This window comes from Manis javanica, chromosome X, assembly GCF_040802235.1.
Source record: "Manis javanica isolate MJ-LG chromosome X, MJ_LKY, whole genome shotgun sequence".
In the NCBI taxonomy this organism is placed as follows: domain Eukaryota; kingdom Metazoa; phylum Chordata; class Mammalia; order Pholidota; family Manidae; genus Manis; species Manis javanica.
Genome location: NC_133174.1, coordinates 37,929,242 through 38,001,330, shown reverse-complemented (window position 1 = coordinate 38,001,330; position 72,089 = coordinate 37,929,242). Strand labels below are relative to the sequence as shown.

The 72,089-nt window shown below is 43.5% G+C and overlaps 1 protein-coding gene across 2 annotated transcripts; it reads left to right on the top strand.

Moving 5' to 3' along the window:
- Window positions 1–22,788: 22,788 nt before the first annotated feature.
- On the top strand, window positions 22,789–62,483 carry DIPK2B (divergent protein kinase domain 2B). 2 transcript variants are annotated; one of them, XM_017650797.3, is made up of 5 exons: window positions 22,789–23,230; window positions 29,587–29,851; window positions 55,512–55,685; window positions 58,218–58,389; window positions 59,383–62,483. In XM_017650797.3, the coding sequence occupies exons 1-5, from the start codon at window positions 22,998–23,000 to the stop codon at window positions 59,721–59,723; spliced, it is 1,185 nt and encodes a 394-aa protein (XP_017506286.1). In that variant the 5' UTR covers window positions 22,789–22,997; the 3' UTR covers window positions 59,724–62,483. The 2 variants fall into 2 exon arrangements, with proteins under 2 accessions (XP_017506286.1, XP_017506285.1); XM_017650796.3 differs by having other exon boundaries at window positions 22,790–23,230; window positions 58,101–58,389.
- The last annotated feature ends 9,606 nt before the right edge of the window (window positions 62,484–72,089 follow it).

The window sequence follows — 72,089 nt, the reverse complement described above, 5'->3', positions numbered from 1 at the left end:
GTAATGGTAGCTGAGGGCACATTCTTTTGGGGGCAGCCCCCAGCAAATGGCAGGGCAAAGCAGTGGTACAGGGACCAGCCATCTCCACCCAATGCAGGACTCCTGGAGTGGGCAGTCTTTGCCCCAGAGCTCTCCACTGGGCTGGGCAAGGTCTAAGCACAGTAGGATGGCTCCTCTGCCCAATCCTGCTTTCTCCTCTTCCTTGCACATGCGCTACTTGCCAGTGGCACTTCTGCGTTCTTAACTCTGTCTCAGCATCTGCTTCCCAGGGATGGCATACTGTGACAGTTTTAAAGAAGAAAACGTTTCCCTACATTCAAAATAATCTATCAAAGCAAGATGTTGAATGGAAATTTCACCCAAGACCACAAGGCAATAATATAGATATAACGCTTAAAGTGAGTTGTAAGATTTCAGTACAGGTTCTGAAAATCAATTGGATGAATCACCTTCATTAAGGGCATGAGAGAGTTGGGTTGTTGGTGATTAAAAGAAGACAGATTTTAGACAGAATTTCTCTAGAGATAACTATGTTTTGAGTATGCCCCCAGAAGCGAAGCTGTGTGCCTATTCCTATGAAAGGGTCTCTTTTTCAACAAGACCCTTGGTGTATTTGAAATGTGTTCCCAGAACCTGGAAGAAACAATAGCCTGGTGTCCAATTCATGCCACAAACCTCTCAGAGGAGAGACTTGGTAGCCAGGAAGAGTTTGCTATGTTGGGGGTAGCAACACTCCCAGAGTTTGCGGAGACAGAGGATGGCACTGGAAAGACTGTTGATTTGCAATCATTTAAATTCTGCCCAAGAGGACCACCAAGAGTTGTGATAAAACCTCCACAACTGAATTTGAATTGACGGGATTGAGGAGCAGAGGGGAACACAGAGACTGAGGGAAATGTGTTACCCACTTACAAAAAGTACCATTAAATGTCTTCATGGGGACCTCAGAATAGCCCCCACTCCTCGAGAAGGAGTCCGCTTTTAAAACCACCAGCAAAGTTTGGAAGATCTTGGTTAAAAAGTCCAGTGATTTAGAGAGAGGCCAGCCAGGAGGGATTTTCATTTGCTTTTCTCATTTGCTACCATTCCCACATCCATCTCTAGGTGGTTTGCTTTTCATTATGATCTCATCAGCACAGGACATTTGCATTTAATGCACATATTAGAAAAAAAATATTTTCAGAGTGTGACTACAGGTTGCTTAGAACTCCTCCTACCTCATAAACACCTGGAAAGCAGGTAGAGGAGTTAAAGGTACAGATGCCATCCACATGAATGCTTTCCACCCACTCAAACCAAGGCTTTGCTGGTCAAGTCAGTGAGTCTCTGCACAATTGTGACTCTGAAAACTCAGTACTCCTTGATGAAACCTACCTCATTTTCATCCCAGTTGGTGGTTTAGGAAAGTGTGAAGAGCATGTCATTTCTTCCCAAAGATACATATTCTCTTTGACTACAGCTGATTTGGGAAGTACTTTACGAACCCATTCATTCCTGGCTCTGAAAGCACTGTACTTTTCAAACAACCACTTGGTTCTCTTTCTCCAACCCCTACCTTCTGATGTAATGAGCTAAGGATGCCTGAATTTGAGCTTGTTACCAATGGGATCTGGTGGTTTACATCAAAAACTAATAGCTGCCTTATGAAATGCTGCATCTCCTTTCTCTCGTGTTGTAGAATCTTTCTGCCAAGTTTATGGCCCATGACTATTGGAAGTGCCAGGTGGTACAAAGTTCTTCCCAGTTACAGTGATGGCCAAATCTACAGGTGATAATAAGCGACACTGGGAATATGTCCTTGTAACCATTAGCCAGGGGACCCCCATGTAGTTTTTATATCTGATAGTTCAGTTCTATGAAGAGTTGCCTGGTACAGCCCAATTCACTCTAACTCTTCCTCTTCTAACAAAGAGTCAAGGCACCAAACTTAGCTTTGCTCCTCCACAGCAAAAAGCTGCCTCTTTCGACTGTGTCACAGAAAGGAAGGAAACTGCAGTTTGAAAATGCTTTGGGAATGACAAGAAAAGCACTGAGGGCCCATCCTGAGCCTGATGACCGACTACTAAAGATCACACTGCAGCCATCCTTAGCAAATTTGCAGGGAGTTTGTGAGCTCTCATCTTTTTGCTGAACAAAGGGCTTTGGAAATTCAAGACACCGACTGATCTAATGCAGTCCACAGAAGACTTTTCCAAGAGAAGACAGTTAGGAAACAATTAAAAAGAAGGCTGGGTACTAGAGCCAAGATTGCAGTGTGAGTAGGGAAGAGGAAATCTCCTCCCAAAACCATATATATATTTTTGAAAATACAACAAATACAACTATTCCTAAAAGAGAGACCAGAAGATACAGTACAACAACCAGGCTACATTTACACCTGTGAGAACCCAGCGCCTCACGAAGGGGGTAAGATACAAGCTGCAGACCGGTGGGAGCCAAGCACGCTCTCCACCCCAGCTCCCCAGTGGGAGGAGAGGAGTCAGAATGGGGAGGGAGTGGGAGCCCAGGACTGCTAAATACCCAGCCCTAGTCATCCACACCAGGAGCGTAGACAGTGTGTGGTGTGCTGGATTCTAGGGAGACGACACAGTAAAACCTGTGAGCAGGTTCCCACAGCCAGCGCCCCTGGGACAAAAGAAAAGCGAGTACTTTTTGAAAGTCTTAAAGGGACAGGAGGCTCACAGCTGGACCAAAGTGCCCCAGCACACTCAGCCCAGCAGCTGGGAATCTGGGGGAACTCCGGGCACCCTAACCCCCTGAGCAGCAGTGCAGCCCTGAGGCCCCTACAGAGATAAACAGCCTCCTGCCTGTTCCCCCTCCAGGGCAGCCCCACATAGCGGAGCAGCAGCCTGAGTCCAGTCACACCCACAGCAGCCATGCAGAGCATCCTCTGCAGCCGCCCGGGCCAGACACAGAGACCCCTTCGGCATGCAGCTGCCCAGCAGAACCGCTAGGGTTCTCCATTCTCACAAGAGAGGAAGGCAATGAGCAAGCGGGAAGAGACTTTGTTCTCCCAGCTGACACATGCGCCAATTGACCACGACTACCTCTATCGCCATGAAAAGGCAGAAGAATTTGATCCAAAACAGAATCACACAGACATCCCCTGAGAAGGAACCTGGGGAGATACATTTAACCAATCTTTCTGAAAATGAATTCAAAATAAACGTCATAACCATTCTGATGGCGCTGCAGAGAAAAATACAAGAGCTAATGGATAAAGTTGGGAGGGAGAATACAGAAATAAAACAATCTCTGGAAAGACTTAAAAGCAGAATGGACAAGGTGCAAGAGGCCATTAATGGAATACAAATCAGAGAACAGGAATGCAGAGAAGCTGATGCACAAAGAGATAAAAGGATCTCCAGGAATGAAAGAATATTAAGAGAACTGTGTGAACAATGCAAATGGAACAATATCTGCATTACAGGGGTACCAGAAGAAGAAGAGAGAGAAAAAGGGATAGAAAATGTCTTTGAAGAAATAATTGCTGAAAACTTCCCCAAACTGGGGGAGGAAATAGTCGCTCAGACCACGGAAGCACACAGAACTCCCAACAGAAGGGACCCAAGGAGGACAACACCAAGACACATAATAATTAACATGGCAAAGATCAAGGACAAGGACAGAGTATCAAAGGCAACCAGAGAGAGAAAAAAGGTCACCTACATAGGAAAACCCAACAGCCTATCATTAGACTTCTTAATAGAAACCTTACAGGCCAGAAGAGAATGGCATGATACATTTAATGCAATGAAACAGAAGGGCCTTGAAACAAGACTACTGTATCCAGCACGATTATCATTTAAATACAAAGAAGGGATCAAACAGTTCCCAGACAAGTAAAAGTTGAGGGAATTTGCCTGCCACAAACCACCTCTACAGGGTATTTTAAAGGGACTGCTTTAGATGGAAGCACTCTGAAGGCTAAATACATGTCACCAGAGAAAATCAAACCACACCCAAGAAAGCAGGCCCACCATATACTAACTAAAGGCAAAAAATAAAATCAACTACCCACAAAAGCAGTCAAAGGAAACACAAAAGAGCACAAAATAAAACACCTAACATATAAAGAATGGAGGAGGAGGAAAAAAAAGGGAGAAAAATAAAGAATCATTAGACTGTGTTTATAATATCTCAATAAGTGAATTAAGTTATACAGTAAGATGGTAAAGAAGATAACCTTGAACCTTTGGTAACCAAGAATCTAAAGCCTGCAATGGCAATAAGTACATATGTTTCAATAATCACCCTAAATGTAAATGCACCAATCAAAAGACACAGAGTAATAGAATGGATAAAAAAGCAAGACCCATCTATATTCTGCTTATAAGAGACTAACGTCAAACCCAAAGACATGCACAGACTAAAAGTCAAGGGATGGAAAAACATATTTCATGCAAACAACAAGGAGAAAAAAGCAGGTGTTGCAGTACTTGTATCAGATAAAATAGACTTCAAAACAAAGAAAGAACAAGAGATAAAGAAGGACATTACATAATGATAAAGGGGTCAGTCCAACAAGAGGATATAACCATTATAAATATATATGCACCCAATACAGAATCACCAAAATATGTAAAACAAATACTAACAGAATTAAAGGAGGAAATAGAATGCAATGCATTGATTTTAGAACACTTCAATACACCATTCACTCCAAAGGACAGATCAACCAGACAGAAAATAAGTAAGGACACAGAGCCACTGAACAACACACTAGAACAGATGGACCTAATAGATATCTATAGAACTCCACAGCCAAAAGCAGCAGGACACACATTCTTCTCAAGTGCACATGGAACATTCTCCAGAATAGACCACATACTAGGCCACAAGAAGAGCCTCAGTAAATTCCAAAAGATTGAAATCCTACCAACCAACTTTTCAGATCACAAAGGTATGAAACTAGAAATAAATTCTACAAAGAAAGCAAAAAGGCTCACAAACACATGGATGCTTAACAAAAGGCTTTGAAATAATCAATGGATCAATGACCAAATCAAAATAGAGATCCAGCTATATATGGAAACAAATGACAACAACAACACAAGCCCCAACTTCTGTGGGACTCAGCGAAAGCAGTTTTAAGAGGAAAGTATATAGCAATCCAGGCATATTTAAAGAAGGAAGAACAATTCCAAATGAATAGTCTAAAGTCACAATTATTGAAATTGGAAAAAGAAGAACAAATGAGGCCTAAAGTTAGCAGATGGAGGGACATAATAAAAATCAGAGAAGAAATAAATTAAATTGAGAAGAATGAAACAATAGAAAAAATCAATGAAACCAAGAGCTGGTTCTTGGAGAAAATAAACAAAATAGATAAACCCTTAGCCAGACTTATTAAGAGAAAAAGAGAATCAACACACATCAACAGAATCAGAAACAAGAAAGGAAAAATCAGGACGGACCCCACAGAAATACAAAAGTTTATTAGAGAATACTATGAAAACCTATATGCTAACAAGCTGGAAAACCTAGAAGAAATGGACAACTTCCTAGAAAAATACAACCTGCCAAGACTGACCAAGGAAGAAACAGGAAATATAAGCAGACCAATTACCAGCAACAAAATTGAAGAGGTAATCAAAAAACTACCCAAGAGCAAAACTCCCAGGCCAGCTGGATTTACCTTCGAATTTTATCAGACATACAGAGAAGACATAATACCAATTCTCCTTAAAGTTTTCCATAAAATGGAAGAGGAGGGAATACTCCCAAACTCATTCAATGAAGCCAAGATCACCCTAATACCAAAACCAGGCAAAGACCCCACCAAAAAAAGAAAATTATATACCAATATCCCTAATGAATGTAGATGCAAAAATACTCAACAAAATATTAGCAAACTGAGTTCAAAAATACATCAAAAGGATCATACACCATGACCAAGTGGGATTCATCCGAGGGATGCAAGGATGGTACAACATTTGAAAATCCATCAACATTATCCACCACATCAATAAAAAGAAGGACAAAAATCACATGATCATCTCCATAGAACCTGAAAAAGCATTCGACAAAATTCAACATCCATTCATGATAAAAATTCTCAACAAAATAGGTATAGAGGGCAAGTACCTCAACATAATAAAGGCCGTATAAGACAAACCCACAGCCAACATCATACTGAACAACGAGAAGTTGAAAGCTTTTCCTCTAAGATTGGGAACAAGACATGGATGCCCACTCTCCCACTGTTATTCAACATAGTACTAGAGGTCCTAGCCATGGCAATTAGACAAAACAAAGAAATACAAGGAATCCAGATTGGTAAAGAAGAAGTCAAACTGAAACTATTTGCAGATGACATGAAATTGTACATCAAAAACCCTAAACACTCCACTCCAAAACTACTACAACTAATATCAGAATTCAGCAAAGTTGCAGGATACAAAATTAATACACAGAAATCTGTGGCTTTCCTATACACTAACAATGAACAAATAGAAAGAGAAATCAGGAAAACAATTCCATTCATAATAGCATCAAAAACAATAAAATACCTAGGAGTAAACCTAACCAAGGAAGTGAAAGACCTATACCCTGAAAACCACAAGACACCCTTAAGAGAAATTAAAGAGGACACTAACAAATGGAAATTCATCCCATGCTCTTGGCTAGGAAGAATTAATATCATCAAAATGACCATCCTGCCTAAAGCAATCTACAGATTCAATGCAATCCCTATCAAATTACCAACAGCATTCTTCAATGAACTGGAACAAATAGTTCAAAAATTTATATGGAACCACAAAAGACCCTGAATAGCCAAAGCAATCCTGGGAGGGATAATAAAGTGAGAGCGGTCTCGCTCCCCAACTTCACTCTCTACTACAAAGCCACAGTAACCAAGGCAATTTGGTAGTGGCACAAGAACAGAGCCACAGACCAGTGGAACAGAATAGAGACTCCAAACATTAACCCAAACATATATGGTCAATTAATATTTGATAAAGGAGCAATGGACATACAGTGGGGAAATGACAAACTCTTCAACAGTTGGTGTTGGCAAATCTGGACAGCTACATGTAAGAGAATGAAACTGGATCATTGTCTAACCCCATGCACAAAAGTAAATTTGAAATGGATCAAAGACCTTAATGTAAGTCATGAAACCATAAAACTCTTAGAAAAAAACATAGGAGGGGACTTGGTGAAGGGGGGAGCCTAGTAAACAGAATGTTCTTCATGTAACTGTACATTAATGATGCCTAAATAAATAAATAAATAAATAAACAAAGAAACATAGGCAAAAATCTCTTGGACATAAACATGAGAGACTACTTCATGAACATATCTCCCCGGGCAAGGGAAACAAAAACAAAAATAAACAAGTGGGACCATATCAAGCTGAAAAGCTTCTGTACAGCAAAGAACACCATCAATAGAACAAAAAGGCATCCTACAGTATGGGAGAATATATTCATAAATGACAGATCTGATAAATGCTTGACATCAAAATATATAAAGAGTCCATGCACCTAAACAAATGAAAAGCAAATAATCCAGTTGAAAAATGGGCAGAGGAGCTGAACAGACAGTTCTCCAAAGAAGAAATTCAGATGGCCAACAGACACATGAAAAGATGCTCCACATTGGTAGTCATCAGAGAAATTCAAATTAAAACCACAATGAGATATCACCTCACACAAGTAAGGATCGCCACCATCCAAAAGACAAACAACAACACGTGTTGGAAAGGTTGTGGAGAAAGGGGAACCCTCCTACACTGCTTGTGGGAATGTAAATTAGTTAAACCATTGTGGAAAGCAATATGGACTTTCCTCAAAAAACTCAAAATAAAAATACCATTTGACCCAGGAATTCCATTTCTAGGAATTTACCCTAAGAACGCAGCAGCCCAGTTTGAAAAAGACAGATGCACCCCTATGTTTATAGCAGCACTATTTACAATAGCCAAGAAATGGAAGCAACCTAAGTGTCCATCAGTATGTGAATGGATCAAGAAGATGTGGTACATACACACAATGGAATATTATTCAGCCATAAGAAGAAAATAAATCCTACCATTTGCAACAACATGGATGAAGCTAGAGGGTATTATGCTCAGTGAAATAAGTCAGGCAGAGAAAGACAAGTACCAAATTATTTCACTCATCTGTGGAGTATAAGAACAAAGAAAAAACTGAAGGAACAAAACAGCAGCAGAATCACAGAACTCAAGAATGGACTAACAGTTACCACAGGGAAAGGGACTGGGAAGGATGGGTGGGAAGAGAGGGATAAGGGAGGGGAAAAAGAAAGGGAGCATTATGATTAGCATGTATAATGTGGGGCGGGGGGTACGGGGAGGGCTGTGCAACACAGAGAAGACAAGTAGTGATTCTATAGCATCTTACTACACTGATGAACAGTAACTGTAATGGATGTTGTGGGGGGGACTTGGGGAAGGGGGGAACCTAGTCAACATAATGTTCCTCATGTAATTGTAGATTAATGATACCAAAATAAATAAATAAAAATTTAAAAAAATACTCTAAGGATTGTCCCTGGTCCCAGGCTCTGAGTGACTGTAGACATTAGTTTCACTGGTTAAAACATAACCTCTGTTGCTCATCTAAACTCGTATTTTGCCTGGTTTCAATCACAAGACAGAGTAAGCAACATAACTGGATTGACACAAACCTTCAAGCATTCTTGAAAACTAAGGAAAATCATACTGTATGGCAGCATCAATAATTATCATGTCCCACTGAGAAAGAAAACATAGCCCGGGCCCCAATTCTCCATCCAGAGCTTTCTCTATTACAAGATGAATGAACAACCTAAGATCAAGACCATATTAGCATTCCCAAGCTGGGTCTGAGAACACTAGCATGTGAATGCTTCTGCTAGAAAGTTTAGAAAAACTGTAGGAAACTATGAAACAGAATAGAGACTCCAGGAATAAATCCATGCATGTATGATCAATTAACTTATAACAAAGGAGCCAAGAATATACAACAGGGAAAGGACAGTCTCTTCAAAAAGTGATGTTGGAAAAACTGGACAGCCACATGCAAAAGAATGAGACTGGACAACTATCCTATACCACACACAAAAGTAACTCAAAATGGATTAAGTACTTGAAGAGTTGGAACCATAAAATTAGGTGAAAACAGGCAGTAGGATCTCTGGCATCAGTTTTAGTGATTTTTAAAAATCTGACACAAAAAGCAAAAGTAACAAAGCAAAAATAAACAAGTGGGGCTACAGCAAATTAAAAAGTTTCTTCACAGCAAAGCAAACAATCAACAAAGTGGAAAGGCAACCCACTGAATGGGAGAAAGTAATTGCAAATCATATATCTTATAAGGGGCTAATATCCATAATATATAAAGAACTCATACAACTCAATAGCAAAAACCCAAATAATCCAATTAAAAAATAGGAAGAAGATCTGAATAGACATTTTTCCAAAGATATACAGATAGCCACCAGGTCCAAAAAAGATGCTCACCATCATTCATCATCAAGGAAATGCAAATCAAAACCATGATGAGCTATCACCTCACACCTATTAGAATAGCTAATATCAAAAAGATAAGAAATACCAAGTGTTGGCAAGGATGTGGAGAAAAGGGAACCCTTGTGCACTGTTGGTGGGAATGTAACCTGGTGCAACCACTATGGAAAACAGTATGCAGTTTTATATATACATATATGTACAATGGAATATTACTCAGTCATAAAAAGAATGAAATCTTGCCATTTGTAACAATCCAGTTGGACCTTGAAGGCATTATGCTAACTGAAAGAAGTCATACAGTGAAAGGCAGACAAATACTCTACGATGTTCCTTATATTTGGAATCTAAAGAAAAAAAACAAGCTCACAGATACAGAGATTGGTGATTACAAGAGGTGTGAGTAGAGGGTGGGAGAAATAGGTGAAATATTGGGGTTTTTGTAAGTTCAAATAAATTGAATAAAAAAATTTCTAACTGTAGGAAACACTGCTTATTATTTTCTTCTCTTGGAATTTCATAGAATATTTTGACATTTTAAGAGCTCTAAAAAGCCTTGCAGTTAAACATGACAACAACAAAAACCACACTTATGCAACCTTAGAAGCCTGTATTCTTATAAAGTATATAACCATTCTTGCATAATTTTTTCCCATAAAATATACTTCAAGAAACACTAAACTGCATCCACATGTATCTTCCAACTGAGCATGCAGTGCTCAAAGATGAATCTATCTGGAGGACAATACTTTCAGAGAAGCAAGATGGCCTCTGGGCCATTCATGTTAGCCTGGTGTTGACAGTATTCTCAGGGTAAAGCAGTGATAGTGATTCCCTTCGGAGAAGTAGCCTGGTGTCAGGCAGTGCTCACTAGACTGAGCCCAACGCCCTGGGTGCAAGGTAGATTAGGAACTTCAGAAGAAGCTGAAAGCCCTAAAAACATCATATGTCCCACCCCAAATAGGCTATAATTCCAAATAAATCCGGCTCAAACTGTAAAGTAAATATAAGGAGGCTAAACAGAATTCCGAATGATTCTACAATGACACCTTTAACATTAGAAAAATCAGGTTCTTGCCAAAAAATTAATACTCCTGCTTTGCAGGCACTGTAAACACAGGTATAGTCTTTTGTAGGTTACTAGTTCTGCCAGCATTCCATCCCAGGATCTGCATTCGTTGACACCAAGCTCATCAAGTCACCTCTTTAGGCCTCTGTTAAAATGGCATAAGAGTTTAAACTCATCTAGATAATTGCTAAGATTACTTCCAGCTCTACAGTTTTGTGACTCCTGTTGTATTAACTAGTCTTGGCCTTCAACCTGACACTGGAGGATGAAAACCTTTCCTGCAGCAATCCCCTAGGTGCCTACTATAGTCCACAAGGTTGCTTTCTCCCTTTAGTCGACGCTGTGGATGCCCAGTCTGCCCGCCCTTGACACTTCCTTCATTCCCCTACTTGCTACCTCACCGATGGCTTCAACATCAAATACTGCAATGCTTTGTGGAGGCCTTCCTCTGACCTCACACAGTCTGTGGGCCAGGCTGGACCTACCACGGAGCTAATATCCCTCAGAGCAGCCCTCACTCAATCACTGGCTGACAAGAGTTGGTGTGTAAACACCCCAGCCCCTACTCCCTCAGTTGGAATAACTCTGAAAGAGTGTGCTCTCCACTGTCTCCCAGAATTCCCAAGCAGGATTGAATCCCCATTGTCCACCATGGTAGCTGGCTTGATAATGCACTCTACTGGCTTCTTTCATTTCCCTATATTGTCTCCCAGTTCCCCTACCAGTATTTTCTGGGATCACCTCCCAAATAATCTATTTACACTCAAATGCTTTGTTTCTGGGGAGCCCAAACCAAGACACTAGTCAGCATCCATTTCCCCACTTTCTTCCTCCCTAATCACATCTTGTTTGGGTTTAGCTGTCCACCCTGCAAGAAAATGCATTCCTATCTCCAGCTCTAGGGCAAGAGCCAAGCCAACCACGGTAACCTCAGTCTGCTTCCCACTGATGGGGTAGGATTTGATCCACTTCTAGCCAATGAGATCCGAAGGGAGAATTCTGGGAAATAGTTCCTCACTCCATAAAAAGAGATATCCCTTATTCTTCCACTGAAACTGACATGTCAGAATGTGATGCCCAGAATTGCATCCACCAACTTATGCCCAGGGAACCAGCTTGCAGGAAAAGGTGACTCACCTAATATGCCAAGTGCAGGGATAGCAAGAACCTGTCTCCTTGATGATGTATTTGAGCAGCTGAAGCCCACTGACTCTCTGGACTTCTTACATTAAATAACAGATTTTGTAATATGTAGGCCTATTTCAGTAAGAATAGTATTCTATTACTTGCAGTTAAAGATATCCTATCTGATATATCTTCCCAAAGCTTTCAGGAACCAAAACAAAATGTTTTGTTTTGAACTCTGCCACTTGAGAAATTAAATCATGCACAATTTTTAGCAGACATCCTAATAATAGAGATTGGTACAATAATTTATAGCACAAGCTATATACATCCATGGAAAATCCTCCTTTAAGAAAAATGTTTAATGACATGGAAAATTATTTCTATGTATCATTAAGTGAAAAAGCAAGTATGATATAAATGCGCTGAAAAAATATTAAAGTTAGTACTCAGAACTATCAACATGTACTTTAATTCTTTTCACATCTTCCAAGCTTTATTTTAAGAAGATGCATTGGTTTTATGCTTGTTTCTTTTTTTAAGGTATTTGAAAAAATAACTTAGGCTCCTTCAAGTGTTCCTTTTCTTTCCTCCCTCTCAGGGAGAGGAACAAATGTCCAGTATTGAGGGATGCACCTAGGAGCAGAAAGTGGCCAGGACTCTGCAGCAAACTACGTTTCAAAAGGTCAGCTTCATAAGTTGCTCTAGGCAGAGCTATGAAGGAAACCACAGAAGATAACCATTTCTCTTGCTACTCAAGGTCTGTGGGAAATGTGGGTGTACCTAGGTATAATTTCCTGCCTGAGCCACTCACCACTGGGCCTGTTGTAGATAGAACACTGGTCTCCTGGCTTCAGGAGAGACGGCAGGGTTTGAGGAACACCCTCTATGAGCAAACTTCCTAGAGAGAAAGTAGGGGCTTTTTTTGGCAGGATGGAAGAAAAAAATCCAAAAGGGAAGCCAGAATAAGGAAGCAGAGAAATTAAAACCAGCATCATGAGGGTGATGGTAAACAGAGAAAAATAACACAGAAATAAGAAGGAAGATAAAAGGTACCAAGAATCCTGGCTACCGGCAATGTTTCCTAAGGTGAGTCCTGGACAGCTCAGGTTGCCGACACTGCATGACAACATATGGGACTTCACTGGCATCAGCAGCTCACGCAGTGGTCCTGCTGTGTGGAGCAGAGGGGGCACAGGCTCATCCCACATGACTGACTCAGAAATATGTCGTCTATCTTGAATGTGTTGCCAAAACATGTGGAAAGTCTTCTAAGAGAACCCAGTGCCACTTCTCCACATCTGGGGGTGCAACATAGACTCGCTGAAACCACCAGTACAAACTCACACAATGTCTTGAGAGGCAGTGTGGTAGAGTAGATGCTGCACTGCATTGTTTCAGAAGACCTGAGTTCAAGCCTCTAGTCCAGTACCTACTAGCTGTGTGACTTCAGTTACCCATTAAGCACCTCTAAACCTCCATTTCCTCATCTATAAAAGTATTATTACTATTATCATTTAACTTTGCAGCCTACTTCACAAGTTTATTATGAGAATCTGGTAGAATAATACATGCAAAAGTGCTTTATAAAACTACAGGAGTCTCCATGATATAAAATATTATTAGTGGTTTTGAAGTCCTGGTCAAGAAAATTAAAAAGTGGGGACATAAGGGTTGTAAACATGCTCAGGATAATTTTTTAACCATGGTCATCTAAACAAGAGCCACAGAAGAATAGATGTACCCCTTGTTGCTGACAGAGAGAAAGCTGAACCCTATCAGGCTGCCATCTTTTATATCAAGGGGAATAATTCATATCAACTATACTTCAATAAAAAACTATTAAAGGGTAGGGCTAATATTACTGAGAAAGAATCAAAGCCCAAGCAATATGAAGGAATTATGAGATCTCTCCTGTGACTAATATGGATCAAACAAACAGCTTCATGTTAAACAAATTATTTCTGAGTTCCCCAAAAAAACTTAGATATTTGATGCCAGAACCAATAACAGGAGAGCATAGAAGAATTGTGTTTGTGTCGGTTAAGTTTTCCAGGAAGCGGGCTCCAAGATGCACCTGGGAGTACAAAAGGTTTATTGGTAGGAGGTGCATGGGAAAGATAAGGGGAGAGGAAGCAGTTTAGGGGAGTGAGACCCTCAAAACATGATGCAGATCTGACAAAGCCCTAGCCAATCCAGTGGGCAGTTCTGGAGAAAAGATATCCTATTAAGGGAATCCTGTGATGGGCAGAGATTGCCAGTCCTTATTACCCCTGTCATGCCCTGTCATTGACTGGGGGCTGCCGTGGAAGAGCATGGCTTTAGCTCAAAAACCAAGGTGGATCCTGAAGGGCTCACAGATGGAGAGCATCAGCTAACTATGCTCCTCACGGATGATCTGCACTTGCTTCATGAAAAGAAATGGAGCATCACCTCCATAGCTGCCGCAGTGTTGAATAAGAGAGGTGTTCAGACATACTGCAGGTTTTTTAAGGGGGCCTCCAGAAAATCTAGAATGGGCTATTGAGTGGACTGTTTGTGAGCACTTACAACAGGCAATGGGGATCACTAGGAGCTAGCAAAATGCTGTGGTAGCTCATGTCACTTCCTGGATTGAGCATTACTCTACTGGAGCATCAGGAGAATGCTGATGATACAGGATAACCGGATCTCAGTAAGATATTTATCAAAATTGTTTTAATAGCCTTATCATCAAGATGGAAATATGGGAACTGGGTAATAGTTTGGTTGGGCAAATTCTGATATTCTAAAGCAATCATTTCCATGGAGATCAATTAATAAGACCTACATTAGCACCAATGTTTTACATTCAAAGATCACCACTCATAGAAACAGAGAAGAGAGGTGGTTACGAGGGGCTGGGGTAGGGATAATGGGGAGCTAGTGGTCAGAGTACACGCTTCCATTTATAAGATGAATAAGTTCTTGGAATCTAATTACAGCATGGTGATTATAGCTAACAATAATGTATTATATATCTGAAAGTTGCTAAAAGAGTAGGTCTTGGATGGTCTCACCACAAAAAAAGAAATGGTAATTATGTGATGGGTTGGAGGTATTAACTAATGCTATTGTGATAATCATTTTGTGATATATTAGTGCATCAAATCTTCAGTGCTGAACACCTTAAATTTATACAATGTTATATCTCAGGAAAGCTGGGGAGAAAAACAAGATTCACTTAAACAAGGAAAAATATCAAGGTCCCATGTAAAGCTTTTTTTTTATATCAATGTACTAGTAAAGATTTAGGGCACCCAATAAAAAAGTTCATATGAAAAATAACTGAGCATTTTAGTTTGCTGAAAGTTTGTATGAAACAAAAAGATTAAATGCAGCTGCCATAAAAAGGAAATACAATCTTTGATTTATCAGTAGATATCTAATTCCCAAAATGAGCAGTAAATTCAAGACCTCATCTCTTAAGGTGATGGGAATCAACTAATTATATCATTGGTTCTCAGCATGCAACAGAATCACCTGGAAGACTTGTTAAAGAACAGATTGCAGAGCCCTACCCCAGGGTTTCTGATCAGTAGGTCTGGGGTTATGCCTAAGAATTTGTATTCCTAACAAGTTTCCAGGTGAAGCTTGTTTTAAGGCTACACTTTAACAACCAGTTGAGAATTTATTGGGTAAATTGAGAACTGCATTAGGATGTCAGAGGGTGCACCATACAATGGCAAATGTTCTGGAAGCATTATTATATAAGGAAATGCTCAAAGAACTGGATATATTTAGCTTAATAAGAGTAACATGGTAACTTGCTACCCATATCTGAAGGCTTATATGGCAGAACAAATGAGCTTGTCAGTTGTAGTTCTAGAGGCAAAACTAAAGCAAAAACTAATGGGAAATTTCAAAAAAGAAAATCTGAACTCAACCTAAGAATGCACTTCCTGTTAGAATCATTCACAAACAGGTTAAGTTAAAAATAAGTGATTAACATGTATCTACAGATAGATGCATTTTTATGAATATATGTATCCTTTTTAAAAACCTGGAATAATAATATATACTAAAAGTCTAGCAGTGATTATCTTTTGGTGGGGGTGTAGAGAAAGTGAAGGCTTCTATGGCCAGGATTCTCACCTGGCCCTGGTCTGCTTGCTCACTAAACACATGTGGGCAATACATTGTTACTGACTCTATATAAAGACCTCTGCCCAGTGCTCTGGGTGACACAGTGGTATGGCCGCAAAGCTGCACAGCTGCAGGAGAGCAGAGACTGTAGTGATGGTAGCACTGAGAAAAGAGACCAAGATGGCTGAGGTGGTAGAGAGGCCCAGAGGCAGAGACCAGCTTGCTGCATTCAGACTTGCTCTTAGTGGATGGGGTTCTAGTGATTGACCTGCCACCATGAAAATAAAGTTAGGTATAAACTCTTTCACCCCAAGAACATTCCATTGTCATTTTTCAGTCCCATTGAATCCATAGTGAACTTGCTTGGGGCTTAAACCCATTGGCAAGACAGGGGGTAAAAGAGATTTTTTTTTTGGTTATTTGTATTACTGAATTTTACCAGAATGAATATGGATCATTTATGTAATAAAAAACTAAGGGCTAGAAAATGAACTGGGTTGCTTTGTAGGATAGATGAGTGGTTCTTTGTTACTTGAAGTGATGAAACAGATGCTAGTGAAAAATCTTAGTAAATTGCTTAGAGAACTCATGGCTTATAGATGGTGGCATGACAGGTGAGACAGAAACCTCCTTCCAAAACCACATATAATATGAAAATATAGCAAATACAACTAATCCTGAAAGAGCAACAGGAAAGAAGGCTGCAGCAGACTGCCTACACCTGGGAAAAAGAGCAAAGCTCACAGAAAAGGTAAAGTATCAAAGCTATGATCCAGCAGGACCCAAGCCCTTCTCCCATCCCAGCTCATCAGTGGGAGAAAGAGAAATGGGGCAGGGTGGGGATGGAGGCCTAGGACTGCTAAACACCCAGCCCTGGATATCTGCTCTGGGAGCACAAAACTATATTACATGGTGCTCTGGAGATTAGTGAGGTTGGAAAACTAAGACAGGGAGAATACTTGGGGAGACTGAGATTCCAGCTGCTTGTGGAGAAAAGGTACCCACAACCAGCCACTCTGAGACAAAAGAAAGGTGGGCACTATGAGAGACTTCTCAACTACAAGAGGGCTGCTAAAGGGACAAAGATTTCACAGAACTTGCTGATCATTAGAAAGGAGAGTTAGACAAAATAGTCCCGGCACACTTAGCCCAGCAGGATGGGAACTTTCAGGAGCTTCAGGCACTCCATCCCCCTGGCTGGCAATGCAGCTACAAGGAACCCCACTGTGATATGAAGACTTCTGCTTTTTCCTCCCAGCTGGCGCCAGTTCAACAAGGTCACAGGATACAAACTGGCTGCCCCTTCCATTGCACCAGGCCAGCCAGAGGGTGGTCCTGCCTATGGCAGCTACAAGTGCATTGCATGGTGGCTCCTCCCTGCATGCTCAGAACACTAGCCCTGGCAGTGAAGGCAGGCACCATGACTGGGAGCAGGAAAGAGTTCTTTCCTCCCAGCAGCCACCAGTGCCACTCACCTGCGACCACTACCATTGCTCCAGGGACTGAGCGGTGCCAGAAAGTAGAGCTTCTGGGCACTAGAGAGCCACATACAAATATGAAACATCAAAGGAACCTGGTCCAAACCAAAATCCCACAAACACCAGAAAGAAGAACAAGTGAAACTGAACTCATCGATCTTCCTGAGATTTCAAAATAAAAATCATAAACATGTTCATGGAGCTACAGAAAAATATTCAAGACCTTAGGAAGGAATTCAAGAATGAGGTACAAACTTTTAAAAATACAGTATCTGAAATGAAACATACAATGAGGGGTTTAAAAGCAGATTAGATGAAGTAAAGGAGATGGTAAATGGAAGATAATTTAGAGAAGACAAATAAAAAGAAGCTGAGGCACAGAGAGAAAAAAGGATCTCTAGGAATGAAAGAATATTGAGAGAGCTGTGTGACCAATTGAAATGGAATAATATTCACATTATAGATGTACCAGAAGAAGAAGAGAGAGAAGAAGGGATAGAAACTGTCTTTGAGTTGTCTTTGAGGAGGTAATTGGTGAAAAATTCCCCAATCTGGAGAAGGAGATAGCCTCTCAGGGCATGGAGGTGCACAGATCTCCCAACACAAGGGACCCAAGGAAGACAACACCAAGACATATAATAATTAAAATGGCAAAGATCAAAGAAAAGAACAGAGTATTAAAAACAGCCAGAGAGAGAAAAAAGATCACATACAAAGGAAAGCCCATCAGGTTATCATCAAACTTCTCAACAGAAACCTTACAGGCCAGAAGTGAGTGACATGATATATTTAATGCAATGAAACAGAAAGTCCTTGAAGCAAGAATACTCTACCTGGCAAGACTATCATTTAAATTTGAAGGAGGAATTAAAAAATTTCCAGATAAGCAAAAGCTGAGAGAATTTACCTCCCACAAACTGTCTCTACAGTATATTTTGGAGGGACTGCTATAGATGGAAGTATCCCTAAGGCTAAATAGCTGTCACCAGAGGAAATAAAACCACAGTAAAGAAAGTGAAACAATTAATTACTAAGCAGATGCAAAATCAAATCAACTACCCCCAAAGTCAGTCAAGGAATAGACAAAGAGTACAGAATATGATACCTAATATATAAAGAATGGATGAGGAAGAAAAAGGAGGAAAAAAAAACCTTTAGATTGTATTTGTAATAGCATATTAAGTGAGTTAAATTAGACTGTTAGGTGGTAAGGAAGTTACCCTTGAACCTTTAGTAACCACAAATCTGAAGGCTGCAATGGCAGTAAGTACATGCCTATCAATAATCACCCTAAATGTAAATGGTCTGAATGCACAAATTAAAAGACATAGAGTAACTAAATGGATAAAAAAACAAGACCCATGGCAGAATATATTTGTAAATGACATATCTGACAAGGGGTTAACATCCAAAATATATAAAGAACTCACATGGCTCAACACCCAAAATGCAAATAACCCTATTAAAAAATGGTCAGAGAATATGAAAAGACAATTCTCCAAAGAACAAATTCAGATGGCCAACAGGCACATGAAAAAATGCTCCACATCACTAATCATCAGAGAAATGCAAATTAAAACCACAATGAGATATCACCTCACACCAGTTAGGATGACCACCATCCAAAAGACAAACAACAACAAATGCTGGCAAGGATGTGGAGAAAGGGGAACCCTCCTACACTGCTGGTAGGAATGTAAATTAGTTCAACCGTTGTGGAAAGCAATATGGAGGTTCCTCAAAAAACTAAAATAGAAATATCATTTGACCCAGGAATTCCACTCCTAAGATCTCAGATTCAAAAAGACATATGCATCCCTATGTTTAACTTAGCACTATTTACAATAACCAAAATATGGAAGCAACCTAAGTGTCCATCAGTAGATGAATGGATAAAGAAGAGGTGGTACATATACACAATGAAATATTATTCAGCCATAAGAAGAAAACAAATCCTACCATTTGCAACAACATGGATAGAGCTAGAGGGTATTATGCTGAGTGAAATAAGCCAGTTGGAGAAAGACAAGTACCACATGATTTCTTTCATTTGTGGAGTATAACAACAAAGCAAAACTGACGGAACAAGACAACAGCAGTCTCATAGACTCCAAGAATGGACTAGTGGTTACCAAAGGGGAGGGGTGGGGGAAGGTGGGTGGGGAGGGAGGGAGAAAGGGATTAAGGGGCATTATGATTAGTATACATGGCATGGGGGAGGTCATGGGGAAGACAGTGTAGCACACAGAAGACAAGTAGTGACTCTGTGGCATCTTAGTATGCTGATGGACAGTGACTGCATTGGGGTGTGGGAGGGACTTGCTAATATGGATGAATGTAGTAAGCACAATGTTTTACATGTGAAACATTCATAAGAGTGTATATCAGTCATACCTTAATAAAAAAATAGTTGCTTAGAGAAGTTTTGGGGAAAATTAAAGTTCCTATGGCCAGGATCCTCACCTGAACCTAAACTACTTGATGATGTAACTGGCCTGCTGCTAGGCTACTGCTCCCACACCCTCAGGCAATGAGCTATTATTGATTGAGTCACTATATAAAGAGCTCCGCCCAGTGCTCTTGGGGGAGGCAGAGACGAGGGAGGGTTACAGACCTGCGGACTGTTGGATGCATAGGTAAGTCTAGTGCTCTACCTATTGCTGGGAAAACAAGCTGGGTAATAAACCCTTTCATCCCAAGAATGTTCCACTGCCATTCCTCTGTCTCACTGAATCCATAGTGAACTTGCCTGGGGCTGAAACACATTGGCAAGACAGACACCAAAATTAAAAACATGACACCATTTATAATTGCTCAAAAAAAAAGAATATTTAGGTATAAATCTAAAAAGTCACATATAACACTCAGACACTAGAAAATGCTATAGGACACTACAAAACTACAAAAATGCTGATGAAAGAAATCAAAGATCTAAATAAATGGAGAAACATCCTGTGTTCACAGATTTGGAGACTCAACATCATAAGAGGTTAATTGTTTTGCCAGTGGGTTTCAGCCCAGGCAAGTTCACTATGGATTCAGTGTGGCCAAAGAAATGACAGTAGAACGTTCTTGTGGTGAAAGGGTTATACCCAACTTTATTTCCATGGTGGAAGGTCAATCACTAGAATCCAGTCCACTCAGAGCGAGTGTGCATGCAGCAAGCTGGTCTCTGCCTTTGGGCCTCTCTGCCTGCACAGCTATCCTCTTGGCCTCTGTCCTCAGTACTGCCACTACTTCCAACCTCTGCTCTGCTCTCCTGCAGCCTTGCATCTGTGCCACCGTGTCGCCCAGAGCACTGAGCAGGGCTCTATATAGAGTAAATAGCAAAGTATTGCCCACATGTGTGTAGTGAGCTAGCCAACCAGGGCCAGGTGAGAATCCTGGCCACAGGAACCTTCACTTTATCCACAGAAAGGAGTTGAGTTAAAACTGTATCAATTTGGAGAGAATTAATGTGGATAAAATGAAGGTTCCTGTGGCCAGGATTCTCACCTGGCCCTGGTTGGTAGCTCACTACACATGTGTGGGCAATACGTTGATATTGCCTCTATATAAAAGCTCTGCCCAGCGCTCTGGGCTGCTGCACAGCTGCAGGGCTACAACGCTGCAGGAGAGCGAGAGTGGAGTGGTGGCAGCACTGAGCACAGAGACTGAGACGGCTGCGGGGGCAGAGGGGCCTTGAGGCAGAGACCAGCTTGCTGCATACAGAGTCGCTCTGAGTGGACGGGATTCTAATGACTGACTTGCCACCATGAGAATAAAGTTAGGTATAAACCCTTTCACCCCAAGAATGTTCTATTATTATTTTTTGGTCTCATTGAATCCATAGTGAACTTGTTCAGGCCTGAAACCCATTGGCAAGACACTCAAAATTCCAGCAAGACTTTTTGTAGATATAGACAAGATTATTCTAAAACTCATAAAGAAAGGCAAATGAGCTAGAATGGCTAAAATAATTTTGAAAAAGAAAAAAAGAGGAATCACTCTACCCAATTTCAAGCCTAACTCTATAGAGACAGTAATCAGGACTATGTGGTATTGACAGAGAAATAGACATGTAGGTCGATTGAACAGAATAGAAAACTCAGACATAGCCATATACAAGTACAGACAACTGACTTTTGACAAAGTGCAAAAGCAATCAGTAGAGGAAGGATAGTCCTTTTAACAAATAGTGCTAGAGCAATTGGATTCCCTTCAGCAAAAATATGAACCTTAACCTAACCACATCTTATACAAAAATTACTTCAAAACAGATCATAAACTTAAGTTGTAAAAAATAAAACTATAAAATTTTTACAAGAAACCATAGAAGAAAATATTTGGGACCTAGGGGCAGGGTGAAGAATTCATATACTTGACACTAAAAGCATGATCCATGACAAGAAGAATGAACACGTTGGACTTTACCAAAATTAGAAACTTTTTTTTCTGCAAAAGACTCTGTTAAGAAAATGAAAGACAAGTTACCACCTGGGAGAAAATATTTGCAAGCCATGTATCTGACACATAACTAGTCTCTAGAATGCATAAAGATTCTCACAACTCCATAATCAAAAACAAACACAACCAGACATTTCACTGAGGAGAGCATACAGTTTGCTAATAATAAGCACATGCTTAACCATAAGTGAACTGTCATTACCCAGCTTATCCCAACAGTCTTTAGCAAAACTCTCCAATTCTCCTGAACCCATCCCCAGACCCCTTTCCTCCCTTTTCCCCTTCCCCCAGCAAAAGCCTGCCTGCCCTGATTTGGTCTTCATAGCCTCTCTCTAGTTCCGAATTAGCACTCCATGCTGTGGACCTTATCTTGGTGTCAGGAGGTAGGTCATCCTGGAGCAGTTAAGTTCCCCCAAGTCAGGCTAGCCACTGAGAAGTGAGGCAGGGTGGTAAACAGAAGAGGGACTTGCAGACATGGGGGAGAGGGACAAACATAGCTGGGTACAGGCAGAGGGATCTTTCTGGTCTGCCCTCTCAGCATGCCAGAGGCCACCAGGTTCTTGGCCCTCTCTTCTCAGAATAGCAAGAGGACCTGAAGCATGGACCAACTTCAGTTTTTCTATTCCCTAAACAGAAAGTTCTCACCATTCAAATCAGTGTTAAGTGTGCCACTTAATAGCCAGTAAACTGACCTCCAGTTTTTTAATAGCCATATACAGTCACAGTGTGGGAGGTGTGGCTAATTCAGGAGCAGGCCAAATTACCCATTGAAGAAGGGGGGGAAATAGTTGTCTGTGCATGTGTGTGTGTGTGTGTGTGTGTGTGTGCATGCACGCGTGTGTACTCCACAGGAACAGATCTACCCAGAATTAAAACAGTGAAGGGTGGAGGCCTTCAGGATCCACTGAAACTCCCAGGTGGAACCCAGGTCAGACACACATCCTGCGTGGACCTTTCCTGCCCAGCCAGGATATCCTGTGTTTGTCGAAAGGACTGCACAGGGAAGCCCTGACCATTGTCCTTCCCGAACTCTGCCAGGCAGCCCCTCCCTGGCCTGCCACAGCCAAGCCAGGCAGAGGAACAGAAACTCTGGAAACGGTGTTATCAGCATCCTCCCTGCACTTCCTCACTACCTGCCCATGCCCAGCAGCTCTGTGCTCCTTAGCATCCTGCAACAGAAGCCTGGGAGGCTGGACTGGGGTCAGTGTGCTGAAGCCCGGGCCCTCTCTTTCGCTGAAACCTACCCGCGTACGGCCCTGAGTGGGCAGCCAAAGGTTGCACCTGGAGTCCAGAGCCTGAGATGGAGCCCGGCCTGCAGTCTAAGACTGCTGCCCTGTGCCCAGGCGGGCCAGCCTTGCTGCTGTGGGTCTCAACACTGAGCTGTTCTGTCTCCTCGCTGGCTTCTCCCTCTCCTTCTCTGGTGCCCCAACACCGAACCAGCTACAATTCCGGAAGGACTTTCCTCGGTCTTGATAAATGCAATGCCTGCATCGGAACATCTATTTGCAAGAAGTTCTTTAAAGAAGAAATAAGGTCAGAATCTCAATCAGATAACTCTGAGGGGCAAAATTCTGTCCCTGTATCTGAAGATGTCCGGGAGTTTGTTGAAAATATGCCAGGATGTAATTTTTGGGTGGGAGCTGAAACACAGCCATTTTCTCATAGTGGTGATGGGTTGAAGTTGGGGTAGGGAGGGGGTGAGGTGTGAAGCCAGATTCCAGCCCTAAAACTAAATCTAAAGTTTCCTTTCCAAGTGGGAACTCCAAGTTTTCTTTTCTATGAATGGAGTGGCCTGGGACTATTTGTACCAAGTTTATTTCTCACAGGGGGAGGGAAATAAAATTTATGAAGCCTACTCCAAGACAGACATTTTAAAACTATTTTTACTTACTCCTCACCACCATCTTGGATGTTAGTGGTTTGCACTCATTATTCAGATAGTGCACTGAGACACAGCAAGATTAAGTGCCACCACCTAATAAGTGGCAGAACTGGGACTTAAGCCAGGGCAGTTTGCTTCAGTTTCCAAACTAGTTTTCTGCTGTTAGTGCTGCCTTGACTGGAGGAAAACCCAGGTTTAGTAAATTGGGATGCTCATTGCTCTCACCAAAGAATGGTACCACACTGTGGAATTCAAGCCAGTCAGTACACAGTCATGGGGTGTTTACCATGGCCAAACCCCAGCAGGGGCTGTAGTGACATTGCATAACTGGTCATTGCCCGCTAGGGGTTCAGGAGGAGGGAGCTGTTTTACAAATAATAATAAGGCCTGGTATGGTGCAGGCTGGAAGTGAAGTGTAAAGGACCTCCAGGAGCTCCAGGGAGGGTATATTAATTCAAAATAAGATTGGGGAAGGGCTTCTCCAGGAGAAGGTATTCTGGACAAGGCCTTAAAAGATGAGCTGAAACTTAGCGGGAAGGGAAAGGTTTAAGGTAGAAGGACCAGCTTAAGCAAAGGCCTAGAGTTGTGCAAAGAAGTAAGAAGCACTTCAGGCATAAGTGGAAGTGTGCCAGAAGGAGGAAGTTGGAAGAGTAAGATGGGGCAGGGGGCCTTGAATGCCATGCCAAGGATTTGAGACCTTAAACTGTAGGCCAGTGGTTCCCAGCCTTTTCAATGCCAAAGTCCCTTTGTAATAGACCTCTTCTCCCCCAGGGACCTACCTCAGGCATGTAAGATTTGGTGACCGAACAAAAGGCACTAATTTACAATCATTTTATTTCCAATCCATATTAACCAAAGACATGATTGATTATTCAACTAAGTAACTGAACAGAAATAACAAATAAACAATATCAATCAAAAAATGTTGAACTTCTTTTGCAAGGTGGTAGATGTTGTATGGAGTTGATGGAATTTCCCTATTAGGGCTTTTTAAAAGACATTTCAAATGTTGAAAGTTGAAAGACCCCCCTTCCCCCAGTTGGAGAAGTTTCATTGCAGGCGATGGCATGGGGATTAAGTGGGGTAGGGATAAGATGAGACCTGCATTTTGGAAAGATCTATGGAAAGCAGTGTGCAGCATGGACTGGTAATGCTGGCAGGGGCTGCCAGACCAGTTCCCCTAGTCTGGGAGAAAGGTCACTAGGAACAGGAAGGACGCAAGCTGGTTCAGCTGGAGAGTTGTTTTGTTGACCAAATCAGTGTAAGAGGAAGCCAAGATAGAGATGTTGAAAGTGAACTCAGGCTTCCCACCTCAGAAATGGGATGGAGAGGATCGAGAACACAGGGTACGTGGGGCTGATTCCTTGGAGAAAGAAGGCAGTGAGAATACGGACATATTTTAAGATAGGAGGGAGGCAAATGAAGGGATTCGACTGAGAAGGAGCTCCAGGTTCACATCCTCCTCCAGATACGTAAGCAAGAGTATGTGAATCGCAGTTGACTCTTCACCAAGTGGCAATGAACAGTTTTTCTCACCAGGCAGGTATCGGCCAAATTCAGGAGGCATTTCCCCAAATAGTTTTGTGTTACATTAGAACTCAGGATATGACTTCAGCTCCCTCAGAATTCCATTTCCATATGCGTCTGATAGGGAAGTGTGCAGATGAAGCAGGAAAACACCCATCGGGGCAGGCTGGGGTTGGGAGTGCTTCATGGTGAGAATGCGTATTCCTCAGTGCAAAGAGGCACACAGGCACTGAGAGGGTCTGGGGATGTGGGCTTGCTTATAGCCCTTTTCTCCACATTATAAGTAATTTTTTCCTCATTTTAAAAGCAATATCTTTTTACTTTAGAATGTTCAGGAGCTACTGATTAAAGAAAGCCCAAAATAAAAATCAATTTTATCCTCCACTAAGAGACCTCCCCTTAGTGAACATTTGTGTCTATCCTTGCCACCTTTTCTCTAAGCATTTTCTCAACAAAAGTGTAATCATCCTATGTATACTCTTCTGTAAACTTGAGTTTAATAATCTGTCAGAAACACCTTTCCACATTAACTATCCTTCTCCACAGTCTGATTTTTAATGGCTTTGTGGTATCCAACTGCATCAGTCAATCATAATTCATTTAACTAATCCACTATCATGAGACAACTAGGGTTTTTTTACTTCATTTTTCAGAATTGTAAAGAGTGCTTTGCTGAACATCCCTGTTGTTAAACTTTTGTGCACATCTGTGGTAAACTCCTATGACAAACTCCTAAAAGTGGAATTTCTGGCTCAAAAAATATAACAAAGTTACAGTAGATACAAATATATATCCCCACATGGAGACGCCTGCCTGTGGCACCCACCTCCTGCATGCTCACAAATATTTAATATTACTGCTGTTTTTAGTTTGTATATCTTCCAAGTTAAGCCCTTTGTTCATGCACATTGGCCATTTATATTTCTTTATAGCTAAATTGTCTACAAGTGCACATCCTTTGCCTCTCTTTCTAATGGTGCATTTGTTCATCTTGTTCTTGTTCATATGCAAACATTTCTCCATCTTTAAAAATGATTATGATGGTAACGTACAAGAAAGCCCATCCCAACCTCAGATGTTTGGCTGAAATGCTGTAGCCAGGCAGACATGAGCACTCCAGGCCTGGACCCCACTCAGGATTGGGCAATGCTTGTTGTTCAGCAACAAACAGGGTGAGCTTCCGAGGCGGCTGGGTAGGCTGAATTCATGTGACTGGTAGACAAATGTCACCTTTCCTTCTGTTCTTTATCTTTTCTTTGGCAAGAATGCTAACGATGAATCTAATGCTTCCCATACTCAACCACTGACCCTTGAACATTTGAAAGTTTTCAGTATCAATGTTTCCATGCATTCCATGTTCACTTACAAATCCCAAATGAAAAAGTTGAGGGGAGCTAAAAAAATAAGTAAACCTCTTTGACACATTCTTCCTCCTGGAAATATACCTGCATGTGAAATCCTAAGTGATCACACCAACTGGCAAGGTCTACCAGGACCTGATGGATCAGTATTTGTGTTTGTTCAGGTAACGGTGGGGAGGGGTACTTGGTGACAGTATTTCTGTTCAGAATCACTCCTAGGGATTCCTGGGCTCTCACCAGGACAAATGCCTTACTTCGCCTTCCTTGAAAAATGAAAATGAAGTGGCTTAGCCAAGGCTGGTCAGCAGTTTGGTGAGACCAAAACCAACTTGTCAGGAGAGCCGCAGAAGATGGACCTAGAAAGAGCAGTAGGGCATTAGAGCACACTCTAAGGAGTATGAACTCTGTCCTGAGAGATTTAGGAAGATGCTGGATGTTTGAAGGGTTCTGGGCAGAGCTAAGGGATGGAGAAGAGGAGAAAGAGGTGAAAAATATTTAGGAAGGCATGTCTATGGACTTAGTGTTGGACTGGATACCAGCATGAGACGTGTACAAGAGAAGAGGGCATTTTATTCTCATTCCAGTGCTGTCACTCTCCCCCATGTCCCCACCCTGCTCCCCATGCTGAGGGGCTTGGGGGATTGGCCCACACCATCTTTAGGCTGCCTTCTGGCTCTGGGAAACCATGATATGGCTTTCCATCTTTCAACCCAGTGAGGAACTCGGCCAGCCCCGCATCAGACGTGCCCATGACGTAAGTTCAGAAGGAAGATTAGAATGCTGCCTCTGTTGTGTGGTTTTCCAAATTCTAGGATATTCACATCTTAGTGGACAAAAAGCAGGGCCCATTTTCTCCCTGACATTCTTCTATCCAGTAAAGTAGGTAATCAAAATTGTAAGAAAATGCGTTTTTTCCTATACAGTGCCATAAAAGTATTACCATTTTGAATGGGGGAGAAGTGTGGCCTGTAAACCTATTTATTTGTCCTCACTTGGTCCTAATGGCATACAGTGAGCCACTGCTGAATGCACCAGGCATGTGTTACAGGGCACCTGCCAAGTCAGCGCTGCCCCCTTAGCAGAGCCTCCTCGGGAGGTGGGGACAGAATCAAAGGACAAGGAGCTCGTCCCATTGGACAGGAAGTCACTTCCCGCGTCACCCCCACCAACTGGGAGACAGTCATCCCTGAGATCTGTCCCCCCTGCCACTAACTATGACTCTTCAGACAAGTCACCTTCAGTTTTTTCATCCTCAGAATATGATGGGGAGGGGAGCAGGGACAAAATAATCTTTAAGGACCCTGCTAACTATAACCCTTAATAATGTCACTAATCTGTTCCCAAGAACTAATTCATGAGATAGATGATGGAGGTCTAAGCAACAGCAGAGTGGTTAAGATTTGCAGGTCCAGGAGCCTTGAATGCCACTTCTTCTAATTCCCTGTTGTGCAACTTTGGGAAAATCACTTAACTTCTCTGTGCCTCAGTTCCCTCATCTGTATAGTGACAACAACACAAACCTCATGGGTTTGTTGAAAGGTGTAACTGAATTAATACATGTAGTGTTTAGCGGGGTTACTGGCATGCTGCCGTGTTTCATAAATGTGTGTTGCTATTATCGTTATCTAACAGAGCCACCTACTTAGAAGTACTTAGTCACAGGCCTTGGGGGTGGGGCTGAACCCCCATGAGCAAGAGCAGCTGCATGAAACAGGCAGATAGGCCTGCCTCAGAGACCTGGGCCCTTCCTTATCCTCCCAGCTGGGAGGGTCATTTCCCATAGCTGTCCTGAAAATTCCAGTAAAATTGAGTCATTGCTAGTTTACAGTATTCTGTCTTCTTAAAAAATAGATTTGTGACAGTGTTCTTGAATAGAGTTCTTGCTGCATTGCAGAAGGTGTTTATTAACAGTTTCTGCTAGAACACTTTCTTTGAAAAGCTTGCAGTCTCTGTGAATAAAGCTGTGTCATATAAGGGAGAATACAAAACAATCTAGCATTTAGGGCTAATCAAAATGCTAATTCTTCCAAAACTCATTATTATGAGGTTGTCCAATAATGCCCAATAATAAGAATGTAAAGATTCTTATTTAAATTAAATATATAACATACCTGACAAGACTAATCTTCATTTGTAGTATGATCCTCAGTTATCAATGATAATGAAGGTAAACATTACCTTAATAATTTTTCATACATAAATCAGAAGATTTAACACTACCTAATGGGAATGTCAGCATACTGGTGGTGGAATAACTGGAGAAAGGGTCAAAGTGGGTTCTTGGAAATTGGCAGATGGTACTAGGGGCCAGTGCCCATCCCCTGGAGAGGATTAAGGACCAACCAGGCCATTATGTGGAATTACACACCTCCTGGATTTCAGATAGCTTTGAACTTGGTGACCATTCAGCAGCCACTGTTCCTGGAGACCTGGTTGGTACTGATGACTTAAAGCTTTGAACTGAAAGCAAAAACACTGGGGCCATGTGGGACTGGATATGGAGAGGCAGTGCTCTCCGCAACACAGGCCCAGAAGTCTCTTCAGGAACTATGGTTCCAAGACCCAGCCATTGGTCAGAGGGTGGGCAGTTGCTGGAACCAGTGTAAGAAAGGGGAAAGGTCATGGGCTTAACTGACAGAGGACCCTAGATTTGCACACCGGCTTGGCAACGTATTGTCTGACCTGAACCAAGGTACTTAAGCTCTAAGCCTCAGTTTCCACATCTGTGAAGTGGGGATAGGGGATTAAGAGAATCAAAGGTACCAGCATGTGTAAAGTTGCTGTCGTCACACGGAGTAGTTAGAAAGCCATGGCTACTCCTTCTGTGCCAGCTGCGTGAAGAGGATAAAGTTTGTGTCTGGAGTGTACCTCCCTTACCTTTCTGACATCATATATGCACTTCCCTAAGTGTGAGGAAACAAAAATAGTCCTCTCACAGAAAGAGTTTGAAGCACCCCAGTCTAAGGGGGAGAAATGGATCATACCAGATGTTGTCCCCTGCCTCCCTGTCTCCAGGCTCTGCTGGCTCTGGCTCTGGCAGTACAGCTTGGCTAGTCCCTGCTTGACCCCTGCCTCATCCCTCCAGCTCCTGAGCCATCCTAAAAAGGCTATGCTTCCAGGTTTGACATCCAGCTGGCCTCCCGCCTTGGACTGCCTCCTGACTACTTGCCCTCTTACCCTGCAAATTACTCTGATGATTCCAAAACCTGGCGCCCTGTGGAGCTCTCGAGGCTGGTCGGCAAACAGCAGAGTGAGATCTCAGACAGGAGAATCTGTGCCTCTGCAGCAGCCCCAAACACCTGCAGCATTGAGCGCGTCTTGCGGAAAACAGGGAGGTTCCAGAAGTGGCTGCAGGCCAAGCGCCTCACGCCGGACCTGGTGCAGGTGAGTGTACTGGCCGTGGGGCAGGAGGGTGTGGGAACCATTCCCATCTCACAGCTGTCTGTTGGAAGTGGGACAAGACAATGTCATGAAACAGAGTGGCTTGTGACAAGACAGGAACGAACCAGGTTTAGTTATAGGGACCCTTCCCATTGTCATCCTCCATTCTCCCTGATGTGACCCTCAGCAACTGTCTGGGAGACAGTCCCTAGCTGCCTCTCACCACAGGGCTTAGACTCATCTTTATACCCCACCCCCAGCCCGGGCAGCACCCCCTTGAACGCTCCCATATACGGGCTGTTTCACGATCCAGAGAGGCCACTTGGAGAATCAGCTTCCTTGTCAACCTCCCACTGAGAAGAAGAACCAAACCTCGGTCGTTACAGAAGCGCACTCTGACAAGACAGGTTCCCCTGCCCACGCGGGAGCTCCCGCCCACTCCCACGAGGAGGCCACCCTCAGAACCGCAGCACAATGTCATCCTTCTGCATCCAAACCTGCACAGCCACGTGCCTCCACTCACGTCCCGCTGCGCCCCTTGGGGCAGATGATGTTACTTCAGAGGACCGAGGAGTGACTCAACTTCAGCAGAGATGGGAAAAAAAGGCTCTCCCCATTCTCCCTGCCTTGATGAGGCTGCAGGACTTGCACTGGCCCCTCAGGGGGATGCCAAGGCTGCCTCTCACCCTCCCTGGGCCACCAGCCCCCTCACAGGGGCACCTAAGGCTGCCCAGGTGACTTCTGAGCATCAGACCTTCCCTCGGCCTCTTGTCATGAGGGATACAAAGGAAAGAAGACCCCCTGGTCCCTGGATATCTTACCCATGTGACAAGACCATCTGGCTTTGCCCCTAGGTTGTGTGGAAATTGCTTTGAAATCAGAAGGAATCAAGCTGCCAGTGACATGGCCATCATCTGACACTTAGCTTCTGATATGGTCCCTTTACATTCTGCACACTATGACTCTCTCTGGCATGGGATGGGGGAAGAATGAGCCAGGGATGTCCAGCTAATCCCATGCTTAGGAGGTGGTAACAGGGTCCAACATAAGGATCTTAAGGAAGGGGAGGGCTCAGGTGGGAAGAATCCCATAGGGGCTGCTCAGCACTGGGCAGCAGCAAAGGACCAAAGACTGACCCCGAAGCCCACACCACGGTGCACACCCTAGTGTAATTCCCTTGCTCCCCTCTTTCTGTGCCCGCAGACAGACCCTCCACTCAGTGGACCGGCTACCTGCCTCCTGCCATTCACAGGCTGGCCACACCTAGTGTGGAGGCACAGCAAGGGCCCATATGAGACCTCCTCTGCCTTGCCTCAAATATGTGCTCAGGAACAACGAGAAGTGCCCAGGAAAAGCAAAGCAAGATACACAAGGAACTGTTTCAGAAGGCCTTGAAAGTCCATCACCTGTGCCTGCCCCTATTGCTGTTAGGTCCCACTCTGAAGGGCACAGTTGCCCCAAGGCACTGGCTCCAGACTGCCTCTGCTTGGGACCCAGACAACAAAGCAAAGGACAGAACCTCCTGGTGCACAGGATTCCCTTGAGATCCCACGGAAAGTGGCTAGACTGGCCTTAGGCTTTTAACTAAGGAAAGCTCCTTTCCCTCAGCTTCTAGATACTTCCATACCAACAAAACAGTGGGGATCATCCCAGGAAGCCTAACAAGCCCCAAGAAAGCTACCCAGTATATCTAGTGTCACCTACCTTGATGAGGATAGATATTGTGATGTAGTCCAAAGACTCCTAGGGCCTGGAAACTGTGACTGAGACCTGGCTCTGCCACTAAAAGCTGTGGCAGAATGAGAAGGAGCAGAGACCCAGGGAGAGCAAAGAGCTTCCAATTCCTGTTCATCTGTTGAACAAATTGTAACACTATACTACATCCTGGGGACACAAATAAATCTGACAGAAGCTCCACCTACCCCACAGGAGCATGTGGCCCAGGGAACTTCACTCACTGACCAATTGACCTTGCATTAAAGCCCAGAACTTCCCCACTTTGCCCCAACATCCTTCCCTCTCCAAAAATGGGTTGGGGGGAAAGCTTCTGGATGATCTCCAAGACCCTCCCAGCTCTGATGTTCTTTGACTTGATATGACTGTCTCACTTATTTGACAAATCCTGGTTGAATGCCTACTATCACCAGGCACTGTGCTGGATGCCTTCATGTCCTATTCAAAAGGCAGAAAACCACAGTGCCTGCTCTGCCTGATTCATTCACCCTGATGAGCTTATAGATAGGAAGTTGCTTTAGAAAACAGTCCCTCACCATAGAAATGCACAGCAGCATTACTGCTACAAGAGGGGCCCTTTCTTTAGTTTGTTGTGCTCAAACTTGCTCTACCAATTTTGTCATCTTGCATCAACAGGCAGCTCAACAAGCTTTCCTTCTTTCTGCCAAAAATGCATCCACAGCCAAAACCATCGCCACATTCCCTTTTCTCTGGCCCTCACCCAGCTCATCTTTTCATCCCCACCAGGGAGTCTGCCCTGCCTTATAATAAAACAGAAAAATATCAGCAGCCATTTTATAAACTCAGGACAAACCCCACTCCTCCTCCACCCACCAAGCTCAAGGTCATTGCCATCCCATTTTGGCGCTGGCTCCTCCCTCTCCTGCCCTCCTTTCCAGAGACTCTTTACCCTTGGGATTCCACAGCACACCCAAGGTGCTCTGCACCCTGCCCTCATTGGCCTCATCCATGCAGCACCCAAACTCCAGCTCTTTCCTGCTTAGCAAAACTCACCTATCTGACAGCGTCTGATGGATCCATCATCGTCACAGAGGGTGGGGGGAATCTCAGTCGTGCACCCAAGAGGGTTGAAAACAGGTGTTCAAACACAAACTTGAACATGAATGTTCACAGCAGCATTTTTCACAATGGCCAAAATGTGAAAGCAAGCCAAATGCCCTGTCAACTGATGAATGGTAAACAAAATGTGTTGTATCTATACAGTGTGATATTAGTCAGTCAGAAAAAGGAACTGACACAGGCTAGAGCACAGATGAACGTTGAAACACTTAGCAGCCAGATCAAGACAAATATTATACAATTCCATTTAAAGGAAATATCCAGAATAGGCAAATGCATAAAGACAAGAATCAGATTAGTGGTCCCCAGGGGCCAAGGGGAAGGGAGAATCAGGAGTGACTGCTTAATGGGTACAGGATTTCTTTGGGAGATGATGAAAAAATTCTAGAGTTAGAGAGTGGTAATGTTGCACAATCTTAGGAGTATACTAAAAGCCACTGAACTGTATACCTTCAAATGATTTAAATAGCGAATTTTATGTTGTCCGAATTTTACTTAAAAAAACAAGTCACAAAGAAATGTTGCCCATCCTGTGACTATTCCCTTAGAGCCCTGAGCCATGTTGGGCAGCGCATCTAACAATTTAATTCACACCAGGATGTTAACAGGTAATAGTAATTGCACCGCATGCAAAACCAGTGCTGTAGCACTCCCACTAGCTCAGCCCTGACTAGCTCAGACCTTCCTGAGACAGCCCCCCATTATCCCCCACCCCCGGCACTAAATCCAGATGAGGCCCCAGAATCCTTCTCAGTAATGTTCCAAGCAAGCAGCCTCTGCCACGATCTCAGCTGGAATATGAGATGTTATCTATTTTTGAGTGACCATTCATTCCACACTTGCCAGAACAGCTCTGCCCTATTTTTCTAATAACCTGTCAGACATGAGTCCTAATTTCTGGTTTGGGAATTACAATATTTCTCTATTTATGTGGAAGTTTCAGAAGCCAACTGGAGAGATATTGTTGGATGGACGGTAGGGAGACTTGCCTCATCCTTCAGCTCATTCCAAATGGCCTAGTGTCAACAAAGCCTACGGGTCAGGCAGCCCCGGGGATTCTCTCGGGCCACGACTTCAATGGATTTTCCCTGATTTCCTCAAGAGCCACTTTCCAACAGAGATCTAGGCCAGAGCCCTCAAGTGCATGTATCTCCGTGTGTGTGCTGGTGTGTGTTTGGGGGAAGAAAGGGGAGCCATAAGGAACTCACAAATGTGCTCAGAGAATTGGCCAGGAGAGAAGAGAAAAGAAACAATTCAGGGCAACTGAAGGCAGGGGAATCTGACAGCTGCAGGGGCCTCAGAACCTTGACTGTCAGTCCTGCTTATGAAGAAATAAAGTCATCTTTGATGAAAAGCCCCAGTAGTCACCATCACAGGCTGAGCGGGTGGGTGGGTGGGGGGGGCCGTGGCTGCCCTCCTGCAGAGTCAAGGGCAGCTGTGTATTAAGGACTCTCTCTGGAGCCGCTGGCAGTGCGCTGGAGCAAGGCGCTGCCAGGCAGGCGGGACAGGACCAGAAATCAGCAAGCAGTGAAACAGTGCTCTGTGTGTGTGTGTGTGTGTGTGTGTGTGTGTGTGTGTGTGTGTGTAGCACTTACACTAATAAAACCGTGACTTTTCTCCTCTAAAAGCTGCATTGTTCTGATGGGACTATCCCACAGCCTAAATTACTAACCCACAAATAGAACCACAGTGAACCCCATCACCCAACTTATGATGGCCTTGATCAAAAAAACACAAAGGCGGCCTCCTCTGCTATTATGCAAAGGACTAGGAGGCAATCACCCTCAGCAGCGTTGGACTAATCAGAGGAGAACACATATCCTCTACTGTTTCCCCTCCCGACCCCTCAACTACCACCGCTCCTGACAGGGTTCTGAACAGAGACCCTGTTTCTTCCTCAAGTGCGAACGGGCTTGAGGGCTGCAGAGCCTTATCTCCCACTAGGTGGCGGTATAGAGTGTTCAGGAAGCTTGTTAAACACGGATAGCTGGCAATTTCACTTCCTCGGTCTCAATTTTTTTTTTTATAGATAAACAAGAAAATAAACAAATTAACCAAAATGTATGTTAACCACTTAATCAGAAGATGGGTTTAGAGATAAATACTAAACGAATAAAACTCACGTTAGCTTAAATTTAATTCAAAACTATTTTAACTTAAAATTAATTCAAAAATAATTAATGGGCATTTACAGGACCTCTGCTAGGCCATAGGAGGGTATAAGGGTGTAACGTCAGGGTCCCTGCACTCCCCAGTGGGGGGCACAGGCCATATTCCACTAGTTCTGATGCAAGAGAGGTTATGATACAGTGTTTGAATGAAAATGGAAATCTTACATTGGAGTCACAGCTAGTTTTCAAACTGAATATTTTAATTTCTCAAAGCTACCAGGTCAAGGACCTCTCCAAAATGTTGCATTCATTTGTTAAAAATAGCATGGCTAGATTGATGCTGAAAAAGAAAAGCAGCTGACTGGTGGCTATACCATTCTCCTACTGATCTAATATAGGCATCAAAGATGAAATAACTATCAATGGAAAAGGAAATTTAGGCAACAAAAAGTGCCTCACCAGTCACACATAGGGCAGTATTCCCAGGACATCTGAAAATACCCACTGGCTGAACAGTCTTCAGAAAGCAGAGCCCCTTCAGGGGTAAATTGTGACCATGAGATAATGAGATTTCGTTCCCCAAGACCCTTGGGAAGTAGTCACTTCTGAAATGCCCACGGGATTTCAGAGGCCAAACGGAGAGAGATTATGGCATGGATGCAAGGACCCCACAGCCTACCTTCTCCTTTGAATCATGGAATTGTTAAGAGCTGAAAGAACTGAGGCTCTGAATCATGGGTTTGTTTACTGTTAAAACCACTGAGACTTCATCACCTCTGCATTTGTGGCAAATGGGTTATTTGGAATGGGACAGAGACTGATTAATTTCCAGGCCTCCAGTGTATCATCGGCTCATAGAAAGGGGACTAAGAGATCACCCAGCCTGTCTGCTAAAATGACTCCTAAATTATTCTTGATGGATCTCATGAGTGAAAATGAGACAGTGAAAGCTGTCCCCCACCTTGACACAGACAAATTAGGAAAGAAAAAGAAGGCAAGAGAAGACTCAGGGAAGGTAGATATGAGATGAGTCCCGAGTGGTTCCTTCCCAATGAGCAATGCAGAAGAGAGGAAGCCCCCAACCTAAGTCTAACTGAAGCCTGGACAGTCATTGGGATGGACCATGTAATGCAGGCTCTGCCCTCACAGGGCTCTCAGCTTTCCCTCAACTTGCATGCTAGACAACCAAGGCCCTTCTTAAATAAATCAAGCTATCCTTTGCTCTTGCCTTGATTTCTTCCTTTGCTATGTCACTATCCCTATTCCCATGTGCTCGGGAACAATGCTTTTGCTATCGTGTGACTTGGCTCAGAGACCTGGGGATTGACTGTGCCTCTATGTACGTCCACGTAATATGAAGTAAACAATGGTCAAACTATCTAAGATATGTCTATAAAGATATTCACTTGAAAAAATTAATGCTAGAACTAATTGACATATTGATTATGTTTCAAAAACTCTTTATTAGGCCACAAAACCTTTCAAAAACTTTTTTAAAGTAGAAATACCAAAGATCATTTTCTCTAAGAGGCAATAACATCATCCATTAACAAAAAGAAAAATGAAAAACCAAAACCAAAAACCTACCAACTTCAAATTTAAACACATTATCTTTTGAACCACAGAGCAAATAACTGAAATATTGTAACCATATCAAGAAACAAACAATGACAAAAACCTCTATATCCCCAATCTATGAATTAACTTTTGCCAAATCACTGCTCAGAGGAAAACAGGAAATCAGTCGGGTGTTGCATTAGGCAGCCATCAGTACAAGGTTGGTCATTCATGTGGAGGAATTATAGGTAGAAAAATGGGGAACTGCATGTCAATTTGGTTCTAACTCAGGACCACTTACAACAATAAAACATTTTCCAGTTTTGTTAGCCCTTCTCACTAAGGATTACCAAGAATTCTATGGAAGACTTGGTTTGTAAACCTTTTTGGTAGATGAAGTACAAAGAATGTTTCCCCCCTGGTTTATATGTAAGAGAGCAGACCACAGAGCAATATATCAATTTGCTAAAAATCGAAATAGATTTCTACCCACTGAACCCTACATATGTCAGAGACTCTTGGAGTTGAAAGGTACTTGAAAGCTCTCCAATTCAAATTCTCAACATATTTGCATCCTCTGTCTTAACGTACAGTCACAGGAAACTCACTACCTTCAGAAACAGCCTTCTTTGAACTGAACAAATCATGAGAAAGTTCATCTCAAATCTGTCTTCTTGTAAATTTCACTCATTTAAATTATTAAATTGTTTCTACTTGTCAGACTTACATATGGCATTTCCCTCTCCCATACATTTGCCTCTTAGATCCTGTCTTTCCAGTCTAAATGTCCATCACATGCTTTCCCATCTTGGTCGGACTCTTCATAGTGACACCTATTAAATATTGTGTCGACAAAAACCCCTTTTGCAGTGACGTTTTACTTTTCAAGAGCAGAACCTTTCATTTGTGCTGTTAAATATGATCTTCTTAGATTAAATCCATTACTCTAGCCTGTCAACTTGATCCTGTTACTTATCATAGCCACTATCGCTCTGACTACATATCATCATCTTCTGTTGCTGAATACAACTTTTATCTAGGTCCCAGTCATAAATAAAAATGCCAAACACAACAGGGCCAAAGACAAGGCTGTTTTTATGGGAATTACTCCATAACTGTTAGGGAAATTTAGTTAACAAATAACCAATCATCTTAATTTTCTATGCAGCCAAGACCTTACTCTCCATCTCCATTATAGGTTATTATGAGAATTACCATTGAATGCCTCACTGAAGTCTATACATTCTAAGTCTATTGTGTTTGTCTGATTAAAAGTCAGATCATCAGGTCCAAAAAAGTTAAGTTAGTCTAGAATAATTTGATTAAATGAATCCTCAGTAATTCCTTATGATCATCACTTCCTCTTTTAGATACACAAAAATCATCCTGTTAAATACCTGTTTAGAATATTTCCTATCATTTGAAGTCAGTCCACTAATAACTAATTTGGGAATGTGCCCTCTTACTCCTTTGAATATCAGAAACGGATTTTCATGCCTTTTCTGTTCTCTACATTCACTGCCCATGATTCAGCAATATCACTTGCAAGGTCTCTGTGAATCTTCCAGGTGGGAAAGCTCCTTCAGAACAATGAAGGCTTTCTTCATGCACTCCGGCTTCTCATTCCTGTTTATGACTTTTTGCTCCATCCTTTCCAGATCAAAGGCCCAACACCTGACAAAGAAGACAAGCAAACCTTAAGAATGAAAATTGAGCCAAAATTCTCCCCCTGGCTCTACTCAAAAGATCTTTAGCTTCTTTTAATGCTATATTTTTTTAAATATAGATATTTTTTAAGTTTTTAAGTTTTTAAATCAAAGCATAAATTACACATTTAAATGCAAAATTCTTAAGTGTACTGCTAGATAAATTTTTACATACATTCATTCATGTAACCACCATCCACTTCAAGATACGGAACACCATCCCTCAGAAGGCTTTCATCTTCCATCCCTAAAATGACCCCCTCTTAGGGTGATCAATTGTATGATTTTCTTGAGACTATCCCAGTTTTAACAATGAAAGACCCACATCCCAGGAGACTCCTCAGTCCCAGGCAAACAGGAACAATTGATCATACTAAACTGTCCAAAATGAACCACTATTCTGACCTAAATCACTATGAATTAGTTTTGCCTGGTTTCAAACTTCATCTAAATAGAATCACACTGTATTTATTCAAGGTGTTGTGCTATTTATCCATATTGTAGCATGAATCAGTGTCTGTTTTTTTGTTGCAGTGTACTATTCCACTGTGTGATACCATCACGATTTATTCATTCTACTGTTGATGAATATTTGAGTGTATTTAGTCTGGGTTATTGCGAATTCAAGCTGCTACAAGCATTCTTACATATGTCAGTTGGCAACATAAGAATCTGGAAGTGAAACTGCTGGGTCACAGCATGTACATATGGATGAATTTAGTAGATATTGCCCAGCAGTTTTCCAAAGTGGTTGAACTGATTCCCTCCTATAAGCAATGGAAGAGTGAGTACCATTGTTCCACACCTCCATCAACACTGGATAGTGTTGGTTTTTCATTTCAGTCATCTTGGTGGGTGTCTAGCAGTATCTCATTGTGTGGTTTGGACTTGTACTTTTCTCATAACTAATGATATAGAGAAGCTTTTTGTATATTCATTGGCTGCTTTGATTTCATTTTTTGTAAAGTGCTGCTGACTTATGAGGTTTGTCCATTGTTATTGGTTCATCTGTCTTTCTTATTGATTTGCAAAAGTTATATTTATGTTCTAGATATGAGTTCTTTGTTGGATTAGGTGTATTACAGACATCTTCTCCTAGTCCATGGCTTGCCTTTTGACTCTCTTACTGGTATCTTTTGATGAACTGAAATTCTTAATTTCAAGGAAGTTCAACTTATCAATTGTTTTATTTTAACGTTGGGGCTTTCAGTGTCCTGATTATCCTATGGTCATAAAAATATTCCCTTCTTTACTTCTAGAAGCTTTCATGTATTACCTCTCATAGATGGCTCACTAATCTTACATTTTGCTGTGCCCCATTTAGTATTAAATCCAGTGAATAAGTTCTTAATTTCAGATGTTGTATTTTTTATTTCTAAATGTCTATTTGATTTTTTTTATAGATACCAATTCTCTGTTGAAATTGTCTTGTTTTCATTAATTTTGTCTGTCTTTTCCTCTATTTTCTTAAAAGCCTAATCATAGTTACTTTGAATTCCCTATTTGCTAACTCTAATATCTGGATTATCTCTGGTTCTACTTCTGCTTCTGCTGGTTGTTTCCCTTTCTCTCGATTACCAGCTCATTTTTCTGGCTTCAATTTTTTGTAATTTTTTACTGTGTGTTGGATTTGAAGGATAATATGTTGTAGAAGTTCTGAACTCTGTTTCCTTCCTCTAAAGATTGTTGTGCTTTGTTCTCACAGCCAGTTAAATGGCTCACAGATCACCTAAATCCAGGTTTTCCCAATGTCAGAACTATTGGCATTTTGGATCAGATTGTTCTTTGTTGGGGGATGGGCTGGGAGGCTGTCCTGTGCACTGGGACATGTTGAGCAACACCTCTGGCCCCTCCCCACCTGATGCTGGCAGCACCACAATGGCTAGTTGTCACAGCCCAAACTATTCCAGATGTGTAACAGCTGGGAGCAAAACTGTCCCCAGCTGGGAACCACTGCCTTAATCCTGTTGAGGCTGGGTTTGGGACTTCGTGGTGTCAATCTCTTTCAGTTTTGCCTAGGGCATGGTCCTCACTGGGGGGACATGATCCTTGCTTCTGGAATGTGGACTTCCTCAGGTCCAGCTGAAAGCCCAAGGTGCTCATGAAGATGTCTAGCCCAACCTCCAGCCTCCATCTTGCCAGCACTCTGCAGCCTCTGGAATACCTGCTCGGGGATGCAGCCTTTAATGTGGTTCTCTGCTAGACTACATGAGTCCCCCCACCCCACCTCCATGCCTGTGCAGCTTAGGAGTTAGCAAAGACGTGAGGACAACCTGTACATATACTCTGAAAGCTCCTTCTCTGTGGCTTTCTCTTTTATAGGACCCTGTCCCCCACGTGCCAGCTACCCTGGCAGCCCCAAACTTTGATTGCTACCTCCTCTATCTAGCAAGACCCTGCACTGCAGTGAAGCTTGGAAAACACTCTCAGGGAAAAATATAGAGTGACTATGGGGCTCAGCTTGTGTGCTCAGCTCATCATTTCTCTCAAGGATCACTGCTCTTTGTGGGTCATGGTCCAAAGCCCACAGTTGTTTTATATATTTTGTCCAGGTTTTAGGCTATTTACAGCAGATGGGTAAATCTGATGCCAGTTATTCTCTCGTGGCCAGAACTAGAAATCTCAGAATGATCTTCCTTCTGAGAGAGAAAAAAACTGGTGCTATTGCGTCCATATAGTCAGATCCTAAATATAGCTATTAAAGCTGTCTTTCTTGCTTTGGAAAATCTCACTTTAGTCTAACAGCATTTGGCATTTTTGGATACTGTTTTAAGGCTGAAGAGAGAGTGAGGAATACCTGCAGCTTACAGCCCGGCACAAGTTATAGGAGGCAAGCCTGGCATGGGAGCCAGAGGAGAATCTGCCTTAAGAACACACAGCAGAGTGGACAAGCACTGTGGGGGGGTTGGGATGTGCCAATGGCTTTCTTTCTTTTTGTTTTTTGCCTCTCCAACCAGACAGGGAGATGTTTTAAAGGTAGGGACTATATCTTATTCATCATCTGCCCTCACACGTCTCTGACATGGAGTAGACACTTAGAAAATGTTTGGGCATTCACTGCTCACTATACATGGCTTCATACCTGTGCTAACTCCTTGGTCAGCTCTACAGGCCATTGGATTTCAGAGTCTCTGAGGGCCCTGTCTTTTCCCAAGAGAGTGTCTTTACTGGCCTGACTCAGTTGTTAACAAACCTGAGAGTCCCATGGTTCCTACTTCTTAGCCTATGACTTTGGTACTAGAAGTGTCTACCCAATTTGGGTGAGGAGACACGATGGCAGTTATCCACTAACATTCTCCATGTCTTGGACTCTTCATAGTTATCTTGGAAAAGAGACAACTGAGGCATTTTGACCCAGTATGGGGGAGAAAGAAGTGGATGAGGAGCCTCTTGCTCAGGAGGACAAGGGGTGGTTCTTCCAGGGGGTTGCCTGGTAAGCTGGCCCAAGCACTTCTGAAGACTGTGCTTCAAAGGGAAGGAGAGACACCAACAGGAAAGGGGAGGGGCAAGGGGCAACTGCCCTTCCATCACTATTTCTTTTAGGGTCAGCACTGCCTCCCTACCAAGAGGCTTCTGGGAAAGTCAATGGTCCAGGGCAACCCTGCATCTGGGCCCCCAAAATGGCACTGGCTGTGGTGCAGACCTTGTGGTGGAGACATTGTGACATAGAAGGGCACCACTTCTGGCGTGCTTCGCAAAGCCTTGTCGCCTGTCTCCTTGCCTCTCTCCTTTCTCACACACATCCTCAACTGAGCCACCTGCTACCCTCCCCCAAAAATGTATCTTTTCCTTCCCATTCAGGTTTTAAATTTTATTTTTAATCATCAAAGTACTATATACTCATTATAAAAATTTCTAAAGTAAATGTATTTTAAAACCCATAAGGAACTAGGGGAAAAAAATCTCTTATAACTCATCACCCAGCAGCAATGACTGTTAATACATTGATGTTTTTCCTTCTAGTCTTTTTTTCTAGTCATATTTAACTTGATTAAAAATAAGTTGAATAACTGTAAGTTGAATAAGTTGGTTATAATAAAGGTAATTTTAAATACATTTAAAATTAAATATATTTAATGTTGCATATTCCCCTATGACTTAGTATTGTATCACATACTATCCCCTATATCTTTAATGAAGAGAAAAGTCACCTTAAGAGAAGCAAAGAAAGCCAAAGGTGATGTGGTAGCTTTGCAATGTCTCAACTTGGCCAGGTTGAACTACGTTCCCCAGAATTCCCTTCCCTCTGTGCTGCAGTTGGAGTGGGCCACAGAGAGATCCTCCTGGGAGATTATGAGGCCAGAAAACAGTGGTCATTTGTCACTCACACACAGTGCTGCCTATCTTCTGGCTCCCCTTGCTGGGATGAGGGAGTGGCCAGGCCTACAGCTGCTCTGCCTTCCCCTTAGGTCCTCCTTCAGCATGTCTGACTCCAGGGCTAGGTTTAGCTCCATATCTAAAGGCTGGGACTTCTGCAGGTCACCACACCATTAAGCTTAGGGGCAGTAAGAGCTGACACATTCATCTATCCTTGTGGGTTCAATCTTTTCCTTGATCTTCCCCCACTTTGCGTCCATCTTCCCTTCCCGACTGCTGGCCTGTGGACTTCAAGCTCCAACATCAGAAAGGAGGATAGCAGCTTTACAGAAACTGCTTAGCCTGCTCCTTGGGTGATTTATATCAAGTCTCTGTTATTTAAAAAAAAAGTAAAAGAAAAAAGTCTCCTAGTGATTCTGTTCTCTAATCAGAACCCTGACTGGTACAGGTGGTACAACCTCAACAGAGGGGCTGTGGAGAAGCCTAGCAACTTCTCCCCCTAGGCAAGCACAAGGCTGGTTTGAAGGTTTTTCTATCAGAATTCTGTCTGAGCTTCCTGGACCACAGGACCTCTGCACAGCAGAAACCACCGAGCTCCTATGGTAGTTTCTGCAAGTTCGCATGCACAAATGAGTAGCCAGAAGCATTTGGCTTCCTGTCTTTTGATTTTTAAAAAGAAAAGAAAAAAACCCAACAGCCATAAAATGAAATGGTCCAGTGGAGAATTATGACTGGCCTTGGCATACCTGAATCAAAATGACAGACCATGAAATAATGTGTTTTACTCTGCGTCAGCTTCCCATTCAGTCCCAACCATCAGCTGAATTGCCTGCTTCAATGATTATTTCATCTGCCACAGTGAAAATCTTTGAGTGACTTAAAAATATTTCAGGGGCAAAGCCTCAGAGGCCCTGGAATGGAGGAAGATGGAAGATGGGGCAGGAAGAAAGACACTACAATAAGAGGAGAAATCTCATCATCATTTCCACCAGCAGGGTCATCCAAGACATCAGCTACTCCATGAAAGAGGAAGCCATGGTTGCCACCAGGTGAGCCCCTGGCTGCCGGAGGTTTGGCAGCACAGAGCACAGGTAGGCAAGGGGAAGGGCCATGACCCAAGCTTCTGCTACATAGACACCACGAGTGACACTGTGGAGAATTCCAGTAAGATGGTCACCTACGTAACCACAAAGACATATGTCTCTAAAAGGAAACAATCGCTTGTGCCTTAGCTTCTTGACAACCTGGATCTCTCTGCGGGTCATGCTCCCTGGCTCCTCCCAGACATGATGACATGACAGTTCTTGGACTGACCACCAGCGCCTCACTCAGCGTCTCAGGGACTGGGGGTTGGGGCAGACACCTCATGGAAATGTGCTGTGGCACATCAGTCTGTGACCAAGTATTTGCTAGTTAAGGACCTGGGTGCCCACCCCTAACTAGGAGCTGAGGAGGCTACAGAAGTGTGATTATTCAGTGTTATTGTCCACAAGGCACTGAGCAGCTGAGGAGAGATGTGGCACACACAGCATGAAGCCTGGGTGACAGACTCCAAGAGAGGGAAGAAAATGAGGGCTGGGAGGGGTCAGAAAAGCAGCTTGGAGGAGCTGTGACCTGAACTGGGAGAGGAAGGAGGGGCTAGGGAAAGTGGCAGATGTTACAGAGAACAAAAGAAGAGCATTCAGGCAAAGAAGCAGAAGTGAGAATAAGGTGGCATTGTGGGAAGTAGCAACTGTCATGATGTGTGATTACAGTGAGTGTCCACAGCATTCGGTATACGGTGCAGTGACAGGACTGGGCGGTATAGGACAGCGGTTCTCAAACGGGAGCTTGCATCAGAATTCCCTGGAGGGCTTGTTAACAGAGACTTTGAGTCAGCAGGTCTGCAGCAGGGGCTGAGAATTTGCATTTCTAATGAAAAGTGACTGGGGACAATTGATCTTTCCACAAATGGGCCTAAAAGTTGTAAGCAGGATGGACGGGCAAGGAAATGGGGTCAGGAGGCTGTATGGCAAAAGTAGGTCAGGACCGCACACACACACACACAGCAGCTGGTGAAGAAGTGGGGAGGGAGGGCACACCCTAGAGGAGTAACATATGCTGTAGGCCAGGCAATGGGCAGCGTTCCTGGGAGGAGGACACACAGGATGCAGGGGCCTGTGCGCTTGAGGCCAAGACCACCTGGCAGTACTGGAGACAAGCCGAACAAGGAAGCTACAGATCCAAGCAGGAAGGTACTATAGCTTGGCCTGAGACTCAGGCCTCGGTTCAAATCCTGGCTCCACCCCTTAGTAAGAAATCCTGAGTATGTTCCTAAACATCCTGGCACACAGAGTCCTCACTGTGGGCTCAGAGCGCTGACCCCCACAGAAGTGTGAGAATTTACCAAGGCAACACATGTAAGGCACAGGGCACCATGGCTGACACAGAGCCAACATGCAGTAATGTTAGCTCTCATTTTTATTGTCATTGTCGTCCAAGGTCATAATGCACAGCAATGCATTGTGTCACCAGAAAGCCACCTTTTCTGCTGCCTCCCAAAGGGCCTCACAGGTTGGCATTTACCCTGGTAAATTCACCACAGTCCAGAGTTGTGCCTTCCACAATTCCACCACTGATTAGTTTAACAGCTAAGTATTGAGTGTGAACTTTCTACAGAGTGCTAGGGACACAGTGGTGAACGAGACAAAACTGCCCTTTTGGAACCCCCATTTGGTGGCCTTGCCAGCACACCCACAGAGAAGCCAACTCACGCTGGCCAAGTTAGTCACAGAGCCAGCAAATGAAATGGCCACTAGCGCAGCATTACCGCCACACAGAGTGGAAAGCAGCTCTCTCTGCATGACAGTAAGCGTGGTGGGCGGCAACTCAGTCAGAAGGCTGGTGGGTGGGCGCTGATCCAAGAGGGGCTCAGCCAAGTGGTCCTCAGTGGTCTGGCCACCTGTCCCATGGGCTGCAATGCTGGGAGCCCTGGCCTGGGGGATCCTCTTCCCTAGACCCCAAGGCAAACTTCTGCTCAACCTGACCAACCCCTTATGTCCAACTTGGCTTCTCCAAATACAGGACAAGATGTTAACACTCACTATATCTGAAATTACTTCCAGAGCTCCCTGACTAAGGTTTCCAGGCTTCCCAAATGTTTATCTCATATTTAAAGACACTCCCGGGTCAATCATAGTCACAGTGGGGAGGTCATTTGTTTGATCTTCCAAAAGCAACCTCATTTCCCATTCAGAGATCCACTCTACTGTGAAATTTGTGGAGGGGTCATATTACCATCAACCCCATTGACTTCTTGACCCCTTGACCAGACAACAGTACCTTGTGTTTACAAAGCATTCCAGTCAGTAAAGCACAGTGCATATTTATCATGCATTCAGGAAAGCCGTTTCAGGTGCCTAAGAGGCCCAGCTCAAGCTGAGCAATGGGGTGATGTCCTTGGCATGAGCTGAACATCTACCATCATGACCATGTGAGAGATGAGGAAATGAGCTCAGAAGGGAAAGGGACTTGCCTAAAGACCCACACCTGGGCCCGCTGAGCCCAGAAGGAGCACAAGCTGGAAGAGAGGTGGCTAAGGTCACAAATGGACACAAGAGAATGCATGTTATTGTTCACAGTTGCACAGATGGCAGCACAAATTGATACAGAGAGTCAAAAACAGGAGAGATCAGCCATTAAGATAAGGAAATTTAAAAAAAGCTCCAGAAACACTAAGCTGGAAGACTGGAAGAAAGTTGGGGTCATTTAGAGAAATGAAAAAATTGGGAAAGGTACTGCCTTTGAGTCAAATAAGATCAAATACAAATAGACTTGTCTCAGACACTTTTCCGATTGATTTGACCCTCCCAACAACCCTGATGAGGTGGGTACCATAATTATGAGAATAATATACATTTAGGTTTGCCTGAGACAAGCCCAGAGCATGCCTATTGTCTTATTTGTTAATATCATCCATTGTCCTCTCAAAAAATACCCAGGCTTAGAAGATAAGTTCACTTAGTTATTCTTCTTCAGTTACACCTGAAGAAACTGAGGCACAAGTCAATGAAAGAGCTTGCCCAGGTCATGCAGTTGTTAAGGGCAGAGCTGAAATGTGAATCCAAGCAGCTTGTCTCTAAAGGACATGCTCGTCATTGCTTCATCATACTGCCTCTCAAAGGTGGGGCTGAATCCAATTTTTCACCTTTGCAGTTTGAGGTAGACAGAGATCCGGCCCCAGGCTGATGGAATCCAAAATATAATGAAGGGAAGCAGGCAGTGGCCTGGAGAGGCCAGATGTGGAGCAGTCCCACCAGGGGTGCTGGTAGACATGGGAGAAAGAATAAAGTGGGGGGGCTCTTCATTACTCCCCTCCTAGGAATCCTCCTCATCAATTTAGACAGTATTTCTCAAACATTCCATCAGGGCTCAACCCAGAAACTCTTCAGAGTACCAAGAACCTAAACAAACAGAAACCCTGCCCAAAGAAAGGGTGTCACCCAGAGTGTCAACAAATTTCTCTGTAAAACAGGAAATGTAATCGAGGAGAACTTAGTTGCAAAAAGAAAAAAGAACAAAGAGGGGGCAGTTTGCAAACAGGGTAGGGTGAGAGTAGCAAGGGGGTTGTTTTTGTTTTTTGTTTTTTTAAAGTTTCCCTCTCAGTTCTGTGTATGCAAATGAGGATGCAAGCTTGTTTAGTTCTGATTGGTTGATACAAGTCACAGCTGATTGGCTAACTTCCCAGCTGCTGTCTGTTTTGGCACCATCAGCAGGAGCAGTGCAGGACCTGATTCTGCTTGAGAGAGCAGCTTCAGTTTGTGGCTATCCCAGGGTGCAAAATACACGTGTGGTCTCCTGTTAATTCGTGGCCATCTGACTCCATTTTGTTTAGGGCTTCAGTTAGCCTGACAGAACCCATCTTGTTCTCCATCATAGCTGGATTTGGAGAAGACAGAACTCACTTCGTTTTGTCTTATTTTCACAAGAGTTAGAAGTCCTGTTTTACCTGGAAACCAGTGCTCTAGGAGAAACTAGAGCTCTACAGTGCAAGGGAAACATTTTATATCTGTCGCCCCACCCCTCCAAGTCTGTTTAGTTTTTAATTTAATGTTGTTTTCACATGTATTCAGCCCTCCTGGGTATATTATCCACTGTGAATGATCCAAAGCAAACTTCAAATTCTGGACCCACTCCTGGTTCATTTCCTGTCTCTGCTTCTACCCTTTGAGCCTGACTTTCCATCAGTGAGTGACTTGTGGGGAACCTGAATTGACCAGCCCAGGCAAACAGAAGCATAAACTTCCTAGTGGGGGAGGGGCCGATCATAAATCTATGAAATTTTACGGATTTCAAAGCAAAATTGAAATGATTTCCTCCCTCTTCTAGTACTAGTAACAGTGGCTGAGAGAATGGTCTGTGCTTTTAAAGTAATATGACTGAGAGTTATGAAGACAGTTTAGATGTCTGCAAAATGTTAACCCTAAAAATAAAACTCAGTTATCTTACCAGCAAAAATGGGATTACTTGGGAATAGCAGAGAATTACAACTCAGGACAAGCAAATTATGACAAAACCATAGGTGAGTCCAACAAACAAAGGACAGGAACCTTATTTTATGAACAAGGAAGTTAGGAGGGATTGTTTTGACCAAAAGTCCAATGAGGATAAAACAAGCTCAGGGTGATGATGGCTTCTCATGGGCTGGGTTGCAAGGGTAGTAGTCGATTTCTTGTAGAAGATGCAATGGCTGCTTTTTTCCTGTTGGGACCCATCACTGATGATTCTTTCCTGTTGGCAATTCTCTGGGGATCTGTAATTGACACTTCTGCGGGAGTCTGCAATTGGCAGTTCTTCCTGTAACTGACACTGAATGGTACTGGCTCCCCCTTCTAGACTCCTGACTCTACTGAGGTTTGCCTCTATTAATTTGAACACAACTTTAAAAATCATCCCAACGGTTTCTCCCAAATAATCACTGTAGTGGCCTGCACTTGTAGAATGAATAGTTAACAAGCCAAGAAGCCTCCCATTCTGTCTGGATTTCGGATGGAAAAACATTCAGAAAGAACTTCAATAAAAGGAAAAAAAATCCATCTGTGGGAGTAGGAAAAGAACTTTGAGCTCTTTCTCTTAATAACTGACATAAACCAAACAGGGGCTCTCATGGTTTTGAGTACAGTGGAGCTTGAAGAAATGTTCAGTAACTTCTTGTTTAATTATCCACAATCGCTACAGTTATTGAATCATTTTAGTTATGACACACTGAGTAACTATGATACATAATTAACCAAAACTCTGCTTCACAAGCATGTCTAACAACTAAAATCATGTAAAAGGTGTTCAGCTGTATAAACAGAAAGTCAACTCACAGGTTTATTAGCACTAGACCTTTCTCTTCCTCCCGCTGGGTGCTAGGAGAGCTTAAGAACAGTAAAGTCACTAAAAGTGAAAGTCAGTTGTTCAAGACTTCCCTCAGCCTTCCAAATCGAGCTGGCCAAGGCAATCTTCTTACTGGAAAAGCTGACTTCTGATCTATTTTTCCTGGTATTGGCACATGTATGTACTCATACATCCCCACATGTAACTGTGGTAGCCTCTGAGGGCAGCAACATGAACTATTTTTTCCTCTTTTGCATTGTACAGTTTCATACAGTTTGAATGTCCCACAATGCACATGCACAGAATGGCCAACTTTGCAAAACCTCTTTCCTCACAGTGCACAAAAAAAGTGCATTGACAACCATTCTATAGACCATGTGGGCACTGTCTGTGGCCTGATCCATTAATGGGGAAGATGGTGGCAGCCCTGGGAAAGGGCAAGGAGGGGAATAAAGTGATAAGAGTTCGCACATCTGCTGTCTTCAGCATGTGTGCCATAAGTTGGGAACATAAAATAATTTTTATTTGCCTTATTTTTATGTTCTTCAAAGCTGTAGAACACAAGAACAGATTCTATCTAGAAGTGAAAACTAATCCTCATTTCAACAACAAGCTCTCCATTGGTCAGCTGGACATGATCTTGGAAAGAAAGGTCAGAGTCCACAACCAGACTGCCCCCAATCACCCTACCTCATGGTACCTCAGCTTCTTTCCATAGCTCTGCCCCATCCCCCCTTTCTCGGATGGATCTCAAATCTACATTCCAAAATAGAATCAGAATAACTGCCTTATCTAAGCAGGTAGGCAGCCATGGAAGAGGATACTTCACTTAGAAGGGGACATAGGACTTGGGGAAAGTACTGTGATGAGTCAGAAAGCACATCTATAACATGAAAGTGATGACGTTAATGCTGATGACAATGATGGCGACAGTGATTAATACCATTTACTGAATGCAAAACATGCTTTCACCATGCAAAGCCTTTTGCATGTATGTCTGTGAAGCTTGTAAATGGGCTCTGTGCTCAGTTCCCAAAGAGAAAGCAGGACAATAGTGCAGAATTCAAATAACTTCTCCTGTCCTTCTACCATGTGAAAATGAACTACTCAGCAGTGTGACTCCTGGCACTGTTTCCTAACCAAAATGAGCAAAATCAAAATCCCAGTATCTTCACCCATTCCTGACTGAACATAGGAAATATAAACATGGAGGCATCTAGGAGTCCAGGTCTCCTTTTGTTCTGGTCACCCTGAGTTGTAGCATGGGAGTAATGGCTGATCAGAGTCAGTATATGACCCTTGGACAGTTATGCCTTTTCAGCTGCAGCTTGACATTCCCAATTCTGCCTCTTGGTCAAGCTCTCCTGGTTCTCTTGAAGACAGGTTCAAACCTTCTGAGAAGGCAGAGATGGCTCTGTAATGGGATTGGATGGGTCAGCAACCATCTCTCCTCCAAGTATCTGATTCCCTCCTGAGATTTATTTGGTTAGGCTTTGAATGTTGTCTGGGCTTTGGAGCACCCTGATTACAGTGTGCATAGGCCCTTTTAAAGGGTAACTCTTTAAGATTTTATCAACCAGAACCTTTTGGGAAAAGGTGTTGGCTGTCTGGAGTGACACGGAAATGCTTCCCCACCAGGTGTCTACATTCTGCCATCAAGCAATTGACAAAATTCAAAATCCATTTATGTTAAAAACTCTCAACAAACTAGGTTTAAAAGAAAAGTTCCTCAATATAATAATTTGGCCATATAGGACAGACCCACAGCTAACAGTGTCAATGATGAAAAGCTGAAAGCTTTTCCTCAAATATCAGAAACAAGAAAACAATGCCCACTCTTGCCAGTTTTATTCAGCATAGTATTAGAAGTCTTAAACAAAGCAATTACGGAAGAAAAAAGAAATAAAAAGCATCCAGATTGGAAAGGAAGAAGTAAAACTGTCACTTTTTGCAGATGACATGATAACTATATATAGAAAACCCTAAAGGCTCCACCAAAAAAACTATTAGACCTAATAAATGAATTCAGTAAAGTTGCAGAACACAAAATTAACATAGAGAAATTGATTGCATTTAGATATGCTAATAACAAGCTTCAGAAAGAGAATTAAGAAAAGAATCCCATTTATAATTGCATTAAAAAGAATAAAATACTTAGTAATCAGTTGAACCAAGAAGGTAAATGATTTATACTCTGAAAGCTATTGATGAAAAAAATTGAAGGTGACACAAATAAATGGAAAGATATATTGAGCACATAGATTGGAAGAATTAATATTGTTAAAATGTCCATGCTAAGGATGGTACAACATTCGAAAATCCATCAACATCATACACCACGTCAACAAAAAGGACAAAAACCACATGATTATCTCCATAGATGCTGAAAAATCATTCGACAAAATTCAACATCCATTCATGATAAAAACTCTCAATAAAATGGGTATAGAGGGCAAGTATCTCAACATAATAAAGGCCATATATGACAAACCCACAGCCAACATCATACTGAACAGCAAGAAGCTGAAAGCTTTTCACCTGAGATCGGGAACAAGACAGGGATGCCCACTCTCCCCACTTTTATTCAACATAGTGCTGGAGGTCCTAGCCACAGCAATCAGACAAAGCAAAGAAATACAAGGCATCCAGATTGGTAAAGAAGAAGTCAAACTGTCACTATTTGCAGATGACATAACATTGTACATTTAAAAACCCTAAAGAATCCATTCCAAAACTACTAGATCTAATATCTGAATTCAGCAAAGTTGCAGGATACAAAATTAATACACAGAAATCTGGTGCTTTCCTACACATTAATGATGAACTAGCAGAAAGAGAAATCAGGAAAATAATTCCATTCACAATGGCATCAAAAAGAATAAAATACCTAGGAATAAACCTAACCAAGGAAGTGAAGGACTATACCCTGAAAACTATAAGACACTCTTAAGAGAAATTCAAGAGGACACTAACAAATGGAAACTCATCCCATGCTCCTGGCTAGGAAGAATTAATATCGTCAAAATGGCCATCCTGCCCAAAGCAATCTACAGATTCAATGCAATCCCTATCAAAATACCAACAGCATTCTTCAACGAACTGGAACAAATAGTTCTAAAATTCATATGGAATCACAAAAGACCCCAAATAGCCAAAGCAATCCTGAGAAGGAAGAATAAAACAGGGGGGATTTCCCTTCCCAACTTCAAGCTCTACTACAAAGCCATAGTAATCAAGACAATTTGATACTGCCACAAGAACAGACCCACAGACCAGTGGAACAGAATAGAGAGACCAGATATTAATCCAAACATATACGGTCAGTTAATATATGATAAAGGAGCCATGGATATACAACAACTGGAATTGGCAAAACTGGACAGCTACATGTAAGAGAAGGAAACTGTATCATTGCCTAACCCCATACACAAAAGGAAATTCAAAATGGATCAAAGACCTGAATGTAAATCATGAAACCATAAAAATCTTAGAAAAAAACATAGGCAAAAATCTCTTGGACATAAACAAGAGCAACTTCTTCATGAACATATCTCCCCGGGCAAGGGAAACAAAAGCAAAAATGAACAAGTGGGACTATATCAAGCTGAAAAGCTTCTGTACAGCAAAGGACACCATCAATAGAACAAAAAGCCATCCTACAGTATGGGAGAATATATTCATAAATGACAGATCCGATAAGGGGTTGACATCTAAAATATATAAGGAGCTCATGCACCTCAACAGACAAAAAGCAAATAATCCAATTAAAATATGGGCAGAGGATCTGAACAGACACTTCTCCAAAGAAGAAATTCAGATGGCCAACAGGCACATGAAAAGATGCTCCACATCACTAATCATCAAAGAAATGCAAATTAAAAACACAATGAGATATCACCTCACGCTAGTTAGGATGGCCACCATCCAAAAGACAAACAACAAATGTTGGCGAGGATGTGGAGAAAGGGGAACCCTCTTACACTGCTGGAGGAAATGTAAATTAGTTCAACCATTGTGGATAGCAGTATGGAGGTGCCTCAAAATACTAAAAATAGAAATAGCATTTGACCCAGGAAGTCCACTCCAAGGAATTTACCCTAAGAATGCAGCAGCCCAGCTTGAAAAAGACAGATGCACCCCTATGTTTATCGCAGCACTATTTACAATAGCCAAGAAATGGAAGCAACCTAAGTGTCCATCAGTAGATGAATGGATAAAGAAGATGTGGTACATATACACAATGGAATATTATTCAGCCATAAGAAGAAAAAAAATCCTACCATTTGCAAAAACATGGTTGGAGCTAGAGGGTATTATGCTCAGTGAAATAAGCCAGGTGGAGAAAGATAAGTACCAAATGATTTCACTCATCTGTGGAGTATAGGAACAAAGAGAAACTAAAGGAACAAAACAGCAGCAGAATCACACAACCCAAGAATGGACTAACAGTTACCAAAGGCAAGGGGACTGGGGAGGATGCGTGGTAAGGAAGGAATAAGGGGAATAAGGGGGCATTACTATTAGTGGACATAATGTAGGGGGGCGCATGGGAAGGGCAGTGTAACACAGAGAAGACAAGTAGTGATTCTATAGCATCTTACTACACTGATGGACAGTGACTATAATGGGGTATGTGGGGGGGATTTGATGATGGGAGGCATCTAGTAAACATAATGTTGCTCATGTAATTGTAGATTAATAATACCAAAATAAATAGATAGATAGATAGATAGATAGATAGATAGATAGATAGATAGATAAATAAAAGTCCATGCTACCCAAAACAATCCACAGATTCAATGCAATCCCTATCAAAATACCAAGGGCATTTTTCACAGAACTAGAACAAAGAATCCTAAAATTTGTATGGAGCCACAAAGGACCTCAAATAGCCAAAGAAATCTTGAGAAAAAAAGAACAGAACTGGAATTAACATGCTCCCTGATTTCAAACTACAAAGCCATAGTAATCAAAACAGTATGGTACTGGCATGAAAACAAACATACACATCAATGGAATAGAATAGAGAGCCCAGAAATAAACCCAGGCATATATATGGCACATTTTTTTGAAAAAGGAGGAAGAATATGAATGAAAGAAAAAACAGTCTCTTCAATAAATGATGTTGGGAAAACTAGACAGCTACATGCAAAAGAGTAAATCAGGACCATTATATTACACCATATACAAAAACAAATTCAAAACGGATTAAAGACTCGAATGTAAGACCTGAAACCATAAAATGCCTGGAAGACAGCATAGACAGGAAGCTCTTTGACATCAGTCTTGGCAATATAAAAAATATTGCGAATATTGGGCCAATCTCCTCACTTAAGGGCAACAAAAAACTAAAGTAACAACTGGGATTTCATTAAACTAAAAAGCTTCTGCACAGCAAAGGAAACCATCAACAAAACAGAAAGGCAATCTACTGAATGACAGAAGATATTTGCAAATCATACATCCAATAATGGGTTCATATCTAAAATATATAAAGAACTTAATATCAGGAAAAAAAACAACCTTATTAAAAAATGGGCAGAGGACTTGAATAGACATTTTTCCAAAGAAGACATACAAATGACTAACAGGCATATGAAACGATGCTCAACATCACTCATCATCAGGGAAATGCAAATCAAAACCACAATGTGCTATCACCTCACTTTGGTCAGATCCTTGGCTAGGCAGGCAGCTTGCAAATGCCATCCACAGACACACTGTGGGCACACTTCTGCCCTGGGTCCGTCAAGCTTTGGTTTGGGGTCTTCACAGTCAGGCTCCTGGAACTTGAAAATCCTGTTCTCACTGACAAAGCCTGACTCTTGCTATCATAGCTATCACTGGCTATCCCCAGTATTCTGTGTTCTAGGAATTTAAACTTTGATTTAATAAGAGCAAGTAGCATTTATTGAAGTGTTTACTGCTGACCAGCCACTGTTCTAGTACTTTACATCTATTAATTTATTTGATCCTCATGACTTCTTCTGGTGCTATTACTGGCATCCCCATTTTAGACTGGAACCCAAGAAACAAGTAACTTGTCCAAGATCACATAGCTTAGTGGTAGGTGCAAAGCCAACCTTGAATTCTGGCCAACTTGGCCCCAGGGCCCTAATTGTAACTATGTGTCTTTTCTTTTATTAGTATCTTTGGTTCGTTCACTTTGTTCAGTGTAAAAAGAAAGGTGCAGGGGAGAGCTTAGAAGGTCATGGAAAATAAGCCAGGTGCATGTCTCCCAGTTTTATCCCAAGAAGAACAAAGCTGTCTGTGTAAAAATGCCCATGTGTATCATTGTAATTGCAGTGGCCTTGTAGCAAAATGGTGGAAGGAATCGAAAAGGCCATGGTAGAGGACAAATCTGATTAACTTGGCCTGAGATCAGCTCTCTGTGGAAGTGTGACAGGGGGTGCACCCTGTCCTACCCTGCCCACCTACTCTGCCCTCAGGACATGCAGACCCTTTTCAGCTCCTGGGGCCTCCCCTATCCCTCTCAGCCCCTACCTAGACCTCTACCCCCTGCACCCCAACCCTTGTGACACCCCCTCCTCCCTGCAGGTCCCCTGCCCCCCACGTGGTCTGCTCAGCCCCCTCCCATAATGCCCCCCTGGGGTCTCCAGCCTGCACAGCCCCTCCTGCCCCACCCTCCGGGACCGGGGTCTCCTCCCAACAACGTTCATATTGTCCCCTAAACCCGGGATCTCCCCCACCACCAGTCCCTGCCAGTGTCCTATCCTGATGGTTCCACAAGTGCTCAGAACCTCTTCCTCCTCCGGGGGTCTTACCTTTGACTTACAGGGCCTGCCTAGCCCCTTCCTGCGCTGCCCATCACAGCGACTCCTGGACCGTGTGGTCCGGCGCTATGCAGAGGTGGCCGACGCAGGCAGCATCTTCATGGACCACTTCACTGACCGTGACAAGCTGCGTCTGCTCTACACGCTGGCTGTCAACCCGCATCCCATCGTGCTACAGGTAGGCAGCCACCCCAGGACGTGGAAGGGGTTCATGTCAGGCTCTAAAGGAGAAGCCCTGGATTGAGCTCTTGTCCCCTTTACCGCTCACCTTGGAGCCACCAGCCCCTGTTAGTACCTCTGTGGCATTCAGTAAATACCTGTTGGCTTTTGCAGTGGGAAAGCGCTGTGATGCTGTAGAGGAAAGAGGTGCGGGAGCTGGGGGCGGGTGGGGAGAGGGGCGACAATAGCCTCGTGCATTGCCTAAGGCAGCCCTGAGGGATTTTGTGAAAGAGGGCAACTTTGACCTGTTCCTCAAAGATCAATAAGATTTGAGCAAGCTCAGGAGGTGGGCAAATAGCCAAAGAATGACCCGCCTGTTAATGCTTGGAGAGGAGAAAACAAGTGGAAGTTACCTGAATGCCCAGCAATAGGGAAGTGGTCACATAACGAGGGTGCACTGGAACCCGGGGACGCACTGGTCAGTAACACAGACATGGTAATCCCTGACTTCATGCAGCTTCCAGTTCAGTGGAAGAAGCAGACACTTAACAAGTCAGCAAGCATCGTAGAGCATGTGGAGCCCAATCACACCAATTTCCCCCAAATCCCAAGTCAGAACACTCCCAGAGTGGGTATGAAGGATGTTAGGAAGTGGGAGGACAAAGCAGAGAAAGGGAGAGGAGTATGGAGAGGAGGAGGGAGGGGAGGACAAGAAGAAGGAAGAAGAATAAGGGAAAAGGGAAGAAGCTATTAAATATAATTATGTACATCATATAATTATATATTACATATTATTTTATAATGTGATTAGTTATATAACCTATAGAATGATATATAATTATATATGTTGTACTATAATTATATATAACTATTGTATGTAATTATATGTTACCTGCATGTTATTATTATATATAATATAAAAATCACCTATTATTGGCCAAAGAGAGGATAGCTAAATGCATAATCACAACTCTCACTTACTGAGCATCTGCTATGTGCCAGGCAGGGTGTGGAACGTTTTACATCACTATCTCATTTACCGCTCACAACTCGACAGCCCCACGGGCATATTATTATTTGTCCCCTGTTCCAGACAAGGTAAGTGGGGCCCAGAGATGTGAACTGACTCGGTGCCAGTCACTTAGGCAATGTCAGCAATGGAATCCAAACCCAGAACTGTGAACTCAGGTTCTGCCCTCTTTCCACTAAAACATGCCTAGTAATGTTGGCATTCTGAATCCTAGAGGGGCAAGAGGCAGCTGGTTGTCCTGCACCCCCGGGCGTCTTCTCCCATTGTCCTGACCTTGGCAGTGGCAGCAGATCCTGGCTGCTCCCAGCCCTGGCTCCTGAGAGCCTTGGGCCGGGACCCTCCATCCACCTGGGGCTCCACCAAGGAAGGGGATGACTCTGTAGCCACACATTTAGATGCTGCCAAGAGGCTGGGCCCTCCCTCCATAGCATGTAGTGGGAGAGGTCCCTGGAAAATGGGAAACAGGACAGCATCCTTTACAAGGTGGCAGATGGGTTAAAATGGGTCAAAGGCCACAGAAAATCATCAGAGAGGGGAATGACTTTGTTTTTTTAAAGAAAAACAAGAAAGAAGGTGCTAAGTTATGTACGGTCTCTGTCATTTCCCTGTAGTTTAAAGAAATACCATTCTAGATGTAGTCAATAAGTAGTCAAGAAAAGACCAGCCAGGATTCCCTCCTGTTTTTCATTTTACAAATCCACAAGTTTGGCGCTCTTACTAGAACATGGAGGAGACCTTCCTGGGCTATGGGCTTCCCTAGAACTGTGTTAGGAACTGGAAGGTTACAGTCAGTGGGGGAGCATCTGTGAGGAGGTAGTTACCCAGGCCAGGTAGATTCGCTCAGCGCCAATGCAGTGGTTCTTGAAACTAGTCACCAAGGACCACTTTCATGATTTTTTCCCTATCCCAGAACCGGTGTCTCTACTGTTATTTTTAAAAATACTTTTCTTTAAATCAGCCTTAAGTTGACCCTCTTTCTTCCCCCAAGCCTCTTCCAAAGCTGCAATATCTGTGAAATCTCAAATACTGGTCATATTTTTTTTCATCTGTCCAGCTCTTAAAAATTAATACATTCCCCAGAATCCTGAACACCATCTAAGTGCATTAGCATTTTCATACCTTGCTTGGGAAAACTCCACTGAAATGCAATCCACTGTGTGACAATAAGAACTTCCTTTTTTGAATTCTTCCATCAACAGAGGAATAAAAAAAAAGGAGGAGGGACAGGGCTACTGCCATGTCGCAAGAGGTAAATAAAGGTTGTGCTTTGCTGATGTTTTGGGAAATGAAGGGTGCCTGTGTGAGGCTGAACTTTGGGTGTGCTCTGGTGAGAAGCAGAGAGAGTGCTGTCTCTGTGAGTTTTTGTCTCTATTCCTCTGATGCCCCCTCCTCCCGGCTCGGCAGATCTTCCCTGGTGCTGAGGGATGGCCGATGCCCAAGTACCTGGGCTCATGTGGCCGATTCCTGGTCAGCACGAGCACCAGCCCGCTGCAGGAATTCTATGCTGCACCCCCCAACCAGGCAGCCGACCTGGCCTACCAGCTCCTCGGTGTCCTGGAGTCTCTGAGGAGCAACGATTTGAACTACTTCTTCTACTTCACCCACGTTGATGCGGGCATGTTTGGCATCTTTAACAATGGGCAACTGTTCATCCGGGATGCCAGCGCACTGGGTGTCATCGACAAACAGGAAGGTATCTAGCATGGGCCTGGTGGGGCAGCTGTCACAGGGGAAGCCAAGATGACAGGAGCTGGGGAGGAATGATGGGGCATCCCACCATGGAGTACACACAGTGTCCATGTGTCACAGTGAGAACAGCTGCAGTTCGGGGGATGTCAGTGCTCTCTGAGGAACTGTTGTTGTCCAGTTGGGTCTGTGTGGCCTGGGGACCTGCCCCTCCTCACACACACATACAGCCCCCAGAAGCATCTCGCCCTCAGAGCCTCTCATCAGATGCTTTTAGCCTTGATCCCAAACTTAAATATCTGGCTGATTCACAGGGACATTTTGTAATCCATTTTGGCACCTTTGCTTCTTATAAAGCTTTCAAATTAAAAGCCTGGCACCAAATGAAGCAAATGAGTGAATCGTGTTTCTGTGTGCACAAGCTCGCCCAGGGTTCTAGAGCCCTTTGAACAACCCAATCTTCAGCAATAACCACATTTTCTGAGTCCAGTAATAGGACAGGATTTTCTTCTCTGATGTCTGATTTTGTATTTATGAGAAGGCCTACACGATTACCAAGAATCAAATTAGAAGAAATGAAGATGATTCCAGAATAGTCATGATAAGTAAACCACTGAATGTCAGGCCCACTACAACCTGTTGAATGCACATTCTGGATTACCTGTTCTTCTTTTTCCTGCCTTTGTATTTCAAAAGGGCAAATGAAACTGCTTCTAGTAATTTCCTGAGTTCCCAAGAATCACAATAGGGATGTGAACCCGACAATTAGCACCCCAGCTTCCAGTAGGGATGAGTGGTTTTTCCACGCCCAGGCCTCATCCTACTGGAGTGGAGAGCTCCTCCACTGTTCGTCTCAGCAGGGCCATTGTGTCCCTGAGCACTAAATCTCTGGGCAACAGGACACACTGGAGACTAAACCACTTCAGCCAGCTCTTTTAGTGGCACCTGCCTGCAGGAGGACAGGGTGTAAGGTGTCTAATGCCTCCCCTTTCTCTTCCAGGCAACCAAGCAGCTTCCAGGGCAGGAGACAGTAAAGACATCTTCAGTTGCCTGGTGTCTGGCTGCCAGGCTGAGCTGCCCCCCTGCAACAGCATCCCTGAGAAGCAGGGCCTGGTGCTGGCATGCGGGCAGGTGCTGCCCCGACTTCTCCATGGCAAGTTCCCATCTCCAGTGCAGCAGGAGATAGATGCGGCACTCGCCCGGTGTGGGGAGGCCGCCCGCCCTGACCCCGACGTCCTGGGGGCCGCCAGCCGGCTGAAGGACATCTTGAGGCCCTTGAGGACCTGTGACCCCAGATTTGCCTACCGCTACCCAGACTGCAAGTATAATGATAAGTTCTGAGGGGCCAGAGCCTTGCTGGCCCCCGGGAGGATGACCTGGGCCTTTTGTTGCCTGGTGGGGTTGCTGCCAGGTTTAAAGAAGCAGCTCATTTTAGGCATTAGGAGAAATGCATTTTCATTTCCCAGGGACTAAGGAACACTTGGAAGGCCAGTGGGGAGCTGGGTGACAGGGCACAATTGTCCTCTGGCTGAGATGACGTGCTAGAGCCCAGGGGTGGCCATCAGACGATGAGGGTGTAGATGCTTGCTGGACCTCTTTGCACTTCAGTTTCCTCTGTTCTCCACCAGACTCTCAAGCTGGTGAAAGAAGACAGACAGGTGAAGGGCCAGAGACACATGCTCTCTCCTCCCATCCCAGTGGTTACAGAGTGTCCCAGAAACATTCACAGGCAGGGCGAATGAGACAGAGCTGTGGAGGGAAGGCATGGGAATCTGAGGCCCCTGCCAGTGCCACATTAGACTCGGACAAGAGGGGCCCCTTCCTGCTCCTTGTGGCCCTGCACATGCCCTCCTGCAACACTCCCCACCCCACCTCAGAGTGATGAGAGGCTGTGCAGGCAGAAGCAAGCCCTTGGGTGCCAAATAGGACCCCAAAGGTATGCGCAAGTCACCCAGAGGTGTGGGAAGGAGCCAGGGCGAAGAAGACAAGGGTGTGGGCTGGGAACCAATGTGTTTGCCCAGGACCCTGAGAAGCAGGTGTCAAGACCGGATGAAACCAGCAAGGACTGTATTAGGGAACCTGCCTGTGTGGGAGGAGGAGGGAGCCAGAGAGAGCTGGCAGAGCCAACAGGCCATGCTACAGGTCTGAGCCCAAGTCTGGGAGAGAAGGCCAGATGGGAGCATCCCAGCCTGGCATCTGTGCCATCTGGGAGGTTCAGCCTGGCTGTCAGGGTGTCCTTGAGGGGAACCAGAGGTGAAGGTGCCCTGAGTCTCCCAAGAAAGGACAACCCTCATATCTCCGCTGCACTCAGTTGTCGGCAGGAAACAGCCCACGGGAAGCATGACCTCATCCCAAATGCACAGATGGATTTCAAAGCACGCACAGGGTCCCAGGCCAGTTCTGCTCCCTGGAGCCTGTGGTCTGTAAGTAGAACATTCTCATCATAGGCACAGCTGGGGCCGGGGCCAGCTCTCTCCACACCTCGGTCTCTAGTGCAGGGCTCAAAGGAGTCTGAGAATTTTCATTCAAACTTAGCCTTTTGGGTCATTATAAAAATAGTTTTTCAAGGTCAGCCAATGCAACATACTGCACTCAACAGCTTATGAGTTTGCTTTACACCGTTAGCCATGTGGTATGTGGGCTTCCATGTGTGTTCTTGCCTTGGAGAATTGGATGTTATTGGAGGCTCTTTGGACCTTTGCCCAGCCTCCCTGCCAGCCCTCTACCTCCCGGGACCTCTCCCTTTTCTACCTCTGAACCACCACCTTCAGATTAGACTGCCTGGCTTTCACAGGCTTCATGCTGCAGACAGGAAACTGAGGCAGGAGCAAGAGGCACTCGCTGGGATAGTTTCAGAACTCCTGCTACCAGTCCACGTTCTTCTTACCTTCCCCTTCAGCCTCAACTCACCTTGTCCTCCCCAGTTCTGGTCCCTTCACTCACATTTAAAGATGGGCCAAGAAAAGTCCTACTTTGTGGTCCATGAAGATGCCTTTGGGGTTTGCCTTTTGGCTGCTCCAGCATTACCCCCAGGGCAACTGGGACAGTGAGGTAACAGGCCAAGCTTCTGGAAGGGCAGGCTTGGGTTGTGTGAGAGTCTTGGAGACACTTGCCTCTGGCTTGGTCTGGATGGTGAGGATTGACCACCCCTCCCAATGCCTTGTTTTCAGCTCAGTGGAACTGATCTTAGACTTCTGGCCTTCAGAACTATGAGAGAATAAATGTCTTCTGTTTTAAGCCACCTATGTTGCAGTGACTTGCTATAGCAGACTCAGGAAACAAGCAAACACCTCTAACTCCATCCTAGTGTCTGCTTCCAGAAAACCCAACTGCAATAGTCCCCAGCTCCAGTTTGTGGTGATGGGCTCAAAAGCCCCACCCAACATGGGGGGATGTGTTATAGATCTGTCCCCAGAGCTGTGACTTGGATGGTTCCATTCTTCTGCTTGCTAAGTCCCATGCATCATTTAAGACCTTTTCCTGAGTTCTAGCTTTTCCTGACAGCCCAGCTCCCAGCAAACCCATTCTGAATCCCATCTCTGTACCCTTGAACCTCAGGACTGTGCCCCACTTGAGGCTAAGCCCAAGGATATTCCAGAGAGGTCTATGTCCCACCTTCCCATTCATCTGGGAGCTCCCTGAGGATGGAAGTGGCAGGGGGCCCCTTGTGCTCCCCATAGCAACCAGCACAGGGCTGGATGCATAGCAGATGCTCAAAAATTTTCCTGCTGCAGTCAATGACTGCATTCTTCAGCCCTTTTTGCTTGGTGTTTTGCATACACCATGTGCTACAGACTGAACGTTTGTATCCTCCCAAATTCATATGTTGAAAACCCAACCTCCAATGTGATAGCATTAGGAGGTGGGGCCTTTGGGAGGTGGTGAGGTCATAAGGGTGGAGCCCTCATGAATGAGATCAGTGCCCTTATACAAGAGACCTGGGGAAGCTCTCGGGCCCCTTCCACCTTGTGAGGACACTGTGAGAACACGGACATCTGTGAGCCAGGAGGCAGGCTCTCACCAGACACTGAATCTCCAGCACATTGAACTTGGACTTTCCAGCCTTCAGAACTGTGAGGAATAAATGTTTGTTGCTTATAAGCCACCGGTCTATGGTATTTTGTTACAGCAGTTCAAACAGACTGAGACAACATGCCAGTCATAAACAGGACAGAGCCACTTCCTTGAGAACAGCTCTTCTCCTGCAACAGCCAGGAGCCAGGTGAGCCAGCACTCCAGAGACTTCAGCCAGAGCAACAGCATCATGGTATAGTCTCAGGCCCCCAGAATGTGACTGGAGGCATTAGAGTATTTTTCTGAATTTTGTCAGCCACTGCCTTTTGGCCTGCAGGACTGGCTACATAATTTGTGGGGCCTAGTGAAAAATGAAAATGTGGGGCCTCCTATTATTAAGATTTGCAAGATGGGGACAGCAGAGCATCGTTAAACTAAGCACAGGCCCTGTAGGACAGCGTAGGTTGCATGCCCACAGCGCCAGCCCTGGATGTCTGAGAATACTAATTATCCTTAACCTTGGTGTAGAGTGTTCTTGGGGTTGACTGGGGTCTCACTGGACCTCCACAACCAGGGATATGTGTGGGGTCAGAGGTGATATATATTTAAGAACCGCCACGGCAAAGGAACTGACCTATGAGAACAAACTCTGCTGGCTGCAGCTGTGAGATGGGCATAACCACAGCCCTGTGGGCAAATCCTAGTTTTCACATGAGGAAACTGCTTCAAGTGATTTGCTCAAAATGACAGTTTTTAGGTCTCCCGCTTTCACAGTCCCCCACTGCAGCATCCAACTCCTGCTTATGAGAGATTCTGTGAGCCTGAACATTTCTTGTAGAGTTAAAATAAATACTTTGTTGGATTTGTGTCCTTTTTGGAAATATCTAGAATCCTGGAATCAGACAGATCTGGTTTTAAGTCATGACTCTGCTGGTTACTGTGTAACCTTGGGCAAGTTGCTTCACCTCTCTGAACCTCAATTTCCTCACGCATAAAATAGGGAGAAAAAGATTTACCCTTGCAGGGTTATTGTCCTATTTAAAGAATACAATGTCTTGAGCCTGGCACATACAGGTGCTCTGTACGCAAAGGCCAATGTAGGCACACAACAGGATTTCCCAGCAGAAGGGGCTCTTCACAGAGTTAAGGCAAAGGCTACAGCCTCTTGGGAGAGACCCCGATCCCTACCTAAGCCCTTCTCCAGCCCGGAGAAACCACCAGGATTCCACAGGTTGATACACAGTCTGACTGGGGCAATTTTTCTTCCCTCCCACCATCTAGACTTTGAGTTGACCCTGAATGGCAGCTGGGCAGCTGCTACAGTTACCACCCTAGCCCAGCCCTCCACCAGGCTCAGAGGGAATCCTCCCCAAGCAGGTACTGTTAGGAGCCTTGGGACATCCATCTGCACTCCTTACTGAAGAGCAATGAGGAAGCTACCTTGGCTCACTGAAAGCTCCAGGCTCACTGCCTGTGCGTGGCAGTGTGACTTTTCTGCCCCCTTCAGACTTGTTGTCTACAAATATTGGCACAGCTGGGCTCAACTGCCCAGAGGTGTACTCCATCTGCCTGCAGCTCTTTATGGCATTTTTTAAGAACAGTTGCAGTTGCAGGCTACATGGGAGGTCAGGACCAGGCAGGGGTCCCTGAATTTGCAGATATAATGACCCCTACAAAGGCAACTTAGAGGAATACGCCAACAAAGTGGAGCTGGGCAACCAGTTCAAAAAGCTCTTTGTAGAAGCAGACAAGTAGAGGGAGCATCCCCATTCCCTTAAGGTGGCCAGAGCACAGCCTCAGGCTCCCGCTGTGACACTGGAGGTAGTGGGGTAGCGTAGAGAGAGTGGGAGCCCTGGAAGCAGACATGCCTGCTTGCATATCCTGTGCCAGCCCCTTTAGCAGAAGTCAGTGCATCCAAGTTATTTGCTAAGGTGTACTTTGTAATCGCAAAAGGTGGAAACAACCTACGTGCCCGTACATGGGAGAGTGGCTGAATAAACTGCATTGTCTCCACATAGTGGAGGGCTATGCACTTCTATAAATGAAGGAGGAAGACGGCTTTGGAATGATTTGTGAGATAGACTGTTAAGTGAGAGAAAAAAAGCACAGCACACAAGGGTATTTATAGGATGCTACCCTCTGTGTGAGAAAGAAGGTGGTATAAGAAAACATTCATGTATTCTCTCACTTGTGATGCAGAAAAAAATTGTATATATATTCATATATATATATATATATATATATATATATCAAAAGCTAATGAGATTGCTTGCCCTCAATGGGTCGGTGAGAATGGGGTGGAAGAAGGGAGGAGTGGGAAGGGGGTAGTAGAGATGAGGAGGGAGTGAAACTTTTGTTTTGTATAAATCTGACTCTTGGAACCATGGGAATGTCTAACATAACCCACAAGTAAATAATTATGATCAACCAGGATGTGAGCTGAACTAAAATGAAATACCAACAATAACAAATGTACATGACTGTATATGACAAATGAATAAAATAACTACACCCAGAACTAGCCTAAGTAACTTGGAAAGTAAGTGTTTTGACTACATTGGAAAAGGTTAAAGCCAGAAAGAAGTGTACACTCACTTTAAAATGGTTAATTTTACATGACGTGGATTTCACCTCAATTTAAAAAGAGAGGAGAAAAAGAACCATACACAAAAATTGTGCTCTAGTTAGTAAATATTTTTCCTGTGGGGAAATGGGTTAGCAATTCTGAAACTACTTAATGCATTGACCAAGTAAGTAAACATATTGTGGATAATGAGAGGCAGGCTTCTCACCACTGGAGAAAGGAGTTATGAGTGAGGAAATAGCGAAGGCAAATTCAAACACTGTAATGTTATCCTGGAATTGGAAGTATCACTATGAACTTGAATTTTTTATATTTATGTACAGATGGATAGATATAGAAATAAAGATGTGAATGTGTAGAAATATATTTCCTAGCTCTGTCTGTGAGAGGGCCAAGAGCTCATATCTTGATTTCTTAAGTAAACGAAAGCAGAACCCTTTGGAGAAAGAAAGACTGATTCCAAGACTAGGACAGGGAAAGTACAAGATGAGCCTGGAATAATCTTTTGTTGCCAGAAAGGAAAGAAGTGCTCAAAAAACCTGCGCATGTCAAAGGGTATGGGTGCCAACTTGAAGGGGCTCCCAACAGCCAAATCTGGGACAATTTGAGCTGTAAAATAAATAATCAGAGTAATGGATTATAACCCATAGAATAACATCAATTCTTTATGAGACCATACTGTTACATAAACAACCGAATGAGTAAATAAATGGGGGAGGCAAGGGCTCTTCCTTACAATAGAATTCCAATTAATAAACATAGAAGAAATGATGGGAGTAGAAAATCACCACTTGGCAAACCCCACAGTAAAACTTGTTGCAAGCCAGAATCATCCGTGGGGGCTAAAAGTAGTAGACAGAAGTATGAGAAACAGGATGTTTGCAAAGTCTCAAAGTTATCTTGCCACAACAGACTCGTTAACTACAAAGGGAAAACAGTAACTTTATGGTGAAGAAACCTGGCAGGCATGACCTGAACCAAGTGATCAAGGTCAGCGTCACCAGTGCTAAGTCACATAAACACCCTGTGCTCCCTGATACAATGCACAGAGTAGGGCGCAACATCACTTCCATGGCATTCTTGTCCAAAATGCAAACCACCAATCAAACTGCAAGGTCATTTGTCAAATCAGACAAAATGGGGGACATCCTGCAACAGGCCATAGAAGACAAAGAAAGGATAAGGAATTATCACCGATTGGAGGAGACTAAGGGGACATGAGAATAACATACAATGTGGGGTCCTCGACAGGATGCTAGGCCAGAAAAAGGACATCAGTGGTGGTGATACCCACCAGCCAAACTCGCCAGGAACACAGCCATGGTTGAGTAAGTTGGGTTCATTGCTTATCGCAACAAGGGAGAACACACTCCATGGAGCAACAGGAGGTGTTTCAGGAAGAGGAGGTTAGAAAGGGCTTCTTAAAAGGCTTGGGGCTCATTAGGTCATTTGGGGAGGGTTCAAGGAAGTGGGGCTTTGCTCTGGAATGGATGCTCTGGGGAAGCAGGGGCAAATCTGTGATTGCACATTGCAAGAAACCTTATCTGTAAGGCAGGAGGAATGAAGCAGGCTAAAGCTGTAGCTAGTAAAGCAGCACTTCTCATAGTAGCCAGGGTAGGGAGATGTTCCGTCATTTTTGTTTAAACAATGTTCATGATGTTGATTGTGTTCAGTGGACTTGTTTTGCCTTGATTTGTCATGGTCATAGAAGAGACTTGTTTGAGTTTGTGATCAAGGAGAACATGAAGGCCCAGCTGTGAGGGCCAGCCAGCTCAGAGCAGCATCAAGGGGAAGGCTGGACAATGCCAGGCTAGGTCCCAGCTCCTGTGGCCACTTTTCTCTTTCTCAAGTGGGACAACTGGTGAAATTCCAATAAGGCCTATTAGATTAGTGCATAACTATCTTGTCAATGTTAATTTCTTAGTTTCAATCACTGTACTATGGCCATGTAAGATGTTAACATTAGGGGAAGTTGGATGGAGGGACTCTGTATACTATTTTGGAACTTTTTTTGTGAGTCTAAAATTATTTCAAAATAAAAAGTTAAAAATTCAGCTCAGTACATGAAGCAGAAATTGGTTTAGCACCAGGTGCAAAAGCTGGCTTGCATATTGGGATTGTGCTGTATAAAACACGGCACATTCCCAAAAGAAAAGCATTACCTATACGACAGGATAGTCCCAACTATGAGAAACGCTGAGAAACAGAGCTGGATTAAAAGGAAGGGTCAAGTCTGCCATTTGGGGTTTACTTTAGGGTGATGCTCATTGAGTAGAAGCACCATGGCACCATTTTCATCATCTCTGCTCTTTCTGTCCCTTTCTTTCATTCAATTTGCCCAAATGAATGTGCCTGTATTAGAACCAGGGCTGCCCCTACTACACTGGAAGGCAGTAGAAACCTGGGGTTCACATACTAATTAAATTTCCCAGAATGAAAGGCCATTTGTGTTTACACTGGAAGGACTTTTGGAGCCCCCATTAGAATGGATGAATGTTCAGAGCCCTAGGGACAAAAGAAAAACCCACAAGTTTCCAAAGGCTGGGGGTGGGGGCTGGAGGGTGCAAATGTTAAATACAAAGGGTCAGGAGTCAGAACAGCAACAAAGCTAGAAGCCAGAAGACAATGACTTCAAAATTCTGAAAGAAAATTATTTCCCACCTTTAATTATCTCCCCAAACTATATTCAAGTATGAATTTCAGGCATTCAAGTTCTCAAGAGTTTTCACTTTCAAGCACCGGTTTTAAGAAGATATTGGAGGATGAGTTGTACCAAAAGGGTATAGTAGGCCAAGATAAAGGAGACCTGAGATGTAGGAAAGCATGAGAGGAAAGGAAAAGGGGTCCCTGGAGGGTGGCAAAGGGCGGTCACAGGAGACAGCTGTGCACTAGGCATGAGGCCACCCAGCCCCCAGGAAAGCAGGTCAGAAGGCCTCAAGAGCCATATTCCTTCAGGAAGATGCAACTTGTCTAAACCTGATGCATCTGAAGTTTTGAGAGAAGATTTAGACCACTGGTGAAGAATTTGGATTTGAATAAATAATAACTACATAAAACCAAGCAAAGGAATTAACAGCACGCTTAAGAACTGAGAAAACAAAACATTACGAAAGGAAAAGTGGGCATTGATACTACATGACTCAGCTTTGAATGGCATTTATGTAGACATAATAATCTAAATACTGTTAAAATAACCAAGTTAAGCTTAAAATGGAGCCCCTCATGCTAAGCCCCATGTCAGCAAACCAACTCTTAACTAGTTTCTCTGCTTGGCTCTTTGGTAAAGGAAGGCCTGGGTCAACTAATCATCACTTGCCTACTCTGCATGATTTACCTGACCTGCTCCAAGTCTTCCCTTTGCTCCATATCATCACTCAGCAAATGCCCAGTATAACTTCCTTACTCCTGCTTACTTGGGTCTATAAAAAAATCTCACCTTGTACAGATCTTCAGAGCTCCTTTCCATCTGCTGGATTGAATGCTGCCTGATTCATGGATCACTGAAAAAAAGCCTACTAGATCAGTAAATTGTCTGTGGAGGTTGTTCTTTTAACAATACTAAATGCTGATGTAATCCATACTGGGAGCATGGAAAGAGTGAGCATGGGAGGAGGAGGCCAGAAAGCAACACAAATCTGTATCTTCCACAGTGGAGATTCAATAAATAATGCCTACAACAGAAAACTTAAAAAGTCTCCATTCAAGCCTGTTATTTAGAGAAGTGGTAGTAAGTAGGCAAAACAATTAGCTATAAGACATTGGCCATGTGACAAGGCAAATGAAGGGAAAGAGGTGGAGGAGAATGTTTTTTGTAATAAACTCTGCAGTTTATGTAATATATATATATCTCTATAACTTTGCCCCAAAAATGCAACTCTAAAAATTTTTAAATAAAAGAAACAGAAGATGTATGCATTGAAATTATAATCACACTGTTATTTTAAATAGCAGAGAGTTGCATATAATTTAAATTCCCAAAAGTGGAGAAATGGCTAAGAAATTGGGGCTGCAGCCACACAATTACATATGCAACTAAATTAAAATACTGTTTACAGAGAAGTTATGATGCCCTGAGAAGATGCCTATGACCCAATGTTAAGTGAAACTAGCAGGTCACAAAATGTTCTGTATGTGTCGCGCTTTTTCTGTTTTTGGTTTTGTTTCTTTTTTTAATAAAAAGTCTTGTATAGCAGTAAGACTGGAAGTAAAGACACCAAAATATTAAACGTGGTTGGATTTACATAATGGGGCTTTGGATTCTTTACAAGTCATTTCTACTTTTCTCTATTTAACAACTATTCTTTGGGAACTTCAAAAAATTTTTAATAATATTAAATATGTGTGCATTATAGAAAAATTGAAAATATTAACATGGACCAACAAGAAAATAGAAGTCACCCAGAAGTATTGCTTTTATTATGAGAAAATGAAGACATTTTTAAAGAGCAATGATTTCTCCCTTGACAGTCTGGTCAGCAAACAGGGACTTCACCAAGGCTTCTGAGTCCTGGCCTTGACTTTGAGTGCCAACTTCATCTGAGGCACAAAGACTTCTTTTTTTAAACTGGGATAACCCCACTAAAAAGAAATCTGAACCAGTTTTGATGTTTATTTTCAAGTCCAGGAACTAAAAACAAACCAACACAAAATATCAGGAGGATTTCAGAAACTAAGTGACTAACGGTGAAAGTTGGAAAAGTAATTTTCAAATTTATCATTCCCTTTGTTTCATTTGCTTCAGTTCTAAACCTGCAGCCCGCTTTCTCTCAGTTTCCATTTGAGTTATGAGGGAATCACAGTTTCTATCACCTTCATGTACCCTTAGAAAAAAAGGAGAATACTTATATACAAAGAAGTTTTGGCTCTGTCACATGTGCATAATTTTTGGCTGCCATTATATTAAGAGTAATTGACCACCCAAGTGTCCATAAGAGAACTCTTCCTGGACACATGCATGAAAACTCTATGTTGAGTGCTCAAAATGAGAAAGGAGGAGGGGAGACAGAGGAGGGCGGAAAAATCCAACTCGCTGTTACACGGTTAGGAAACACAGGAGGAGAAAAAGGCAAGCAGGGACAACTGTAGGCTCAGTGGAAGGGGACAAAGGACCTGTGCTCACTGAGAATGCCGCTCAGTGTGGTCAGAACAAGCAAGTAAGGCAAGCATGTTGGTGGGAGCAAGGAAAGCACAGGGACAGAGTGGCGGCCTGCGATTGGGAGCCCGATTTCCCAATCATCTCTTCCTTGTCTACAGTCTGGAAAGTCAGGACAGCTAGTAGCCCTCTGAGAAAAAGAGGCAACCACTCCCAGTCCAGAATGCAGCTGCTGCTTGGGGAGGCACTCTGGCCCTCCAGTAAAGCAGTTTTAACTGGCCTCCAGCTACCAATCCTTTGCCTTTTTTTTAAACTGCCATTTTTCTTCCTGTTTGGCAGCAAATCTGTGGGATAAATGCACACTCTGTTGCACCCTGGAAACTGTCTCCACTGGCTCTGTTGAGGTTCCTGGAGCAGCTGCCAAAAAGTTAAGAGGCTGAATCGAGTTGGCAAAAGGGCGTGTAATTTTTACAAAATTATATGTCTTCCCAGAAAGACTGTGTTTCTGGAGGCTGAGGAGTCCCTGGCCCTGCAGAGCTGATCCCTACCCCATGATCAAGTGGAGTCTCCCTTCTTGAGCCAACTGCACAGCAAGCGCCCCCAGGCAGCGGCTAGGGCACTGGCCCCATTCACAGGGCCGGGCTGCAGCTGCCTGCCTCCCCCAGCAGAGGCCGCGCCCACATGGCCTTTCTGACGAGCCTCCCTTTGTGCTTTGCTGGGTTTATTGATGACTTCATTTCTCACTCTCTGCCCCTGTTCTTCTTCTTATTATTCTAATTGAGGTATAACTTGAACACCAAAAAGGCACACATTTTCAGTGGTCAGCTTGATGAGTTTTCTGGATACATGCACCCACGTGAGCACCATCACGATACAGACCTTTTCCATTCCCCAAGAAACATCCCCCATGCAGCTTCCCATTCAATACTGTGACCTCTCCCATCCGTAACAAAGGTCATCATAATTCTCGATTCTCTCACCCCAGATTCTTTTTGCCTGTTCTTGAACTTCACAGAAATGGAACGGCACAGTATTATATATGCATTTGCATCTGGCTTCTTTCGCTCAACATGTTTTTGAGGTGTATCCATGTTGTGAGCAGGTGTACTTCTTTTTATGGCTGAGTAGACTTCCATTGTGTGAAGATACCACATATTTATCCATTCATCCATTTAGGAACACCTGGGCTATTGCCTGTTTGGAGCTATTAGAAATAAAGCTGTTGTGAGTATTCTTGTACAAGTCTTCATGTACACTCCTGTTTTACTGAAAAATCCATTTCTCCTGGGGAAGACCAAGGCAGTTAAGCCTGAGACAGAAGACTTCATCCAAAGCAACAGGACATTGGAGGGATGGCCTCATGTCCAGATGTCCACCTCACAGGTGGATGTAGAGCACCAAAGGAGCTGCCCCGATTTTGCACAATCAAGGAGGCTTTCCAATGCTTCTAGCAGTCCAGTAGTGGCTGTGTCTGACGGCAATGAAATGCAAGAGCAATAGGAGGCATGACTGGGCTCAAGTTTTTACTTTTAATTAAAATTTTATGTTTGGCTGAGTTTCTTTAGACTCTGGCCTGAAAAGTCTAATGTAAATGACTTGAACACCATTTGTGCGGTTTGAACCAACCTCTTCGTAGATGACTCTGTCTTATCCATTCATCCCTTAGCTGTCCTATGGCACTCAGAAGGGGTTTCTAGCGATGGGTCTGGAATAAAGACTACTGATTCCACCCCCATACCATGAAGATCAAGGAAACTGATCTGCTCTCCTTTGCAGGACCTATGATGCTAAAGGGAGCTCCCTGCAGTCCCCATGACATCTGTTTGCCATGCCCCCATTTCCAGTCTCTAAAGGTAACCCCACTTCACCTCCTAGAGAAGATTTGTTGTGTGTTTACTGTGTGCCAGGAGCCATTCTGACTTTTGTTTGCTTGTTTGCGTTTTGTTTGCATTTACTTCTCACAGAAGCCCCAAAGGCTAAATATTTTATTATTCTTTTCATGGGTTAGGAAACCATG

Bases quoted from the DNA above. Each gene is read 5' to 3' on its own strand.
- DIPK2B (XM_017650796.3), top strand. From the start codon at position 22,998: ATGGAGCCCGGCCTGCAGTCTAAGACTGCTGCCCTGTGCCCAGGCGGG. The intron at 23,231-29,586 runs GTCAGAATCTCA...CTATGCTTCCAG, and splicing joins TTCTTTAAAGAAGAAATAAG to GTTTGACATCCAGCTGGCCT. The intron at 29,852-55,511 runs GTGAGTGTACTG...TTTGACTTACAG, and splicing joins TCACGCCGGACCTGGTGCAG to GGCCTGCCTAGCCCCTTCCT.